The sequence below is a fragment of the Adiantum capillus-veneris genome, chromosome 5 (assembly GCF_014529385.1).
Source record: "Adiantum capillus-veneris isolate H3 chromosome 5, ASM1452938v2, whole genome shotgun sequence".
In the NCBI taxonomy this organism is placed as follows: Eukaryota; Viridiplantae; Streptophyta; class Polypodiopsida; order Polypodiales; family Pteridaceae; genus Adiantum; species Adiantum capillus-veneris.
Window position 1 is genome coordinate 37,672,917 of NC_140935.1, and position 72,089 is coordinate 37,745,005.

The following is a 72,089-nucleotide window of genomic DNA, read 5'->3' on the forward strand; positions in this document are numbered from 1 at the left end:
GTTGGCTTTTGACCCTGACTTGTGGAGATCAGTTGAAACTTTTTTCCTTGATGATCTTCATATAAGCATTTGTCTGCAGAATCTGATGGAATCTGGATCAATTGGAAACTTCGAAAAACCATATGATCTTTCAATGGTTTCTGCTTTGAAGAGGTCTGTTGGCTAGAAGCTCTAGGGCTTCTAACTGTTGTAGCATTTCTTGGTATTAGAGCTGAGCTTGGTGGATTTACAGCTCCCCCCTTCCTAGGATGATCACTATAGCCTGCTTCATTGTAAGAGTTCAAAGTTGTTTGGTTTTGGTACACTCTCACCTTTTCGGACTGTGAAGGTACACTTTGGGTAGCAATGTTGACCTTTGGCATTTGTAAACCTTCTACATAGTTTCCTATGTATCTTCGAGAAACATGACAAATTATTCCTCAAGTCAAGCTGTAGATAGCATTATTTTTGCCGTGATACTGCCTATCCCATGGTTCTCCTATGATATGAGCTTCTGTGGTTTCAGGACCCAAGGAATCATAGATGCTAGACTCTCGTCTATATCTACGATTGTTTTGGTCAAAGTATATGTTCGTTTGGTCACAACATCGAAGCTTGATTTCCGATGGAGGAGGGTTTGCTCTGAACAGATTTTTGGGTTCACTTGGGTAACATCCTTCAGCTCTAGTGAGGATGGACTATAATAGATTCTTTCCTCTAAAACGAACCATCCTTTCTGATCTATCACTGGACGCACTTCTGTGAGATGGTATGTGGACCGTTCAAACACAGGTTGATCCTTTTTGTAAAGATTCCATTTTTGGTCTACATAGTGTGCATATGAATTATGGGTGCCATACAATGCAAACATCATTCTGTTTGATATTTCCCTTAGACCTGTGAATGATTGCGCACTTGTGTCAGTGGATGCAGAATCATTTGCAAACCTAACATTCTTTTCAACCTTTGGTGATATCTCGACACCTTGACTAAATTCATGCAAGAATTTGTTGTTCAAAGAATCAATTTTAAGCATTGTAGGTGCCTGTGCATCCTTATGATCATTTTGACTTTGCAGTGTTTTTACTAGTGCTTCTAATTGTAATGCAGAATCATCTGATTGCATTAAAAGTGACAAGTTAGATGCACTTACATCGAGATTCACATTTCCAATTTTCTTCGTACCTTGCTTGGCGGTTGATGGATCCCTGTTGTCAGGATTTCTTGGACAATCTTCACAAAATGTCCACCCTTTAGTCCACAATCTGAGCAATACGCCATGACTCGTGGTATTTCAACTGGCTCTGTCATGTCAATTAGCTCTACTTGAGGAGCTTCTGCTTCTATGCTTGCAAAGTTGTCAGTAGTTTCTTTTAGAACACTGAGCATCAAGCTATAGACTGCTCCATCTAGACCTTTGTACCATCTTTGGCTTGGTTTTCCAATTAGATTGGCTTCTATTGGTTGATTTGTTGGATCTTTCCATTTTGGTTCTCGATTATAGATCTAACCACCGTAATCCATGTACAATGATCCTGATTGCATATGCACCAAATTGATGCTTTGCGGACTTGTGCGGATTTCTAGATAAACACTTAGGTTGATTTTTTGCACTTTTATCTGCACTTCATCTTTGAGTTTGCAATACCTGGCTCCACTGAAGTCTGTGAACATCTGAATCTCGCTTTACCCTGATTAATAAGATCTTAGCTCCTGTGTTGCTTTTGCTACTCATAAGATACCTATGACCTTCTGTATCTATGTACAAAAATTTATCCCCATTGTAGACATATAGCTATTAAATTTGCTTTGTTGTAGTTGTGCATGTGTTGCCACTACTACTAGCTTGCTCGGCTGTACTTGAACGCTCTGCTTGATTTAAGTCCATGTTGGCTCAATCCACAAAAAACTATCAATTGGTAGATTTTGGTATTGACTAGCAGAGTTTCTCCTACTCGTACTAGCCTAATCTGCAATCGTATGCGAGTCGTGCTCCTGTTTGTCCAATTGGAAACTAATTTGCAGCGCAATTACTCGCACTAGGCAATTTCTAGCATGTAGAATTTTGGAAATTTGACTGTCGCTCAACTACTTCGAGTTGACCGATTTCTAGCTTTTTTCGGCTGTTTGCTTGATTTTTTCCTGGTCATTGTTCTCAATTTGTGCTCGCTTTGCAGTGCACTTCTCCGGCTTTGCTTTTCGGCTTTTAATTTGCTCGTTTTAGTTGTTTGCTCGACGTGTGATTTTTTTTTCTTTTCTGGCTCTTTCTAGCTTTCACTGGCTCCTTCTGGCTTTTTTGTCTTTTTCAGACACTTCCAGTGAGTTTCTTTTTATTTTTCCTAATTATTTGTGAAATTTTGAATTTTCTAGTTTTTTTGTCTTTTTATGATTTTTTACGATTTTTTCGAGAAAGTTTGATTTTTTTGAGAATTTTCTAATTTTTTTAGAAGACTTTATGATTTATACAAATTTTTTTGGGAATTTTTTTAATCAATTTTAGATTTTTTTGAGTTTTTACAAAATTTTTATGTTTGAGGGATTTATCTGTGTCAATTTTTGAATTTTTTTTGTGATTTATTTGCGAATTTTTAGAATTTTTATGGTTTTTCTATATGTTTTTTATTTTTCTGTGGATTTTCTATGTTTTTTCCTATTTTTTAATGATTTTTTTCTAAAGTTTTGATTCTTTTTTTGTAATGTTTTTTGAGGTTTTTTATTGTGAATTCTTTATGTTTTTTGCTTTTTCTTTGAATTTTTTGATTTATTTGAGAGTTTTTAATGTTTTTTTTTTTTTTAATTCCTTTTGTTGATTTTGTTGATTTTTTATTCTCTTTTTTATTTTTTAATTCCTTTTTATCGAATTTTCTTTTTCAATTGGATTTTTTTAATATATTTTTTTGAATTTTTTAAACTGTCTTTTGATTTTTTATGATTTCTATGTGATTTTTTATTTTTTACGATTTTTTTTAATTGAATTTTGTTTACAAATTTTGGTCTTTTTATTGGATTTTTTGTGTGTGTGTGTGTTTTTTTAAAGCCTTTTTTTAAAAAAATTAATTGGAATTTTTTGTTTTTTTAATTTTTTTAATAGAAATAAATTGAGATTAAATTAAAATGAACTTTTACCTACACAGTGCAGTCTTGACTCTTACCTAGCGCCTGGCGGGAGCTGTTAGCGTGGACCATTGGCGTGCAGGCGTGAGATGAGCGTGCTGCAGGTTGTCAGAGCAAGAGCAGGGGAGAGTGGCAGAGTACAAAACTGGACAGGCGGCAGTAGGTCCGGCCCGACAGTTTGGAGAAAGAGAGAGAGAGAGAGAGCCCCACGGGCGGGCAGCGGGCTTGGCATGTAGCGCTGGCGCGACTCACGAGAGAGAGAGAGAAATGGCTTGGCGGTTTGTGCCAGTCAGGAGAGAGAGAGAGAGAGAGAGAGAGAGAGAGAGAGAGAGAGAGAGAGAGAGAGAGAGAGAGAGAGAGAGAAGTGGGAGGGTTAGAGAGGGTTCTTGCATGGGCAGTGAGGGAACAAGGGAGAGAGAGTTAGAGGGAGGAGAGAGAATGAGAGAGGGGAAGTTAGAGAAAGAGGGGGTTCTCACGGAGAAAATAAGGGCAAACCCAAAATTCTCTCGGTTTTTAGGTTAAATTTCAAATCTTTTGCCAGTAATCACACTAGACGTGAAAATTCTCGGTTTTCTTAAAGGCAAGCTCAAAATCTAACGGGATTTTATACTTTCAGCCGGTTAAAATGCACTAGACCTCGGTTTTTTTCTAACACTGCGTGCTGGCAAAGGCAGAGAGAGAATGAGGGAGTGTGAGGGGAAGAAAGAGAGTGAAGGTGTGGGGTTGGCTCACACGAAGCGGTAAGAAGAAGAAGAAACGTACTTATGCACCGCAAGGCACGGTGGGAGCCTAACCTAGATTTTCTTTTTTTAAAATTTTTTTATTTCCAAAAATGCCAAAAATAGGCTGAAAATTAGCCGAAAACTCAAAAAAATCCCAAAATTTTCCAAAAAAATCCTTTTTTTTTTGAAAATTTCTAAAAACCTTAGAAAATCATCGTAATTCACAATCAAGCATTTTCGACGCGCAAAAGCACACCAAAAAAAGCAGATTTTATCGACAACGCGATTTACGACACAGACATCAATCCGGTCCCCGGAAATAGGAAAATGCCCAAAACTCGACCACGGAGGGCACGAATGCGAACAAAATGATGCCGTATATACACACACACAAAATGGCTCGTAAAGATCGCAAAATATCAATTTTTATGAAATTATCCAAAAATTAATACAAAAATTAGCAAAAATTTATAAAAATTATCCGAAAAATACCCAAAACATGCCTACAAATACTCCACACATTGGGGAATGGTGTAACCAATTAAAGTTGCACAAATCACATGAGTTTAATTGCCAACAATTTTATCAATAAAATCAAGAATAGGCAATTAAACCGGCAAAATTACCGACAAAATTAGGTCAAAAATTGACGCAACTAGAGTGTGTAAATCCCTGCTTTGAGCACAAAAACGCAGCATTTGATCATTACACACATCATTTATGCAATCAAAACATTTAATTAACCATTCAAATTAAACACTTTTTTAGGCACATACACACTAAAAAATTGGTAGTTTTTGCCAATCTTTAGGAGTGCACACGAAAGGGTTAAATTTTTCGGATTTGCAATGTGACTTCACAAATCAATAGTTAGGCATGAGCACAACACCAATCAATCATCACAATTCAAAAATGATACTGCACACATTGATTTCTAGGTGCTCAAACATGGGCAAAATAGTGCACACACACCTAAAATTAGCATACACACACACTTGATTTTAGTGCGAACACACCTAAGATTGACCGTACAAGCATGCATTAACTTGATTAGTCACCCAATTAGCAATACACATTCATCAATTAGCAATTGAAACTTATCAAATTCATGCCCCGCCAATTCTTAAAAAATTCGGCATTACGACGGCGTGAAAACGAAAAATCGTAAAATTTTCCATCCCTAACATCAACATAGCATAGCATTACATTGCATCATGGTGGGATATCTACACAATTCTACACATCTCTACATTCTAGGGAGGTTGAGAATACCACCTTAATTACCTTTCTGTTAAAGATCAATTGGATGGTTGATTGCTCCAATCCTTCATAGCACATTAGTAAGTTAGCAAAAATTAGTCAAATTAGCAAAGGGTTAGTGAGAAATTAGTGTGTGTAAACATACAATTGGAAAGATATGGTCACACATTAGGGAATTATGAACACAATGCTTCATGCACACACATTCAAAATCCACAAAAACATAAACACACAAGTGAAATTAGTGAGGGAGCGCATTCGATTATGCCACAATTACCAGTAGCGTAGGGCATCATCCCCGACAGCGGCGCCAAATGTTCGGGGTCCCATCGTTGCAATAGCTCCAATGACCAACAAAATAATCAATCCAGAGGGATACACTACCTGGCTAGGGCATGGAGACACTCACACGGTTAGTGAGCTAATCGTGGAAACACAAATGGTTAACTCTATGAGGTGAGCTTCTCAACCTATGAAGGAGCGAATCCGCAATGAAGGGCAATCTCCATATCCACCTCTCTTCACCTCTAATCAACCCAATCACACACTCTACGATTGCAAGACGCACACAACACTAATCCTATCATGCAACACACGAATGCCAAGCACACACACATAGATCTATTGAGCACCACACTCCAATGAAACCTACATGCACACACAAGCAAAAGAGGGCAATTACACAAGATTAGAGAGGGATTAACCACTAATTAGTTAAGATCTAGTTAATCTAAGCATCATAGGCAATCATAAGAAGTAAGAGAGACGCATAGTGAGAGAGAATGAATCACTGATTAGTGTTAATCAAGTCTCATGAGCAAGGAGAAGCTCAAGGACTCCATAGCCACACACCTCAAGAGCTCTCACCAAAGAGTGTTCTCAACAAATGACTTGAGAACCCTAATTTGTTTTACACACTGCCTTATATACCTAGGTTAAAAATATGCAATGTTCGGGTGCCCAAGACCTTTAGGACTCACCACTTACTGAATCTGCAACCTAGGCGCAGTAAGTGACCTATTCTTTACAACTTGAAACTCCCATTGATCCCGTAACACATCAAAATATTACAATGGCTTGAAATAATTCGGGAATTTACAATACATGACCATTTTGGGAGAACGTGAAAAATGTGTAACTCCAATCTTAACTGCTTCTTTGCATTCATCCTTGGTGTACATCCATACGTCTTTGGTCTTTAGCAGTTTCTGTTAACTAACGTTGACTCAGTAAACAAATTCAAAGGACTTGCCCATCCATTTTCAGTATATGCTAACAAGCACAAGTAACTAACACTGTCCGAGACAACATATTCAGTGACACGTTAACATGCTTCTATCCTTAATCACTGTTCATTAAACATATAAGCTTCAAACAAACTTGATGTGCATTTTTTTGGCATCTTTCTTAGTATGGGAGCGGAGCTGCATGACATTCACCCCCTTTGAACCTGCACAGCCTCCGGTCTGTGCCAATTGCACCTAATCAGCTTCATTAAAATCATCATCAGACATATCATCTGATGTATACATAACATGATCCTGTAGAGGCGGATCTGAATGGGAATCTTCAAGAACAATCTTGCCTTCTCGCTTCTTGAACAGCTTGATTCTTTTCCCTGCAATAGGCACCTTAAGCATATTACCATCTAGTTCACATAATTGATATGTCGCATTATAAAAAACATGCTGCACCACATATGGTGCAAACCACCGTTTAACCATTTTCTGCATAGCGGAGTATTGGTTCCTTAAGCTACTGTCATAGACAAGTACCCAGACACCAACTTTGATAGCATGTGGTTGCAGTCTATGCTTTCCATCAAATGCTACCTTATTCTTCAATCTTGCCTCCTTAAGCTTCTCTTTAGCCTGTTCAATATCCTCTTGACGCCTCTCAAGCTGGCGAATACGTGAAGCAAGAAAGTCTTCAGTAGACATACCTTCTTCCCATGGCATTATGGTCCAAGTCATAACTGCTTCCTCTATAGGCATAATGGGTTTTTGCCCATGCATCAATTCAAACGGCATAAATCCTGTAATTGAACTGTGTAGTGCGATCATCCCATAAATCAAATGGAAAGAGTTTAGGCCAATCACCAATATGTCCTTCACATGACTTTGCTAAAGCTTTAACAATAGGCGGATGGCGTCTTTCACTCTTCTCGTTACCTTCTGGATTATATGTTGTAGTGAGAGCGAGTTTAATGCCCATGCGAGCAAAAAAATCTCGAGCTTTATTTGCATCCATCTCTCCTCTGTCTGCAATAATTCTGCCAACACATCCATACCTGGAGATAACATCTTCAAGCAAGAACTTGCATACTGAACTGGTAGCTTTGGTACGAAAATCTCTGCCTTCAACCTGATTAGTAAGATCTTCCCTGGAAAGAACAATATATCTCATCTACCACACTCCTATTGGCATTGTAATAAGATCCACCACCCACTTGTAGTGCATAGCCAGTGGATAGGTGGGATTCAATCCATCTCTATGTCGTACATTAGAGTATTGTTGACATATTAAACATGATTCCACAAAATGAACCACATCTTTGTACATACCTCTCCACCAATACCGGTCTTTAATCTTGACAAAGGTTTCCCAGACTCCTCTGTGTCTAGCCCATAGACTTTGATGAAACTCTTTGATCACCTGCTGTTGAGTTGCTTTGTCGCAAATAATTCGTTGTGGTACCCTACCTGGGCGCTTCGGTTGCTTCTATAAATGTCCGTCTTTCAGGAAATAGCCATAGGCCTTTTTCCTGATGTTCTTAAAATCTTGGTCACTCCATCCTTCTTGTCTAATGAGAGTACTTAGGTAGAGGCCAATCATAACCCACTCTCCATCATAAAACTCTTCAAAAAAGACTTAAAAAACATGAGGAATATTACCACAATTGGCATGTAGATAAGAAGACGTGTAGAACTTCAAGACAACATCATCCCTCGTGGTCAACATCTCTTCTTCATCTTCAAACCTGGCTCTTGATAACATATCTGCAACAGGATTATCTCTAGTAGTACTTGCAATATGACAAAATTCAAGGTTAAGATACTTAATATAGGCTATCCATTGTAGCACGGCAATGTCCATAGTAGAGCAGTTTGCAATCATCCCTATCAATGGCAAGCAATCTATCTCTACCGCAACAGAAGCTCCAATAAAGTATTCTTTATCGGTCCTTAGAGCCGTAGCAATTCCCCAAAGTTCCCTCTTAAACTGTGGATATCCTCTTTGACAAGCATTGAGCACCTTGGCTCCAAATCTTACTGCATACCTGTGTCCTTCAGCATCATCTTGACCTATAGACCATCCAATACCTATCAGGCTAGTGTCAATTGTTAAAATAACTGGCATGTCGCATTTATAATCAACTTTCCTCAAGGTCGGAGCCTCACGAAGCATCTTCTTTAATTTCTTGATAGCTTGTGTGTGAATTTATTCCCAAACAAACCTTTTACCTTTTTGTAGCAATTGATACAGCACCTCTGCAACATGAGCAAAGTGTGGCAGCCAAATACAATAGAACACACATGCACTTAAGAATCGATGAACCTCAGTAATCGAAGAACATGTTTCCTTCATCTTTTGGATTGCTTCGACTTTTGCTGGACTTGGCCTTCTACCTTTAGAACAGCACATATGTCCCACAATTAAGACCTCCTTAGCACCAAAAGTTGATTTTTGACCTGAAAGTGTTAAGTTAACTTCTTGAAGCCTCCTTAAAACAGCATCACATTCACCAATGTGTTGAGCAACAAATTGTCGGCACCCCCTCTGGTCTTTTGCTTCATCTTTTGAGCCTTCTTCACAATCCTTAATTGGTAGATCATCAATGAAAGGCATAGTAACATGTGGGATAAAGTCCCTTAATACCTTATTAATGCCGTTCATCATACGAGCTACTGAATTAGTAGCACCCTGTGGGGTAGAGTGCACATCCTCACCAAACCAAGAGGAGTACGCATTGTAGTAAGATCCCTGCTCTCCAAAGCTAACTAAAATTGATCATATCCAGAATAAAGATCACCCATGGAGTAAATAGATCTACATGCAAAGGACTCAGCAAATTCATCCACAATTGGGCCAGTACCCACATTGCGGATAGTTACCTTGTTAATTGGTTACATATCCTGAATGAACCTTAATGTACCATTTTTCTTCGGAACAGTAAACCATTGATTAGAATACGAAGCACATGACGGCTCCAAAATTCCCATTTGAATCTTTTCATTAAGCGAATTGATAAGATTTGGCAAGTGAGCTTTAGGAACTGGAATAGGACGCAAGCTCCATGGCATGTGTGGAACGGTGAAAATAACCATTGGTGAAACAACACTTGGATCCACACACCCAATCTCACTTGGCTCAAAGGCAAAAGATTTACCATGTTTTTTGAGCATACCTTGAAAACATTTGATCTCCTCTTCATTGAGGAAAACGTCTTCTCCAACCTTCAGCTGCTGCAGTGTCTCCTTAGTAAACTTATGATCTATGTTCTTTGGATCCCTGAGTATAGGATGTCAAGAAGACTCCTTGATCATCCCATCACTTCCTTCTAGCAACGGTGTAGCCACTGGCCTCACTTTCTTTGCAACAGTTTTGTATTTTGTCTCTACCTGTGCTTCAACAGTTTCACATGAATCATCCTCAATATGCATAAGTGCTTCATATCTACTTAACTCATCATACATATCCATTGAATGGACCTTAACCACTTCAGTTCCGCTTTGTTACCTATTTTGCATGATCTCCTCAAGCTCTAACATAGTATCTACATAAGATACCTCTTCAAAGATTCCTGAAATCACATCATCTGATTCAAGCACATCACAACCCTGCAATTCACTTTGGATACCTGAAACATACTATTTTTTCCACTTTGGAAAATCATTAAATTTTCTGAAAGATACTGAACCTTCAGATGTTAACCCCAAAACCCCCAAAGAGAAAGTTCTCTTTGCGAGAACTTATCCTCACTTGTACCACCATAGTCCCGCTTTATAATGGCACTCCGAGAAATCCTCTGCAAACCTCTGCTCCCTAAATTCCTCGCGTATCTTTGGCATTGGATGATAACGTAGACTGTCCTTATTCCTGGCATGGTCAACACATACAGTCAAGAATTGCACTGATTTCTTACCATCACGACTTCGAACCCTGGCATAGGCCGAGCCATCATCCAACACTTTGGTTTGCATTTGCACAGCCGTAATGTAGGGTTTCCCTAGAATTAATGGATAAGAGGGATGCTCCTGTATAAAGAAATTTTGCTTATCACAGACATCCCCTACAATTACCTTAACATTGGCACATGCACCACAAAGGTCGCCTGGAATCATATTGGCAGCTCAAATCCGCCATCCATGGTCCACATCAATAGGCCATTTCCTCTTTTTTTGCAAGCTTTTAACCATCAAATTGATCTCCGATCCATGATCTATGAGTGCTAAGACCGGTTCTTTCGCCAAGGTTCACAACAGTTTCGGTTGTTGCTCTTGCCTAATGAGTCCTTGAAAAGTGACTCCTTGGTATGCTTTCACTATCTTCATCTTCATTGAAATGAACATGCCTTACCTTAGGTATGGTTGGATTTGACACTACCACAGACCTCAACTCTTCTTGTTCTTTAAGATTCACCAAATACTCTTCATAGTCGTCTAGAATTTCTTCAATGTGGCATACCGCCTGGATCTTCACTGACTCCGGCTCCTGTTCACTTGGTATCTTCCTCTTTCTTTTGATGATATCTATTATCTCCTCATGAAACTCACGTTTGGAAATGTCCAAAACATCACCCAGTGTGAGCTCCACTTTGCTATTCAAAATTCACTCTTCAAAAAATTTCTTTAAATTTGTAGCTAATTCAATGTCAGACTTAAGCTTATATGAGGGTGCCCTGGGTTTAAGTTGCTTTTTTTCCTTAGATGCATCCTCCATCACCACTTTAGGAGCGGGCTTAGGAGCAAGAACTTCTTCTTTCTTACTGTTGAACCTTGTTGTCCTTTTTGATGTCCCAGGAGCTTCTTCATCTCTTTTCCGCTTTTCCTCCACCATAGCCTCATTACCTTGAGAGTACTTCGCAATGAATGCATACACCGAGAGGGAATCCACTGGATCAGTCCACCCCGTGGTTTCTCGAATTGAATTCCCTACTTGCCACAGCTTCCCGTAAGTTACCTATCCTGTTTCTGCTATCTTCAAAGCATAAGGCCATAATTGACCCTTGGTACTTGCACCATCATCATCACCCTTCCCGTAGACTTGCAGCCCATATGTAGCTGCCTCCACAAGAGCAACATTATGCTGAATCTCTTCAACTATCTTCTTCATGGTGCCCCTACCAAAGTTCAAACGAAGCATCTCACATGTTGCCCTAAGGTGTATCTTCTTGTCCTTCCAGAACATCATGTTCCTTTTATAAGCTTCGTCAAATTCATCACATTCCTTAACGTACTTGTGGTCTTCACTGTCGCACCACATGCATTGGTCCCAGCCTTTGTGTGGTGGCTGTTGTTGATAGCCGTTTTTCAGCTCTTTGTAATTGCCACAGTGAGTTACCTCACCCTACCAAAATCACCCAAACACTATGGCTATCCCTACCATTTCACTGTGCGTAGGCGTGCGTGAGTCACGGGACTTTTCTCATATCTTCTTTAAAAACCCTCAATTAGCTAGTCATTGAGCTAGTTGAGCCAAAAAAAAATAAAAAAATAAAAAATATATAAGTATATTATGGCCCATGCGTATGTAAATATTTCTTTGTATATAGGGCCTAAATAAAAGATTTTTTCATAATTATTTTGGTATTTATTTAAATATTTCTACCTAGGTGTGTGTTATTTATGCTCTGTACATTGCCTCACCATTACCATAATTTTTCCTTACCATTTTTCATACTCTTTATTCCATATAGAAATATTTTCATGTAAGATTCTCTTATTTTTGGTGTAACTCCATCCCAACAAAAATCCAAAAAAACTAGTTCTATTTATGTGTATATTTTTTTCACTATTGTGATTTTTTCCTTCCTACATATATTCTCTATTACTCTCATAAATTAGAGCACCAAAAATATTCATCTTTTTATGGTAGACTTATAATGAGAGAGATTTATTTTGATCCCTTTATATTTTTCCACCTATATTATTTATATTTGACATGTACATATTTTTTAGACCCCTCAATATTTGATTTTCTTAGTTGTACTATTCACTTATATCATGATCTCAACAATATCTTCAATTATAGACCTACCAAATAACGTCAAGGGTAGGTGGCATGCATACATGCACTATGGAGGGCTCACTCTTGGAGGTATTCAAAAGAATCATCGAAAGAAGGACCCCACAAGGACCTTGTGCAGTGGAAAAAAACAGTCGGTTTTGCTGAATTTTTAAAGTTCACTTGCTCTCCGAATTTGAAAAGGTGATACAAACAAAAGTTGTAGCTCGTGGGCTGAACTTTTGCCTCAAAAATTTTCATATTTTTTTGAGCTACGAGCTGTGAGATATGATTTTATTAGTGGACCCCAGTTTTCCCATGTTATGCAGCCACACTCTCTCTTCCACTTTATCATTTTCCTCTTTCACACACACTTCTCCACTCATCATCCCCACCTCTCTCACCCCTCCTCTCTGCACCCTACTCACCTTCTCCTCAACCTTGAAGAATAAGAGAAACCATGGTGAACTCATACCTCCCACACACAATTCCATTCCAAAATTGACCACCTAGTCTCATTTTTCCTCCTCCAATTTACCCATATCTATCAAAAAAACCACAAAATTCAGCCTCCTCTCTTAAAAGACAGCATCATGGTGGTTGATTACTCAGCTTCAATTACCTTGTCTCTCAAGGAAGGTCAAGAGTGGAGAAAAAATGTATCGTCAAAGCTAGTGGACCGTCAACAAGCGTCAAAATTGGCCCTACTCAAGACACTTGGAGCATCAACCTTGTAAGAAATCCACCTTTTCTTACCTCTTAAGAGTTTTTCTTCCTTATTTGTATCCTACATGGATACTCCCATTGTAAATATCCAATTCCATTTGTAAATTAATACTAACTCTACTAACACTAACCCACTATGAAAAGTCCTATCACCTCCATTTCTCTCCTCTCTCTTTCCCCACCAACTTCTTGATAATTCCAAGCAAAAGAAATTAGATAAATTGCTGAAAATCTAACCCAACCATGGTTAGAGGAGTAACCCTAGCCTTCAAAATTGCTATAAAAGGAGGGTGTAGCTAGCACAAAAAGGGGGAGCCATAAGCAAGAGCACTATGCTATAGCTTGAGAAGCCAAGCTCAACCTCTCTAGAAGGAGCTCTTGAGTGGAAGCTCATTGTCTTATGCATGTGCATGTGTTGTAATAGGGGATTAGCAAGGGAACTCTATGCCATTGTAAGAGAGAGAGTGATCATTCAATTGAGAGTAGGTAATCTATCATTTCTCCTACTAGTGTAAGCCCAACATTTGCTGAATCAAGGAGGGTGGATTTGGACTAAGCTTGGATACTTTGTCTCTCTTCCCACGTGAAGTAATGGACAACAATGATGTGTAAGTGTCTTGGTGTTTTTTTGTTAAGTTCTTGATAGCTTGTCTCTAGTGTTGTCATCAATTTAGCCATAAATCCCACATACTGTAAGAGGGCGACAGGGTGGAGAGGACTCCCCTGGCCTTAAGACAGTGAGTGGGGTGGCTTTTTTTGTGATGTGTTGTGGTGTAATTTACTCAAGCTATGATGAACAAATACTAATATCACTTTGATTGGTCATGACAGATTTGTAAGAAGGTATTAGTGCAACAAACACCCCATCCCCCTTCTCTCTCTTTCTTAAATATATAATTGTGTTTGCTTGATCATTGCCGATACGTTTCAAGGCAGCCCGAGCACTCTCTCTCTCTCTCTCTCTCTCTCTCTCTCTCTCTCTCTCTCTCTCTCTCTCTCTCTCTCTCTCTCTCTCTCTCTCTCTCTCTCTCTCTCTCTCTATCTCTCTATCTATCTATCTATCTCTCTTTACGCGTCCTAGTTCGCATCCAAAACTAGGTGGTGCCCCAAATTTGTGTAGGGTTAGGTTGCGGGTTTGTGTGTGTGTTTGTTGTTTTTTCCAACCCCAACCCAATTGAGCAGCACGGGAGCCTTGAAGGGTGTCTAGAGGTTGCTCTTCTTGTTGCCCGCCCCGGACCGCCTCACTGTCTAGGCTCAGATGTAGACCCCTTTGCAGCTAGTTCTTCAAATTTAACAGCTTTAAAATTCAAATTTAATGCTTGAATACCTTTTACCAATTCGTCAAGAACTGGATCTTCCACTCTGGGTATTGCCAAGGTTGTTTTCTCTTTAGGTTCCTCTTCCGCAACATCCATGTTGTCAGCCACGATCAACTTATCGACTCTCATCTGTCGTTTCATGATCATGTTGACTGCTTCAATGACTACCTTCCAGTCAGATGTTAAGCCCAATTCTCCTGTTGAATCCTCCAGCAACTGCACTAAACTCTTCTGAAGTCAAGGATCAGCAGCCTGAATGAACATCCCAACCTTCTAATCCCTCATTGAACGTTGCTCTGTCGAGAACAGTTGCTCGAATTTCTTCTCAAATTCCCGTAATAACTCTCCTGTTGACAGATTTTTGTTCTTCTTCTGCACCCACTTCATAAAGCTTTGCCTTGTTACTCTTTGTGAATCCTCGAGGAAGTATTCCTCCTGAAGTGCCTTCTTGAAATCCTATCAATTCGGACTTCAACCACCTGAATTTCTTTAATTCGGCTCCTAAGTTCCAGCTCCGCAATTAAATGGAACCCTTCCACTGCATTCTGATCATCAATTCCATTCTCTTCCATAGCCTGCTCGTAGATATTGCAATATTTGCTAATATCCCGGCCATCAAATCAATGCAATTTCTCAGTAACCATGTGCCGAGCTTTACGGATCCTCTCTTGCAAAATGTACTGTTGTTGGGCAGCCTGTTGTTGTTGCATGTAAGCAGCAAACTGCTGCATTATTTGCTGCACGGTAGCCTCTTGCGGTGTTAACATCCTTCTTGCTCACCCCAACTCATTTCGTATCGGTTCACCAAGAATGTCAGGGGATAATTAAGTGTGCGAAAGGTGAGCCGGGAAGCCACCGGGCCCCTGGCTGTGAGAGGTGCAGGAAAAGAGGTGCAACAGACACAATTAACAAAAACAGAGCTCAAAATAAACAGGTTACCTTACACCAAATAAGCCACAGTATGCGTGTTTTAATCAAATAATAATGGAAACGTTTATGCACTTTACAAACTTTAACCTGTCTTAATCGAGGTGCTAATCAAGACGATCAGTAGTAACCGCCTTGGACTGTCTTTTGCCTTCAGCTTCCAAAGCCATGGGTGGTCCAATCCAGTTTATGGTTATCGAATTAATTCCGGGTTAATGGCTTGGAGAATTATGGCTTGGGGAGCCTAGGATAATGGATTAGGCGAGATTAGGATTAGGCTTGGGTTCAAAGTTTGTGATTAGGCATAGAGAGTTTACAAAAATCGGCTTAAGCGGGATTAGGTTTAGGCTCTGCTTATGAGATTTTAATGAAATCGAGAGCTTTGCTTGGCTTGAGAGATTAGGCTTAGGCTTAGGAAAGCTTAACGAAGCTTAGCTTGGTCTATGGAGCTTTAGAACTCAAGAGCTTTGCCCGACCTACTTCTCAAGAGCGTTCACAATGAAAAGGGAAGAAAAAAAACATACTAGAGATTTATCGTCGAGAGCTTTAGATTAGGATGGCTAATGCCTCTCACCTTCTTCCCCGGAGAGCAAGAGAGAAACCCGATGCTTGGCTATGAGGTTTAGAAGCTTTGGCTTCTACTCCCAGAGAGAGAAAAAACCATGAGAAGGCCCCCACTCAATCACACGAGTCCCCTCTTTATATAGGTTGCATGGCTCCCTTACTAAAAATAGCCTACTCATTAGCGATGTCGCTAATGGGTAGCTCACGTGGCGGAGCCCATCCCTATGACGTGGACATGGCGGGATTTTGACAAACACTAAATGCAGCCCCGCTGGTGTCTAACCTGTGCGCGTGGAGCCTCTGAGTGTTTCTCGTCTCTATGGCGACCTCAACTGAGGCCCGTGCTGGCGAGCGCGAGCTCTACTTCCCTCCTCGCTGCCTGCGGCCTCTGTTGCTTGCCATGGCCTTCGCTTTCCTTCTATTTCCTTTGTTCGCACATGCCCTTAAAAGAAAGGGTGGCCAATAGTGGGCGACCAAATCCCCTTTGGTCTCAATTTATGGTGGCCAACGCCTTTCCTTAGACGGCCAATAGCCTCTTTTCGGCGGCCTTTTTCCCTTGGACCTTTGAGTGGCTGGCTTCCCTCGGTCTCTAAACTTCATTAAGGCCCCACATTAAGAATACATACCGACCAAGGCATCGCCCGCAATCATTGCATTCCAAAAGACGACATTTTTTACAAAGAACTCAACAAGAATTTCTTGTGCTTTCGTAATAGCACCACATTTGGCATACATATCGGCGAAGGATTTGCCAAGCTTCTTCATTGGCGGCCATAGTCATTGTAAGGGAATCACATTTGGCATAAATATCGGGCTGATGCAATGCCTAGCATCCTTCATTGGACAACCACATTAGGTAGGCACTGGTGTACATGCCGACTAAAGCACTGGCAAGCATATCATTTTTCCACAGCAAGCTAGAGCCACGTTGGATTTTTCTTTCCATCATTGCATTTCAAAAACCTGGACAAAAACTCAAAATTCCCAGATAGCACTCCAATCGAGCCAATCGGATTGATACGGAACCGGCCCCCTATGTATCTTTAACGGCGGCCAATAACTCGGCAACCATAACTCCGATCATTGATCTGAAAACATCGACGCACTCCACAAAGTGATCACTTCAGGCCCGTGCATGCGTTTCAATTCTGTCACGTTAGCTGCAGCTACCCAATCCTGTACGGATCTGCTACTGACTCAACCTAAAACTGTCATAACTTCTTATCCGTAGCTCCAATTGACGAGCCGTAAAGACGGGCATGTAGAGCCCTTCAAGTACTTCAACTTTGATTACTAAAAATCCATCTATGAACACTTCAAGCATACTCACTGTTTATCATTACCAAGACATCTTTTGGCCCTTTGAGCCGCATCTGGAAAATGTGTCTCAGCTTAATATCATGCCATTTTCAATTTCAAAAATGTCGGCTGAAGGTAAGGGGAAAAGGCAAAATTCCACCCTAAAATAGAGAAAATTAGTGTAAAAACCCCAAAAATAAACCTAATTTTCTAAGATTTCCTTCGAGAAAGGGAATTTTGTATGTTTGGAAAAATGATTTTTCTCGAACACTACCTTGCACCCATCAACAACCCTGACTAAGAGGCGGAGAAGGCGGCACAAAGAGGTTCTCACCTTGCAATTTATATTCAGAGAAATGTTTTTGAAAATCCCTCCAAGGGGCAATTCACACATAGTGAAGTAAGGCAAGGGTGCGCTTAACGGCCAGTCAAAGGAGAAGGGCACAAAAGCTTTTCAAGTAAAGCAAAGACAAACCAACCTACAAGGGTGGTCACAATGGTGGTGCTACAACCATTGGCGGAGAAAGAGCGGCTTTCCAAGCGAAAGCCAGAGATGATGGAAAGAAGCAAAACGTCTATTGGCAAAAAGAAAGTCGGAGAAAGATGCCGGTGGTCCACTTGAATTCGGAGAGCCACACGCATTGGTAGTGGAGGTGCACACTCCTTTCCATTGACATTCTTCTCGGTACTTTCTCGTGGATGGCTACTTCATTCCCAACTTCAACTCTCAGACTTCGTGCGACATCAACCTTTCCCGCCAGTTTTCTCGCAGATAGACAATTTTGTTGGACATCCCTCTTCCCTACGTCTGCTTCTTGGCTTTGATTTTTGGACCATTTCACATGGATTGTTCAATCCAATAAAAAATCTTGAAAGAAGAAAATTTTTGCACCAAGATTATCATATCGGGTGGACCAATCCATGAGTTACAAGCCTCAAGAATCAAAAATTGAAAGAAAAGAAGAAGACCATTCCTTTATTTTTGTATTCATAGTGGAAAACTGCATAAAAGGGGGAGTTACAAGAGAGCCTTAAATGCTTGGAGACCCCCTTTTCTCATTATTTATTCCCCTCCATAGGTATTTTGGCATATTCCTACACCCCTCTAGCTTCTTTCACGCCCTTACCTCATCAATGATGCTTGTCCTCTCTCTGTTTATTGATTTGAAGTCCTTATGGGCTAATTTTAAGCATTGAGGTTCATGCTCATACACACTCCTCTCCACCTCCTTCACCATTAGAGCTCATACATGGAGTAAAAATCAGCAAGCTAGCTCGCAATCCATCCTATTTCAAATCTAATTTACTCCATTAAGGATCCGTCTTGCTCATTTCAACATCCATTTTTGGCTAAAACTCCATGTTAATTCCATCTACTTCTTGACAAATAGCCATACTTCATTTTTATAAAACCCTTTTTGTATTCCATTATTAGTAACACCACTAAATATCTATATCTAACCCTTCTAATTTATCCACCCGACCTCATTTCTCTCTCCTCTCACCTTGACCCTCATTTAAAGTGTGGAGTACACTCTATGACAAATGTAATCCTCCTAGAATCTATAAAAGGAGAGCTTCTTGCACCCATTAGACACCCTCACAATTTCTTAGGAAATTCATTTTGTAGTGAGGAGTTCTTGGGATAGAGGAAATCTCCCATTCTAGCCCTAATGCCATCATAGAAGTAGCTTTGAGAGAGATCAAGACTTCATCCCAAGGGATAGACTCTCATGATTGGAAAGGGAGTGTGAGTTGAAAGACTTACCCTCATGTACAAATCCCATCTCTCCAATTAAGGGTTGGATATTTCTACTATCATCTTCAATCTTCAACGCTTGTCATCATGGACAATGTTGTGTAAGTCATTTTGATTTATTTGTGCATAAGTGTGGATCTTTATCCTTGTTCTTGCTTGGTGATTGAAGTGTTAATTTAAGATGTTTGAAGTGCCCACATGTAAGAGGGTTTTTTTAGGTGGAGAGTGAGTCCCCTTACCCTAAGACAGTGATGCCCTTGTGTGTGTATGTTTGGGTTGTGTGTGTGTGTGTGTGCGCGCGCGCGCGTGTGTGTGCGTATTGTGCCATCCAAGCTAGCAATCGGGATTAATTTTTCAAGCTTACATTGTTGTGATCTCATTGATGCGTTATATTTGGGGTTTGCATTCTCTCTCTCTCTCTCTCTCTCTCTCTCTCTCTCTCTCTCTCTCTCTCTCCCTCCCCACGTCCTAGTTTGCACGCAAACTAGTGGTGCCCTAAAGCAAATCACACACAATTGTCTTGCATGGGTCTTGGGTTATTTTATATTGTGTTTGCCCTTAAGTCAATTGAATGACACGGGAGCTTTGAGGGGTGTTTAGAGGTCACCTTCCAGCTGCTTGCCCCGGACCGTCTCAGTATATACATGGAAAGGTTTGCATTGATTTAGGCACCAAAATAGGTATGGTGGTGAGTATCTTTCTTGGTAATTCAAAATAATGCTGGCATTATGGTGACCATATAGATTGTACATCTTTTATAATGAGCATATATAGCTAGCATGCTACATGAGCAATATACAATACAAGAGGCTATTCATATTAGCGACGCTCAAGCAAAAAAATCTTGGCTTCGCTATGAGCGTCGCAAATTTACAAGTAAATTTGCGACGCTCATAGTGACGCCGGCTGGGCTAAAAAAATAACAGAGAGCGCCCAAAAACTCAGTTCTCGGATCTGAGTTTTTCGGCGCCCTCAAGCAAGAGCAAGTAACGCTCTCCCTCTCTCTCTCTCTCTCTCTCTCTCTTTCTTCTCCACACACACACACACACACACACACGAGGAGAGGAAGGAGAGCGAGGTATGATCCTTCCCTCTCCTCACTCTCATGTTCCCTTCCCCTCTTTCTCTCTCCCTCTCTCTCTCTCTCACACACACACACATAGTGTTTTTTAAAGAGAGAGAGAGAGAGAGAGAGAGAGAGAGAGAGAGAGAGAGAAAGAGTACAAATATAAACAAAAACGGACACACACATACATAAACAAAGAATGCACACACACATTGAGAGAGGAAAAGAGAGAGAGAGAGCATGCATAAACAAAAAACGCACACATTGAGAGAGGAAAAGAGAGAGAGAACATGCATAAACAAAAAACGCACACATTGAGAGAGGAAAAGAGAGAGAAAACATGCATAAACAAAAAAACGCACACACATTGAGAGAGAAAGAGAGAGAAACTAATTTAACGTCGTAGGAAACTAATTAAAATTAAAAGACCTAAAGATCTAGCCGATGAGGAGTTGAACTCAAGACCCATTATTCAAGAGGGAAATGGCATAACCAATCTATCATACTTGGCATGGGTGATAGAAAGGTTATACCATTTATCTCTTTTTATTGGCACACACATCCACACACGCGCACACACACAAGAAGAAGAGAGTTATAACGTCGTAGGAAACTATCCTAAAAGATGTTAAAGATTAGGTTAGATGTAGACTTACGTTAAATTAGATTTAGGTTTATTTAAGTTAAATTAGATTAGATTTAGGTTTATTTTTAGTTAGATTTACGTTTATTTACGTTAGATTTAGATTTACGTTATATTAGATTAGATTTAGGTCTCCATAGACTGCAATGCCTGCATGAAGCGGGTGAAGAAAGCCCTCAATGGAATATAGGGTATTGCTGCCTTCACTCATGGTGGGCTCCGTCGATCCAAAAGTACTGGTGAAATGTCTTCAGAAGATAGGGAAGAAGGTGGATCTTCAGGGCGGCAAGAGTCACTACATCCCCGACAATGACCATCTAGACAACCTCTAGTCATTCAACAACAACTTCAAAGTTGGTAACAAGAGAAAGAATGGTCCAAAGGGCCAATTGTTGTCGTCAGATGCGGATGGAGATGAGGCAGCGTCACCGCCGGAAGTTAACTCTCACATCTTTAGTGATGAGAATGCCAACTCTTGCCAAGTTATGTGAAAAATTAGTTTTAAGGTTCTTATAATCCCTGTTAGTTTAGTTCTTTGTTTTTAATATAACATAATTTACGTTAGATTTAGATTTATGTTATATTAGATTAGACTTAGGTTTATTTAGGTTTACCCACACACACACACACACACACACACACACACACAAGAAGAAGAGAGTTTTAACGTCGTAGGAAACTATCCCAAAAGACGTTAAAGATTAGGTTAGATGTAGATTTCTTGTACCCACAAATATAGGTATTGACCAATAAAGAGGAGATTATAACCCAGTGGTTCTGATCTCCGTGCACCTCTAGACCGAGGTGTGCGGGGATTGGACATGACTAGAGAATGTGAGGTAGAGAGAGAGAGAGAGAGAGAGAGAGAGAGAGAGAGAGAAGACGAAGAATGCCAATAGAATATTAAATTTGTTGTCCCGGTTATAAGATTTTTATCCTCATTATGAGTAGTGACGAGGATGTGGGACCGTCCAACCGAAACACCTATCTTTCAACGAGGGTCTTATGTCCTTGTAATCAATGCAAGCATGCTGTGCGACGGACAAGACGTGTTTCTTTGCAGCACGTTCGCGAATTTGGCGAGTTCGATCCATCTATTATAGATCGAGTTGTTGCCAATTATAACTCGTCGGACTCTGACGCTCGCCAACAAGCAGCAATCTTGCAACCCAATAGACGTGTTCGCAGGCGCTTTCGTCAAGCAGCATATGTGAGGCCACAAGATGTAGCCTCTGACAGCTCGGGGGATGATCATGCAGAGCACATTCCCAATGAGGCAATGTTTGAGCCTGAGATTGATGAAATGATCGAGACGATCATGGATTCAGAAAGGATTATCTATGATGATATGAAAAGTGAAGCCGATACGCCATTGTATAATGGAGCACGTATGTCTAGATTGAAAGCACTCCTGGTTCTTCTCAACATGCAGGCAAAGTTTGGATGGAGTGACACTAGCGTCACAGCGCTTTTCAAGTGATCTATTACAATTAGTTTACTTTAATAAAACTCTAAATGTATAATGATCTGATAGATTTTCACACGACTGTATCGTATTTTTATGTTGTGTAGATTGCTTAAAGAGCACATACTACCAGCTGACAATGTGATGCCAGATTCCCGAGATGAAGCAAGAAAGATTTTGCGAAACTTGGGGATGGATTACAATTCTATCCACGCTTGTCCTAATGACTGCATTCTTTTCAGAGGGGAATACATAGACATGGAGAAGTGTCTGAAATGTGATTCCGAAAGATATCGAGTAGATCTCCACGGGACAAAAATTCCACAAAAGGTTTTGCGACATTTTCCTCTGCTTCCTCACATCAAGCATTTCTTCGAATGTAAGTCCATGGCCGCCCTAGCATCATGGCATGAGGAGAATAAATCTTCGGATGGTGTGCTACGAATTCCTGCAAATTGCGCAGCCTGGAAACATAAAGATGGAACATGGTCGGATTTTGCCAGGGAAGCTCGAAATTTGCGCTTAGGCCTGGCTATGGATCGCGTAAATCCATTTGGTCAAAGATCAACATCTTACAGTGTATCGCCCGTTGTCATCGTCAACTACAACATTCCCCCGTGGTTGACTACGAAGAAGGGGCACCAATGGCTAAGCTTGATTGTGCCAGGGCGATATAAAGTGGGGAATATGGATGTGTATCTTCGTCCACTATTGGAAGAGCTACAACAATTGTGGATTGGCATAGAGGTGGTGGATATGAGCCGACACACAGGACGATGGAATGCTTTGATCAGAGGCATTCTAATGTGGACCATGCATGACTATCCCGGGCTAACAGAATGCTCAGGTGATCTATTGACACTCCTCACTCAGACACTGTAAATCTTGTTTTTTCCCATAGTTGATCTATTATCATGTGTATACATGCAGGGCTTCAAACAAGCGGATACAGAGCATGTGTCACATGTGGACCTAAACTGAATGCACGTAGGGCGCCCTCACTGAAGAAGCAAATCTACGAAGGTCATCAAGCGTATCTTCCAGAGAATCATGTGTTACGCGACGGCTTTTTGGGAAGAGAGCCACCAAGGATGTCTGCACAAGCATGGTTAGAACAGAAGGAGATGTGCATGGTGTAAAGGTCGACATTTTAGCGTGGAACGGATCGACAAAAAGCGTTTTACTCAAGATTGTGGAATCATGGAAAAATTTGAACAGTCTAGTCGACGATGTTCCTCTGATGCAGATCCTGTGGTGGCGGAACTCACTTACTTCGGCACGCTACAAGAGATTTTGAGGATCGATTACAGAGGATTTTTTGTCGACTTGTTCGACGTGCAATGGTTCAAGATAATCATGGAGGGTCGCAACGCTACTGTGCGTAGAGGAGAGTCTGGTTTTCTTGCGGTGGATTCTACTAAGAAATGGAATGACCTAAGAGACAATTTTGTACTACCCGAGCATTGTGAACAAGTAAGTATGTAAATAGTTAACATCCCCCTTTTACAAGTTATGTGCTTGAAAGCTCTCATGTAAGTTATGTGGCTCTGGCAGGTAATATTTCATCCTACAAAGTCTACATCAAACTGGTGGTACGTCATAGAGGTAGCCCCTCGTAGTGCAAGGACGTATGAAGGCTACCATGTGCCAATCACAACGGCATCAATGGAGGAGATCAGAGAAGATGCTCAATCAAAAGCCGCTGCGGTGGTGCCAGACAAGCATCAAGATGCTACTACTCTATATGGGGTGCATGCAGATGAGCTACAAAATGAAACAGAGGATATGTGTTTAAACGGAGAGCTCTATATAGATATATGAAGTTATGCTGAGTTATGCGAGGATGAGAGAGAGATCTCTTAAAGCCACAAATATTGTATTTGAACAATTTTGCTCCGTGTTGTAAAAGTTCTGGCTCTCTAAGTACCTTCCATGGTGTATAACGCTCTTTTCTACTCGCGCTCACATCTTTTGATTGAAAATTCTGAGTTTTCGACTTGCCTCTTCTATCACTCAATTCATTGCATCATTGTATTTATATGCGTCATTACATCATTGTATTTAATGGTCTTTGCGTCATTGTCTACTCTATTCATTCAATATTAAGTTTAAGTATTCGTGTGTTTAATGCAGGTATGGATAATGAGGAGTTTCTTTCTTCTTTGTCACCGCAGCAGAGACAGTGGTACGTGGAGCGTCATCGCTCTGGCGCATCATCGCGCGTTCCTACTCCATCCGCATCTCCCTCTCTTTCGGAGCATTTGGCGCGCTCCGAAGCTTCGGCGTCGACAAGAGGAGCTTCACACTCGTCTAGACACCGGCGCTCTAGTGGTGGCGGTGGCGGTTGTTGTGGGAATTCCGCCGCCGATGCCTCCACACTGCCTCGTGTTCGACGAGGCTCTTTACCCTCGCCATCTATGCCAGGTTTTGCGCGGCTGACTGTTCCTAGCAGCTACACACCTCTCCCTACTCCGCCACGAGCCACCCCACTCGACACTCCTCGCTTCGGGGCCCAGACGTCGGTGGAGACACCTGACGTCCGTACCCCCATCGACACGCCGCTAGAGACCCGTGCCGGGACACCGAGGTTCACGCGTCACCGGCCAGAGGGCTTGCCTTACTCCGTCGACTTTAGCGGCGGCATCATCATGGATGATGACGGCAAGAAGGTGATCTCGCGCATGCGTGGTCTTTGCTCTCAGCTATTTAGACACTACATACTAAACAAATGGAGTAAAGTACCAAGTGATTTAAAAAACAGACTCATCAACATAATTCATGATGAGTTTCCCGTTCCAACAGGGGATCAACGCTTTAATGAAGACCTGATGAAGATTCGAATGCGCGAATACTGCAAACACAAGCGTTCAGAAGTGCAAAAAGCAATCAAGCATGGGTGGAATAGGCCAGATTGGCTGGCCAAAGAAGATTGGAAGAATGCGAAGAAAGCAGCGCGCGAGAATCCCGACAAGTGGAAGCAACAAAAGGATGCAGCCAGAGCACGAGTAGAGGCAGGGAGCTCGCACCACTTGGGGAGCGGTGGATGGGCATCATTAGAGGCCGATTTTGTAAGTGTTTTCGCATTGCTCTTTATGTTCGATAGTTTAGGGTTTATGAGTTTTTTAATTCTAACATAATGAAATCTTTGTATGTTTTGACAGTGGTCGATGACAGGACGTGATCCCACACCGTACGAGCGCGAGTACGTAGGCAGGAAGGGCTTAAACGCCCTGATGGACATTCTCAGTTCTCGCGGCGGCATGGTTAGTATTAGGGTTTACTCTTTTCTATTTTTTGTATTTTTTTATAAATGTCGTTATATGTTTATACTTACTGAAAGCTGTCTTATTGTCTTTTTTTGCAGAATGCGACAGATACGCCACTTGGACGCGATGAGACGTCTGACTAGACGACGTCAGCTTAGCCGTAGCTAGAGAGCATTAGTTTAGGGTTTCTCATAGCTAATGTATCATGAGACGGATTTTATACGTCTTTTTGAACCATGTATATTATTAGATTTGTCACCGCAGTTCATTTTGCCAATCAATTCTTTATGCCTATGATGTTGTACAATTGTCATTATTACATTTGCCAATCAATTCATTTTGCCTATGATGTGTACAATTGTCAATTTTACACAATGCGTCTTGTGGGTGACTATTTTGGGTCTATTATCTACCCTTGCACTTTTTTTAAAAAGTGAATCAAGTACAATATGGTTGATGGGTGGTAGGGCATTCAATGCCCTGTCACCAAAAAAAAATTATCTCGGGCGTCGCTATAACCGTCGCTATTTATGGCTCTGTAGCGTCGCTATGAGCGTCGCTTTAGACTTCTGTTTAAACGTCACTATAACCGTCGCTACACTACAAGAGGCTCTTCATATTAGCGACGCTCAAAAAAAAATTTCCCGGCGTCGCTATAAGCGTCGCTATGAGCGTCGCAAATTTACAAAGAAATTTGCGATGCTCATAGCGACATCGGCTGGGGTAAAAAAATAACCGAGCGCGCCCAAAAACTCAGATCTCAGATCTAAGTTTTTCGGCGTCCTCAAGCAAAGAGCAGGTAACGCTCTCCCTCTCTCTCTCTCTTTTTCTTCTCCACACACACACACACACACACACGAGGAGAGGAAGGAGAGCCAGGTATGCTCCTTCCCTCTCCTCATTCTCATGTTCCCTTCCCCTCTTTCTCTCTCCCTCTCTCTCTCTCTCTCACACACACATACACACACACACATAGTGTTTTTGAGGGAGAGAGAGAGAGAGAGAGAGAGAGAGAGAGAGAGAGAGTACAAACAAAAACAACAACGCACACACACATACATAAACAAAGAATGCACACACACATTGAGAGAGAAAAAGAGAGAGAGAGCATGCATAAACAAAAAACGCACGCATTGAAAGAGGAAAAGAGAGAGAGAACATGCGTAAATAAAAAACGCACACATTGAGAGAGAAAAAGAGAGAGAAAACATGCATACGATCCAAAAAAACGCACACACATTGAGAGAGAAAGAGAGAGAAACTAATTTAACGTCGTAGGAAACTAATTAAAATTAAAAGACCTAAAGATCTAGCCGACGAAGAGTTGAACTCAAGACCTATTATTCAAGAGGGAAATGGCATAATCAATCTATCATACTTGGCATGGGTGATAGAAAGGTTATACCATTTATCTCTTTTTATTGGCACACACATCCACACACGCGCACACACACAAGAAGAAGAGAGTTATAACGTCGTAGGAAACTATCTTAAAAGACGTTAAAGATTAGGTTATATGTAGACTTACATTAAATTAGATTTAGGTTTATTTTTAACTAGATTTACGTTTATTTAAGCTAGATTTAGATTTACATTATATTAGATTAGATTTAGGTCTCCATAGACTGCAATGCCTGCATGAAGCGGGTGAAGAAAGCCCTCAATGGAATATAGGGTATTGCTGCCTTCACTCATGGTGGGCTCCGTCGATCCAAAAGTACTGGTGAAATGTCTTCAGAAGATAGGGAAGAAGGTGGATCTTCAGGGCGGCAAGAGTCACTACATCCCCGACACAATGACCATCTAGACAACCTCTAGTCATTAGACTTACGTTAAATTAAATTTAGCTTTATTTTTAGTTAAATTTACGTTTATTTATATTTACGCTTATTTACGTTAGATCGAGTCCACGCAAGAATTACTTACGGTTTAGGGTTTAGACTTAGACGAAAAGTGAAAAGATCTACTGTGAAAAGATGTTAAGATGAAGTGAAGTGCTACAGCTAGAGAAGAGGCAAAGGGGTTTTGTCCACTACATGCACTATCATGTAGACGTGGGTGTGTAGATTTCTTGTACCCACAAATATAGGTATTGACCAATAAAGACGAGATTATAACCCGGTGGTTCTGATCTCCGTGAACCTCTAGACCGAGGTGTGCGGGGATTGGACATGACTAGAGAATGTGAGGTAAAGAGAGAGAGAGAGAGAGAGAGAGAGAGATAAGACGAAGAATGCCAATAGAATATTAAATTTGTTGTCCAGGTTATAAGTTTTTTATCCTCATTATGAGTAGCGACGAGGATGTGGGACCGTCCAACCGAAACACCTATCTCTCAACGAGGGTCTTGTGTCCTTGTAATCAATGCAAGCATGCTGTGCGACGGACAAGACGTGTTTCTTTGCAGCACGTTCGCGAATTTGGCGAGTTCGATCCATCTATTATAGATCGAGTTGTTGCCAATTATAACTCGTCGGACGCTGATGCTGGCCAACAAGCAGCAATCTTGCAACCCAATAGACGTGTTCGCAGGCGCTTTGGTCAAGCAGTATATGTGAGGCCACAAAATGTAGCCTCTGACAGCTCGGGGGATGATCATGCAGAGCACATTCCCAACGAGGCAATGTTTGAGCCCGAGATTGATGAAATGATCGAGACGATCATGGATTCAGAAAGGATTATCTATGATGATATGAAAAGTGAAGCCGATACGCCATTGTATAATGGAGCACGTATGTCTAGATTGAAAGCACTCCTGGTTCTTCTCAACATGCAGGCAAAGTTTGGATGGAGTGACACTAGCGTCACAGCGCTTTTCAGGTGATCTATTACAATTAGTTTACTTTAATAGAACTCTAAATGTACAATGATCTGATAGATTTTTACACGACTGTATCATATTTTTATGTTGTGTAGATTGCTGAAAGAGCACATACTACCAGCTGACAATGTGATGCCAGATTCCCGAGATGAAGCAAGAAAGATTTTGCGAAACTTGGGGATGGATTACAATTCTATCCACGCTTGTCCTAATGACTACATTCTTTTCAGAGGGGAATACACAGACATGGAGAAGTGTCCGAAATGTGATTCCAAAAGATATCGAGTAGATCTCCACGGGACAAAAATTCCACAAAAGGTTTTGCGACATTTTCCTCTGGTTCCTCGCATCAAGCATTTCTTCGAATGTAAGTCCATGGCCGCCCTAGCATCATGGCATGAGGAGAATAAATCTTCGGATGGTGTGCTACGAATTCCTGCAAATTGCGCAGCCTGGAAACATAAAGATGGAACATGGTCGGATTTTGCCAGGGAAGCTCGAAATTTGCGCTTAGGCCTGGCTATGGATGGCGTAAATCCATTTGGTCAAAGATCAACATCTTACAGTGTATCGCCCGTTGTCATCGTCAACTACAACATTCCCCCGTGGTTGACTACGAAGAAGGGGCACCTATGGCTAAGCTTGATTGTGCCAGGGCAATATAAAGTGGGGAATATGGATGTGTATCTTCGTCCACTATTGGAAGAGCTACAACAATTGTGGATTGGCATAGAGGTGGTGGATATGAGCCGACACACAAGACGACGGAATGCTTTGATCAGAGGCATTCTAATGTGGACCATGCATGACTATCCCGGGCTAGCAGAATGCTCAGGTGATCTATTGACACTCACTACTCAGACACTGTAAATATTGTTTTTTCCCATAGTTGATCTATTATCATGTGTATACATGCAGGGCTTCAAACAAGCGGATATAGAGAATGTGTCACATGTGGACCTAGACTGAATGCACGTAGGGCACCCTCACTGAAGAAGCAAATCTACGAAGGTCATCAAGCGTATCTTCCAGAGAATCATGTGTTACGCGACGGCTTTTTGGGAAGAGAGCCACCAAGGATGTCTGCACAAGCATGGTTAGAGCAGAAGGAGATGTGCGATGACGGATTGCCTCCAGGGATGAAAAGACTTTCTCTATGGTACGAGTTACCATACTGGCCCCGACTCATGATCAATCACTTGCTCGATCCAATGCACATATTCAAGAATGTGGGTAATCTACTATGGGACCATTTGACCGGCAAGAAAGATACTTTGGGAGCCAGAGTTGACCTTAGAAATGTGGATCGTATGGAGCAATATTGGCCGCAAACAGCGTTTGATGGATTTATAAAACTCCCTAAAGCACCATGGATTTTCACAGGAGCCCAAGAACACAAAGTAAAAGAGGCCATTCGATCTTTGCGGACCTCCACTGGCGTAATGCACTCGCTCCGAACGTGTTTTACTAAAGAAGGAAAGCTTACCGGTTTGAAGTCACACGATTGGCATAAAATGTGTCAGGTACGTTCATAGTGGTCTTTAATATCATTGCATAAAATGTGGACTTTAATATCATTGCTGCACATACTATACAGTTTATTTTACCGGTTGCCATTGAGGGATGTTTGTCTCTCGACATCCGTAACACAATCTACAAACTTGCAAAGCTGGTGCAATGGATCTCACAAAAGGAGATCATCTTCTTGTTCACATAGTTGATGAGGTGGAAATAGTTGGCACAGTTCATTCCAGATGGATGTTCTTCTTAGAGCGTTTCATGAAAACGCTTAAGGGATATGTGCGTCAAAAGGCACGTCCGGAGGGTAGCATGGCAGAAGGTTGGTTGGTATCAGAGTCCCTAGTGTACATTGGAGAGTGGCTAGACGGATTTGATAAATCCCGGGACACGCTATGGCGAACCATAGATGATGAGCGCATATCTGGGATTGTCATGTGCAATCTTGGTGTTGAGAAGAAGATGACGGAAGATCTAGAGGCTAAAATCAACCGATTTTGCATGCTTCACAATCCAGTGATGCAAAAGTGGATTTCACAATATGAGGATGCAAAGCAAGAGCGACAAAGGGCACGAATCGAGTGGAGACGGGGAAGACGACCACCGATGCACTATTCAGCGGTTCTAGAGAGCCTACCAACCTTCATGAGCTTAAGATGGTTGCACAACCAATTGAAAAGCGCACAACAATGCGGTGACGAAGTGACTGAAGAAGAGTGGGAGTACTCTCGGGGTTGCGCGACCAAGGTAAGTTTGCAATGTACGACTAGCTAGTGAATTTATTTCTAAATGTTTGAACAGCCACTCATAATCTTTGTTCGTTGTAGTATAAGTCATACACAGCAGCATGGTGTAAAGGTCGACATTTTAGGGTGGAACGAATCGACAAAAAGCATTTTACTCAAGATTGTGGAATCATGGCAAAATTTGAACAGTCTAGTCGACGACGTTCCTCTGATGCAGATCCTGTGGTAGCGGAACTCACTTACTTCGGCACGCTGCAAGATATTTTGAGGATCGATTACAGAGGATTTTTTGTCGACTTGTTTGACGTGCAATGGTTCAAGATAATCATGGAGGGTCGCAACGCTACTGTGCGTAGAGGAGAGTCTGGTTTTCTTGAGGTGGATTCTACTAAGAAATGGACTGACCTAAGAGACACTTTCGTACTACCTGAGCATTGTGAACAAGTAAGTATATAAATAGTTAACATCCCCCTTTTACAAGTTATGTGCTTGAAAGCTCTCATGTAAGTTATGTGGCTCTGGCAGGTAATATTTCATCCTACAAAGTCTACATCAAACTGGTGGTACGTCATAGAGGTAGCCCCTCGTAGTGCAAGGACGTATGAAGGCTACCATGTGCCAATCAGAATGACATCAATGGAGGAGATCAGAGAAGATGCTCAATCAGAAGCCGCTGCGGTGGTGCCAGATGAGCATCAAGATGCTACTACTCTATATGGGGTGCATGCAGAGGAGCTACAAAATGAAACAGAGGATATGTGTTTAAACGGAGAGCTCTATATAGATATAGGAAGTTATGCTGAGTTATGCGAGGATGAGAGAGAGATCTCTTAAAGCCACAAATATTGTATTTGAACAATTTTGCTCCGTGTTGTAAAAGCTCTGGCTCTCTAAGTACCTTCCATGGTGTATAACGCTCTTTTCTACTCGCGCTCACATCTTTTGATTGAAAATTCTGAGTTTTCGACTTGCCTCTTCTATCACTCGATTCATTGCGTCATTGTATTTATATGCGTCATTACGTCATTGTATTTAATGGTCTTTGCGTCATTGTCTACTCTATTCATTCAATATTAAGTTTAAATATTCGTGTGTTTAATGCAGGTATGGATGATAAGGAGTTTCTTTCTTCTTTGTCACCGCAGCAGAGACAGTGGTACGTGGAGTGTCATTGCTCTGGCGCATCATCGCGCGTTCCTACACCATCCGCATCTCCCTCTCTTTCGGAGCATTCGGCGCGCTCCGAAGCTTTGGCGTCGACGAGACGAGCTTCACACTCGTCTAGACACCGGCGCTCTAGTGGTGGCGGTGGCGGTTGTTGTGGGGATTCCGCCACCGATGACTCCACACCGCCTCGTGTTCGACAAGGCTCTTTACCCTCCCCTTCTTTGCCCGCCCCCACACCAGCCACAGCATCGCCATCTACGCCAGGTTTTGCACGGCTGAGTCTTCCTAGAAGCTACACACCTCTACCTACTCCGCCAGGAGCCACCCCACTCGACACTCCTCGCTTCGGGGCCCAGACGCCGGTGGAGACACCTGACGTCCGTACCCCCATCGACACGCCGCTAGAGACCCCTGCCGGGACACCCAGGTTCACGTGTCACCGGCCAGAGGGCTTGCCTTACTCCGTCGACATCAGCGGCGGCATCATCATGGATGATGACGGCAAGAAGGTGATCTCGCGCATGCGTGGTCTTTGCTCTTAGCTGTTTAGACACTACATACTAAACAAATGGAGTGAAGTACCAAGTGATTTAAAAAACAGAGTCATCAGCATTCTTCATGATGAGTTTCCCGTTCCAACACGGGATCAGCGCTTCAACGAAGACCTGATGAAGATTCGAATGCGCAAATACTACAAACACAAGCGTTCCGAAGTGCAAAAAGAAATCAAGAATGGGTGGAACAGGCCAGATTGGTTGGCCAAAGAAGATTGGAAGAATGCGAAGAAAGCAGCGCGCGAGAATCCGGACAAGTGGAAGCAACAAAAGGATGCAGCCAGAGCGCGAGTAGAGGCAGGGAGCTCGCACCACTTGGGGAGCGGTGGATGGGCATCATTTGAGGCCGATTTTGTAAGTCTTTTCACATTGCTCTTTATGCATGTTCGATAGTTTAGGGTTTATGAGTTTTTTAGTTCTAACATAATGAAATCTTTGTATGTTTTGACAGTGGTCGATGACAGGACGTGATCCCACACCGTACGAGCGCGAGTACGCAGGCAGGAAGGGCTTAAACGCCCTGATGGACATTCTCAGTTCTCGCGGCGGCATGGTTAGTATTAGGGTTTACTCTTTTTTATTTTTTGTATTGTTTTATAAATGTCGTTATATGTTTATACTTACTGAAAACTGTCTTATTGTCTTTTTTTGCAGAATCCGATAGATACGCCGCTTGGACGTGATGAGACGTCTCACTAGACGTCAGTTTAGCCGTAGCTAGATAGCATTAGTTTAGGGTTTCTCATAGCTTATGTATCATGAGACGGATTTTATACGTCTTTTTGAACCATGTATATTATTACATTTGTCACCGCAGTTCCTTTTGCCAATCAATTCTTTATGCCTATGATGTTGTACAATTGTCATTATTACATTTGCCAATCAATTCATTTTGCCTATGATATGTACAATTGTCAATTTTGCAAACAATGCGTCTTGTGGGTGACTATTTTGGGTCTATTATCTACCTTTGCACTTTTTTTAAAAAGTGAATCAACTACAATATGGTTGATGGGTGGCAGGGCATTCAATGCCCTGCCACCAAAAAAAAATTCTCTCGGGCGTCGCTATAAGCGTTGCTATTTATGGCTCTGCAGCGTCGCTATAAGCGTCGCTATAGTCATCTGTGTAAACGTCGCTATAGGCGTCGCTATATGCGCCGCTATATAGCGACGCTTATAGTGACGCATATAGCGACGCTCTCGTAGCGACGCTCGTAGCGACGGTTTTAGCGACGCCGAGGGTTATAAAAACCCAATGTATTTCCGTCGCTAACAGCGTCACAAGAGCACACAACCTCTTGTAGTGCTATAAGCGTCGCTATATATCGACGCTCATAGCGATGCATATAACGACGCCTATAGCGACGCATATAGCGATGCTCTCGTAGTGACGCTATTAGCGACGGTTTTAGCGACGCCGGGGGTTATAAAAACCCAGTGTATTTCCGTCGCTAACAACGTCACAAGAGCACACAACCTCTTGTAGTGATATCTTATGAATTGAGAATGGAATTTTAATTTACCTAGAAACCTTTTCAGGTGCTCTGTTGGTGTTGATGGTTTGATATCTAGAATGGCTTTCACCTTTTTAGGATCAATCATGATCCCTTGCTTTGACACAATGTGTTCTAGGAGGATTCTAGACTTAACTGAAAATGCACACTTTTCAGGGTTAATTTCTATTCGTGTATCACTGCATCTCTACAAGAATAGCCTTAAATGGAAAAGATGCTTGCCTTGTGTCCTACTACGCTGAAATCATCCACAAAGAATGTCATAAAATCAGTCAGGTAGTCGTCATAAGATATTTCTTGCACCATCCTTTGAAATGTAGCTGGTGCATTCTTCAGACCAAACATCATCACTGTGGCCACAAAAACTCTCCATTATATGACAAGTGCCATTTTATCTCTATCTTCCAGAGCCATCTTCACTTGGTTGTAGCCACTAAAACCATCTAAGAAGGTATACATTTCCCTTTTGGCCACCTCATTGCAAGGGAAATGGGTTTGAGATGGTCGCCACATTAGGCCATCTCTAGTCAACCCATACCTTGATTTTTATGTTCTTTATGGGGACCACTACTATGGGAGACATCCATGTGGCTTTGTCTATCGGATATATGAACCCTTAACAGTCTATCAATTTCCTCTTTCATTTGTTTGGCATAGTTTGTGTCCATTCTCTATCTTTGTTGTTTGACCAGCGCTGCTCCTTATTCAAATTAATCTTATGCTCGTAAAATTTGGGTTTCTGTCTTTTGTGTCTGTGTATGACCAAGAAAACACATCCTTGTATTCTTCCAACAACATAAGTAGCTGTTCTTGGAACTTTTTTTGAGTTATGTACTGATTTTCATCATCTTTTCTTCCTCTAGCATGCCTATATTAACCTCTTGTGGTTGATCAAGTTTTACTTGCACAGTTGGTTTTGCCTCTTTTAACGCTTACTCTTACATCCATGCCTTCACATACTTCTTGGCTTGTTCACTTTTCCCTTGTACTAGGCTTTTTCTTTGCACTAAGTCCTTCAGACTTTTGAGTCCCAACTGCCATTTTTTGCTAACCTTCTCTAATAGCCAATCTATGGGAACTAAGAATAGAGGCATTAGATCCAGGTTTTGCTTCAATAGTGCCTCCTCTTTATCATCTTCCAGTCCTTCTGCCATGTTGCATGAGTCCTTCTTCCATGTCTCTACATGCTTCTATGTTAAGGACAATTCTCTTTTTGCCTTGTTGTTTCCAAAGATATTATTTTCTTTTCTTTTCTCATAGATTGTCCCAATCATGCTTCACTATTTGGCATCCCTCAACCAAGGCCTCCCTAGATGTAGTTGATACCTAGCAATTGTCTCCCTTTTGCATTGGTATGACTACCAGATATAAGAGAAATTCCATGCCATTTATATTGGCTTTGACATTCCTTAACAATCGTTTGGAGATCATTGTGCTAATATCGACCATTCTAATTTTGAATGGAATGGTTTTGAAGTCAAGATTTAATCTCTTCTTGCTTCCTCAGAGATTACTTGACTTTGGAGACTCTATTTTGAGTTCCCAGTGCCTAGACAGGCACTTGGACTTCTCTTTGGTCCCCGGACACTTGCCCCCACCCCATTCGTTGGTCAAATAGTCACCGACAACTCATTTTTCACCCAAAAAAGGCCATAATTGGACCAATTAAAAGGTGCCCAAATAGAGAACCATGTCGGCTAAGAAGAGAGAGAAAATTACTTGGGATAAGAGCCAAAAAAATCCCCTTTTCAATAGCTGCAATTATCTGCACACCCTTTTTCCTAACAGAGACTAGGTTTTTTGGAGCTTTTGAGAGATACCCAAACTTCAAAAGCTTGTAACTCTCTCGTCTGTTGTCGGAATCAAGCATATGGATACTCTATGGATATCTACACGGCACGAGATTCATTTTTATGGTCTTGGTTTTCATCAATTTTAATCATGGTTTGGGTTAGTGTTGTTTCCCGTTGGACTTTACATGTGTTCAACATAGGTGTTTTCCGCAGCTTTATGGTGTTTTCTTCCGATGGTGTGGTGTGTGCAAGGCTATAGAGGTTCTCATTTTCCTTCTTGTTTGCATGCTAACAGTGTCAATCGCGGTGCATATACCCTTGTTATATTCCCTTAAAGTGGGTTTGACATGACGCATGTCAATGCCTGATGCACCTTTGGCATACACTACTACACTGACCTCTTTCTCCACCAACATGGTGGTAGAGCGGTCTATTGACATAGAAGCTCCAAAAGTTAGAGAGATTTCTTCGAGGATGAGAAAGTTAGGAGCCTCAAAAACATAAAGTGAAGAGCCTTAAAGGGAGGAGGGGCCACAACGACGGGGTTTTTTGGCCAATAAGGCCATAGAGCAGTGGTAGAGAAAACGTGCAATTGTTCTTTGCACCTGTCACCGTCCAATGGTCACCATCACATTAACTTTGATTGTTGACATTTCAGGTTATTTCAAATAGAACTCACACCATATAATTTTAATAGTTGATGGTTCACATCATGGCTTGCTTAATAGACTACGAATAATATTTGTTTGAATTGGTTGTATGCAATGTTAAATACTATTTGACATATATATATATATATATATATATATATATATATATATATATATATATATATGAGAGAGAGAGAACCTTTGAAATTTGTTGGTAATCATGACTCTTTAAGTTTTCTTTGTAATGAAGCCTTACTAGAACATTTTCATCAGGTGTGTGTGTGTGTGTGTATGTACGTGCATCACACTCTCTCTCTCTCTCCCTCTCTCTGTCTCTCCCCCCTTTAACATATCAAATTTATTGCTCAATTTTTTCCAGCAAAAAATGTTGCCTTCTTAAGGCCATCGTGAAGTCTTCACCTTGTTTTTATTTAGGGAGGATATTGCAAAAGCTAAAGGCTTGGGGAATCAAAAAAGAAAGGCTAAGGGTGTATATACTAAGCATTGTCTAAGTTGGGATAAAAACAATTTCTCAAGACTTGATACTTAAGACAAACCCTATTGAGGCTTTGCGTGCTACTTCAATCACCATGGCATCTGGGGACTTTGCTTGCGAGGGGTTCGGAGCTGGGGTACTCATAGGAGCCACCTACAGCAAGAAGTGTCCAAATGTCTTGGAGGATGTAGATCTTCTTGGTGGTTTTGACCTTGGGAGACGAAGGTGTTGCCTGTTATCACAACCACCCACATAATGTCAATCGGGTGGATCGAAACCCGGTTAGTGCATGGATGCACCAAATGCGATGGATTGAGGGCTCTAATGAGAGAGTAGGAGTTAGTGATTAGGAAAGAGAGAATTCAAGAAGAGATGGGAAGCTCTTCGCACACACACCTCGATCCATCACTCAACTCTCACAAGCTCAAGAACATGATGTTAATCTCTCACTAATGATTAACATTCACACACAAAATCATGCACACACAAGCATATGGAAGCCAAGATTATAGAAATGCAATGCCATTGCCTCAACACACACACACACACACACACTAATTGAGCACACACATGAAGAAAGCACACAACACATTAAAAAATTAGCAAGAGGAGAGAATGATTAGATAAATTTAGAGACAAATAATCACAAATCTAAGCATCACAACACATAAAGACACGGGAGAGAAGCATAGAGAGACAAATAGCTTTGCATTATCAGCCCAATGCTAGCCACAATGTGAGAGGGGAGCTCCATCTCCATAGCCACCTCTCTCTCTACTCTTCACCCTAGCTCTCCAAAGAATGAGCTTCACATTGTGGCATTTGAAATTTATACCTAGGTTTTTTTGAGAAGTGATCTGCCACCCAAATGTGCATAAAAGTCCTAGGCTCACAAATACGAGCTGGAACTTTCATAGAGCCCGCAGATATAAGAAAGGTACATATACACATGTATGTATACATCAATGTAAGCACAATGCATGTCATTGACACTCGTTCGTCAACAATCTCCCCTTCCGAGGCTTTGTCATCCCTGACAAAGCCATTTCGAGGTAGAAATTCAATGTGCTTGCAAAAGAAAAATGTCGATGAGGTAGAAAGCTGAATTATATGGCAATAAAGCATGAGGAGAATCTAAAGCACATGTGGAAATGAGTAAATGAAAATAATTATGAAATGTTACACTTCCATTAAGGACAAATAAATTACATTTTGCTAAAACTAATCAATCAAGAGTTTTGGGCTTATGGATGAATCTATCGATTAATTAGCTATGACTAAGGTTAAAACAACTACTCTAGTACTAGCTAAGTTAGGAAAATTATCTAAATTCTTGATTCCCTAATTGTGCCTTTTAGCTTTGTTTAGTCAACTAACTCTCACAAATCCAAGCAAAAGCTTGAATTTTACACTTTAAGCTCAATGGAAGTAATTTTCATGTCATTGTTCTTTTTTTCTCTTTTTCTCTTCATTTTTCTTTCTTTCACATTGGTTCAAGATTATTTGACATGTGTATTTATTTTGTATGCTCGGGGCTTTTTGCTTCTCAAAGAAAAGAGCCCACACTAGGAACCTCTAGGGCTCTACTATCATGGGTTATACATGTGAGTGAAGTACCAAATCAAGCTGGGATCTCTCTTCCCGCTTAAGATTTTATATTTGTGGCACTTTTACTTTTTGCTTCCATTTACTTTGTATTCTCACTAGTGTCCTTTGTTGTTTAAGTGAGCAAGCCTCTCTATGTCTAGAACACTCCTAAGGTCTCAAACAATCAAACAATTTTACCAACTAGGACTAGCGGTCAAGTAAATGAGTTAACCTAAAGTCATGGTCTCCTAACATGAAGGCTCATCTATCAGACTAAACTGTAGTTCAATCAACCTAAGAAAATAAAAATTTATACATCGATAATGGTAGATAACATAACCGAATGCACTCAATCAAACCATGGAAAACCACAATTAGCAAATATAAATACTCATAAGCATGAATCATGGAAACTAGTACACCTAGAGGTATGGGATGTGTCTATATCTCTGGAAGAAAAATGCAATGCAGAAGGTAGATCTATCCATGCTACGTGAAAGCTCAAGTCCATCTATGCTACAAAATCATCAACAAAACACTACCACCTAGAAAGGTGTGGCAACATAGAAATGAAAGTTTTATTATTTAAATGCAAATAAAAGGAAGTCCTATACTAAGGTCTCATACCTGGATGCCTAGAGGGAACAAACCCTAAGGGAAAAAAGTAGCTCTAGTATAAGTGCACGTGTTTAGTACACCATAGTCAATTTGCACAAGTCAAGGGTCTAGTGCAACTCGGAGGGATAAGAGAACTCTCTCCAAACAATAAAATCTGCAATTTTCTAGCTCTCTTTCTAATGGTCATTCACTTGATAGCACCTAGATCCATGTCAATGGTAATATATGTAGCTCAAGTAATGTGTCTAGGGATGACATCAATCTATGATTGTATGGTCAATGAACTCTATGGCTCAAGATCCCTTACAGACTGAGTCTTGCCTAGCTCTAGGTCAACAACATGGTCAATGGAAATCTCAAGTGAGCTATGGCTCGTTTCAACCTGTGATGTGATAGGTGGCGGCTCTTTGGTAGCCAAATCTTCAATGTCCATGGTATCTCACTGAATGTAGGTCAAGCTCTCCTCACCTATGGTGGTGAATGTCTTGCTCATGTCAGCACTCATCGTAGGGTAGGCCTCTACATATGTTGTGAACATCGTCTAGATCTCTGTAGCATGGGTGTGGTCAAAGAAGTTGTAGGAGATCTACGAGGATGTGCTATGGTCTGTGGTGTAGGAACCCAGATCTATATATTTCCTCTAGTGACTGTCTAGATGTGAGCCAACCCTAGGATAAACCATCATGTGTATTGTCGCTCTTAATCCAAACGTTGGAGAGGAAGAATAAGGAACACACCCGACACACACGTAGCTACTCCTATATACCTCACGGTATCCACAGCACCCCTGTCCTCTCGAAAACACCTTCAAAAAAGATGATTTACACTAGCAGGGCCTCGCCTGCACTTTGCCCAACGCACACACGCTTTGCACAATCCTCAGAAAGCTATCACATCAATCTTTCCCGCTTCCGGCTCTTCCACATCTCAACACCTCTCTCTTTCTCTCTCACACACACAGGGGGCCCGGGGGGCGCACACGCTCACACACACCGGCATCACACACCCTAGAGACGAACAAAGAAGAAAGGGGAAAGGGGGGAAAGACGATGCCAAAATCAATAATGAAGGCTTCTCCATTCAAAGGAAAGCACCCTGTACAAACTCCATAAACCGTGTTCTAAGCTCCACCATGGCAATCACCAATCCATGTCGAGAGCCACACACATCCCTCAAAACTCGACTCCTTGGGCACACACTTCAACGAAAACTCCACCACCAACTTCGCATCGGAAACAGCTTTTTCTCTTAGGAGTCCTCGCTGGCTCTTTCTTCTGCGAGGCCCTCTCTGTTTCGAGCCCCTTCACGAACAACGTGTGCCGACGCTGAGCGCACGAAGTCTCTCTCCTTTCTCAATTTTTCAATTCTCCTCCTCCTCCTTCTCCAAGAAAAAGGCTCATGCTCGAAAAAGGCTTATAAGTCATTACAAAAATGTCCCTTTTTACTTTTTGCTTGTGAAACTCACCTCAACTTTCCGGTTTTCAAATTCTATTCTTACTTCTTATTGCCTTTTGCACTTATAACTAAGGAAGGGTTTTAATGCAAGCTTTCCATGCTGCCGGTGCTTGGTGTGCTCAAGTTGGCAAAATTCCCCTCTCAACAAGTCACACCCTTTCCAACACTGAACCTTGAAAACTTTGCCGCATTTCAATCGCTTCACACCTCCATACATCAAGTTGCAAAAGTAGACAAAAAATTCAATTTATGTCCGTCGCGAGATCATCTGTCCACTTGAATTGGGCGTACCTCGATGCCCTTGACTCCGATCGGCCATCCGTAAATTTTGGTTGAATCCCCATATTGCATATGATTTTGCAGAACCCGAGCGAGCTAAAAAATATCTTTGTCCACATGCCTATCAATGCCGCTCGATGAGCACATACCGGACCCTCGGTAAATATTCCGCAGGCCATAACTTGCCCGTTTGAGCTCTGAATGGCGAACCGAAAAGACCGGCATGATCGACAACTCGAGCTTTACACACGTATCCACTGATCCTAGTTTTGGCTACCTGTATGTACCTGCCTTGCCCATCGGGGATCTGCAAAGCATTCCATCTTCGGACAATCATAACTGTCACAGACGGACTCCGTTTGAGGAGCCGTCTAGATGGGCTTCTAGAGCATCTTGAGCACTTCATTTTGGAACACATTTCCCGCATATCAAACACTTTGACGTGCCATCCCAATCAGCCCACTTTGGAGGCCCCCCCTTGGTCTAAAAAACCGTCTTAAGCATGTTTTTGTGCTGCCACTTGCCTACCCAGGGTCTTCATATCTACTTTAGCCCTTTGCCATGCACATGCTAGCACCCTTTGCACTGCATAGAACACTTCTCATTGAGGACCAACTTTGGTTTCACCATCATTGCCCACCCCCTAGTTGAACATTTATGTTCAACCACAAATAGGCTTATTGCACTAAAAAACTGTCACACCAAAACAAACTCTCTGCACATCACAAAACCACCTAACATATCTACAAAATCTGGCATCTGCTACCCGCTACCTTTGTTCATGCGGGCTGCCCAACCCCCTGCTTTACCTCATCCGCCTGGGTCAAACACTTGGCATTGGTCACGTTGTTGGGAAACAAGCAAACTGAAACACCTCTATAGTGATGTCACCCAAGAGCGTTGAAAGAGAACTACAAGACACAAAAAAATTTGCCAAATCCTTTTGAAACACCACAAGTCCAATAGGAGTAGACCCTTGGGAATTTACTAGCCGTCGCCCACCCAAGAGACTATGTCACATATGAGCAAAACCCTGTCAAAGCACGGATTTACAGCACACGCCGACCAATGCAGATGAATACAAGAGCCTCTCCTTTCACCATTGAACATCACAAACCCGTAACTTCAAAATCAATTCCACAATTCATAGATACATGCCCTCCGAATCTGTCTACACATAATTTGCCACTAGGCTGCCATAGCCATAACCCTACAGAGAACTAGTCGTAACGTGAAGAGCACAACTCCAATTGGGACACTTTAAAGATTGAGATAAATCTTGAAAAATGACTGGCGATAAATCTGAAGATGACCAAAATTTATTCCATACGCCGCCATGAGCAAAATTGACGTGAACAGAAAGCTGTCCCAGCACGACTACACGTAGAGAAGGCTAGTCGAGGCAAAAAACTGCATCCAAAGGGATGAAGAAGACACAACGACCCAAAACCTGCAAATTTTTTATGTTTGGATGAACGTTTTTTAGATTTTACATGATTTTTAGTTATATACAAGTCTCCCTTCAAAAAACTCACTCACGGGCACTTACAGTAGCTCGACAACTGTCACTAGACTAGCGACTTGCAATGCATGTACATGTGCTTGCTAAAGAAAACTAAAAACCCCACAAAAAGAAAGCCCACACACACTTTTGACATCGTACATCATGTCCGTATGTACAAATTTACAAAAAACAGGGTTCTCAAAATGCGCGCAACAACGTCCATCCATCTACATCAGGCTCACATAGAGCCGCACCAAGGCATCTAGCCAACCATCCACATAAGTTTCCCTGGGCATACTTCCACTACTCCCAGCATCCGTAGGCATACTCTCCAGTTCCAAAAAAACACCACCAAAAGCATCACCGCTCTCCAAGTGTACATCATCATTCACATTGAACATACCATGCCCTCCTTCCCAACCATATAACGCAAGATCCTCCTTAAGCAAATCTTGTACCTGCTCGATAGCCCACTGCATAGCTGCGTTTATTAGAGTCCCCTTCAAAAACCATACGCAAACTTCCGTTAATAGCTCGAATAAGTCCACACCCTTGGACTTTTCTTCATGCTCAAAAGAACCACTCCGTTTAGCGGGCAACCTCTTTCAACATAGGCACCCCGATCACCATTGCTTCCACACTCACCTCCGTACCTGCCTCTGTTGGCACCACCATAGCAGCACACTTTTGCTCTCCAAAAGAAACCGCCAACTGGAGAGGGATAGACCCTCGTATCACCTGCATTCTAGTCAAAGCTTTCCCTACAAGCACCTGTGTCTCTTCATCCATCTCACCCACCGGGTCATCAAAACCCCAATCATCTTCATCTTCAATGTTTTCCTGGCCAAAAGAACCTGTATCCAAGGCACTACCCGTGAAATCCATAGGCAATTTCAGTTGCTCTTCCCTTCGATAAGTATCTGATGCCTCTCCCTTACCATCTTCTTCAACCTGTTCTTCTTTCTTAGCCACCACAACACTCTCCTTCTTGGGAAACCCTTGTATCTGTCGTACAATCAAAGCACCTTCCACAGCTACCTTGATGAGCATTGTCATTAGCATGGTGCCACACAACACCCTCACCTGCATGTCTCCATTTCCAAGCTCTGATGCTATCACCTGCTCATCCTTTATAGTGGCAACCACCACATCCTTATGCATATTCGAAGGTAACTTTACCATTACCAGCACCGACTCTTCGGATTCTGTCTCCCAGCTCCTATCTCTATCCTCCTCGCTCGTTTCCCAAAAGCTTGAGCTTGTAGCCTCATCATCTTCACCATAGGCCAATTTGGCTTCAGTATCATTATCCTCTAGCTTCTTTACAAAAGCTCGACCATCATCCTGCCCACTTTCATCATCCAACCCCAACCTTTCTGCACCTACCACTTGGCCATGATCTGTGTAATAGGACTAATCTTTGAAGTTCTTCAAGTTGAAAAGATTGTAGCAGGGCATATGTTTCGTTTAGCAGGATTTGAAAGATTGTTGAATAGTCTATTAAATAGAGCTTATATGAATGAGTTTGAGATATTAAGAGAGAACATATATTGTTTTTTAAATAATACACTAAAGACTTGATAAAGATTAATGAATAACAGATAGTCTGTCTATGAACAGTAAAATTGATATTTTTATTAATATCAATGTTTTATATTTATGTGTTTTAGCTTAAAATGCATGGGTAGGCTTAAAATAAGTTGAAAAAGTAGTGGAGATCCAAAAATAGAGCTTTTATGAGTCGCGACCTAAAAGCTGCGTTTTCAGCCAAAGAAAGACGTTTTTCGCAATTCTGTCCAAGACGACTTGTAGACCAAACCTATTCCCGTCATTTTGAGTACCTGGATTGATCTGTTCTGAGTTCGTTTGTAAAAGTTATGATGAAAACAAACAGAAGGCAGCAGTAGTGTAGTATACAGAGGGACAGTCAGACATACAACATCATACAGCTCTTCCTGCTATCAACCAAGAAGTGGATTTGTTTCTTCATGGTAGTCTATTGCAATTGAGATTATGAAGGTACATAATTATGTTTTTTCACTTTTATTATCATGTTGAATTGGTCGCACGAGTATGTTCTTTTGGCTATTTTATAGGGGATGCAGAAATCAATGTGTGAAACAGGATTTGTGCAAAGTGTCATGATAAAAATCTAACCTTTACGGATCTCTTAGCGATCACGTTCTTATCTTATTCTCGCAGGTATACTTGGTGTGAAAATTGAGTTGACTGAACGCCTAAAAAGCGGCTATTTTGAGAAGTCACAGGCTTTTCAAGGAAAAGAAGGATAAAAGCACGACGGGTGGTGCGTGTTGAGAGAGAAGGAGAGAGCACAGAAGTAGAACCCCAAAGTGTGTAGAATACACACATGAGATGATGTATATATAGAGGGGACCTGGGTGCCATATATAGAGAAGCCATATATTGAGTAGCTTCACATATAAGCTCAACACCCCCGCTCAAATAAGGGTCCCTAACTGTGGATGAAAAAACCCTTGGGGGATCAAGAAAAAAACTCACAGCTCTATATACACCCACCGTTATATTATAAAAATCATTGAATATACAAATGTTTACGAGGAGCTACATCACTCCTTTTACAATGAATGTTTTATGAGGAGTTACATTACTCCTATATATCCTATCAATACAAGAATGAATACAAAGGTTCAATAAAGAGGTGTAAAAGCTATCGATTAGCTTGTAATCAAAAGTGTCTCCGTGAATCTGCTGTGTAGCTTGTCATCAATATCGCATCACCAAACATGTCTTCATGTTGTCATCAATATGGCATCAACAAACATATCTTCATAAATCTTTAATTGTCACCAAGTTTGTCTTCATAAAATCAATTCTTTGATCAGTCCTACATAGATCATAGACCCCAAAAAACAACATGTCATGAAAATTATTAGCATCGTTAATGAAATAATTACGTTCACAATGCCATAAGAGATGGTTCGCGACGCCACTCTTTTCACGACATATAGACGTACGACAACATATGGTACATAAAGTATAAACGTAAAAGTACAAAATGTGTGATTATGTGATACAAATGATATGTGTATATACTACATAAAACAACATTTATCAATGTAGTGATCAATGAATACCATCAAAGTATTAACAAAATATCATCATTATATCAATAAAAATGAATAAATCAACATGGTATCAACGAAAAGCATCATGATATCACCGAGAATAATCATTGTATCAACGAAACAACATCATGGCATCACCGAGAATAACCATGGTATCAATGAAACATCATCATGGCATCACCGAGAATAACCATGGTATCAACGAAACAACATCATGGTTTCACCGAGAATAACCATGGTATCAACAAAACATCATCATGGTATCAACAAAAATCACCATGGAATCAACGAAATATCATCATGGAATCACCGAGAATAACCATGGTATCAACGAAATATCATCATGGCACCACCGAGAATAACCATGGTATCAATGACATATCATCATGGTATCAACGAAAATCACCATGACCAAACTATTAACAAAACATCATCATGGTACCATCAAAATCACTATGGTATCAATGACAAATTATCAATAAAACGACGTAAACTATATCTCTAAAAGAATAATTATACGAGAATCAATGAACGAGTATATCATATAACAAAAGATCATGTATCAACAGTAGCTCGATAGAATTTGGACGATCATCAACGGCTCGACTGAATCGGAACGATGTGTAACTGGCTTCTGCAGCAAAGTTACGTCAGTAACAAATATATGATTGATGAAGAAAAATATAATTGAGAAGTTTTCAATTATGAGAAAAATCAAAAGCAAAAAGTAAAATTTTGATTTTCAAACATATTCGCAGTCCGAGACGATAACCCAAAATCGGTGCAGAATTTAGAGAAACTTTCTTCTGCAAAGTTATAGACCACATCGATTCCAATCCCCATAGCGGGTAGTTTCTTCTGCAAAGTTGTAGGACACATCGATTCCGGTCTCTCACGTGGGTAGTTTCTGCAAAATCGTTTTCAATAAGCAAAAAAATCAAAAACAAAAAGCGGAAGTTGCTTTTCAGGTATGTACGCAGTCCGCGAACGATTACTCAAAATCGGTGCAGAATTTGAAAACATTTCCTTCTGCAAAGTTGTAGACCACATCGATTCCGGTCTCTCACGTGGGTAGTTTCTGCAAAATCGTTTCTAATTAGCAAAAAAATCAAAAACAAAAAGCGGAAGTTGCTTTTCAGGTATGTACGCAGTCCGCGAACGATAACTCAAAATCGGTGCGGAATTTGAAAAAACTTCCTTCTGCAAAGTTGTAGAACACATCGATTCCGATCTCTTCGATGAGTAGTTTTTGCAAAATCGTTTCCAATTAGCAGAAAAATCAAAAACAAAACGCGGAAGCTGTTTTTCAGGTATGTACGCAGTCCGCGAACGATAACTCAAAATCGGTGCAGAATTTGAAGAAACTTCCTTCTGCAAAGTTGTAGACCACATCGATTGCGATCCCTCTAGCGGGTAGCTTCTGCAAAATCGATTTTGATCAGGAGAAAAATTGAAAACAAAAATGTACTGCTCTGATACCATGTTGAGAGAGAAGGAGAGAGCACAGAAGTAGAACCCCAAAGTGTGTAGAATACACACATGAGATGATGTATATATAGAGGGGACCTGGGTGCCATATATAGAGAAGCCATATATTGAGTAGCTTCACATATAAGCTCAACACTGCGTTTAGGGATCATTCATAGATCTCCTCTTCTGCGAGTTCACGTGCGATTGTGAGTGCGAGTGCGAGTGTGAATGCGAGTGCGAGTGAGACGCTACATGATGTAAGCGGACTGAAGCTCGGGGGTGGTCGGGAGGTTCGAGCTCCGTACAACGGACTGCGCCCATATATTTTATTGCTCCTCTGTTGTATCAAAACTCTACAAAAATCCATCAATACAAAGATCTCTTTCTCTGTCTTTTGCTACCTATCTCTATTATTCTGTTCCTGTGACAAGTGGTATCAGAGCAAGCGATTGATTCTGGACATGGAAGGATACGAGAGGAGGATGAAGGAGCAACAACACCTTATTCCGCGACTATGAGAAGATCTGGAACAAGAAAATTGGGAGCGTGCTAAGGCTCTGCGGGGCAAAGCAGCACGAGATCCTGATATCTATGTGGACCTTGATGGCAAACATAAAGGCGAAAACCATGCTACACCACCAGGAAATAATAATCATTCTGGCAACGCTTGGTCACGTGGCGATGGTGGAAGTGGTGATAGTGGAAACGGTGATGGTGGACGTAGAGGTCGTCAACGCAAAAAAGAAATGATGACGATATGGGAAAAGCGACAACCAAATCATTCTTAACGAAGACTAAGCTTAAAGACTTTGATAACATAAGAAAGATATGCGAAGATTTAGAAGCGTGGATTGAAGAACTCAAATATTTGTATTATACTTTCAATATCGAGAACACGACCACTAAACTTTCGAATATGTACCAAAATGGCTGAATTGGAGACTTTTGGCGATGTGTACGATAAAGGTAATGTTGAGCTTATATGTGAAGCTACTCAATATATGGCTTCTCTATATATGTCACCCAGGTCCCCTCTATATATACATCATCTCATGTGTGTATTCTACACACTTTGGGGTTCTATTTCTGTGCTCTCTCCTTCTCTCTCAACATGGTATCAGAGCAGTATGTTTTTGTTTTCGATGTTTCTCCTTATCAAAACCAATTTTGTAGAAACTAACCGCTAGAGAGATTTAAATCGATGTAGTCTACAACTTTGCAGAAGGAAGTTTTTTCAAATTCTGCACCGATTTTGAGTTATCGTTCCGAGACTACGTACATACCTGAATAACAGCTTCTTCTCTTTGTTTTTTATTTTTCTACTAATTGAAAATGATTTTGCAAAAACTACCTCTCATGAGAGACTGGAATCAATGTGGTCTACAACTTTGCTAAAGGAAGTTTTTTCAAATTCTGCACCGATTTTGAGTTATCGTTCTCGAATTGCATATATACCTGAAAAATAGCTTCCGCTTCTTGTTTTTGATTCTTCTGCTAATTGAAAACGATTTTACAAAAACTACTCGCGTGAGGGACCGGAATCGATGTGATCTACAACTTTACAGAAGGAAGTTTTTTCAAATTTTGCACCGATTTTGAGTTATTGTTCGCGGACTGCATACATACCTGAAAAGCAACTTTTGCTTTTTGTTTTTGATTTTTCTGCTAATTGAAAATGATTTTGCAGAAACTACAAATAAAAACTTTGAAATAGCAATAATCATCATGGGTTCACGTACCATGGCATCATGGTACTCACCATGGAATTAGAGACGCTTTCAATAAAGAAAAACTTTGAAATACCAATAATCATCATGGTGTCACGTACCTTGGCATCACGACGCTTTCTATAAAAAAGTAAAAAACATGACAATATAGATCCACGTAGTTACCATATTGCAGTTCAAAGTACCATAGATCCACGTTTTAACCATGCAGGCTCAAAATACCCTGCATCAACTTTATCACTATAGATAATCATCATGAGGTTGTCAGTATCATTAGGAACCATGGTCATAATTGGTAACAAAGAAATACCTGTAATCACTAATAACAAGATTAGTTGACAATCAGAAGCAACCGATGATAAAATCACTTTTAAATATCTTTTGACGTAGAAGTGACGAAAAAGTAGCCATTTTCACTCGCTGTAGATAAAGCGTCTAATTTTTCAGCATGTGCAGAGACTCTGGGCCATCAAACTTGACCCAACACCCAACGAGAGGTGTGAAATAAGGTTATGTGTGTCGAACCAATGAGGAGGTACAACAAAAATTGCTATTATGGTAGAAACGATGAACCATGACCACATTGTTTCAACTTTGTCATCATGTTCATCCATTAACTCACAAGAAAATCAATTGAGTATAGTATTACTATGACTATATTCTATTGCTTACATTATGTTGAACAAAATTCTTCCTTGTGCACCTATGGGTAGCACCTTATACTTCTTGTAGATGCAGTCGCCTGCATACAGATAACCTCTGCTCGCTAGTGCTTCTTACATGTTCAGAAATAGCGTCTACAACAGCACTAAATAAATAAATTAAAAGACACACATGAGCAGCGTGGCCTGCCAAATCTCGCATGCCTAATATCTGCAATGCCCAATGATAGCCGCTTGGGCTATGCACTCGGATTGCTTTTGCAGCGTGGCTCAGTGTCGACTCTGGATGTTGCAGGCCATTGTGAGCATGAGTGGGTGTTTGCACACACAGACACACACAGGAAGCACTGCAGTCCGTTTTGCGATATTTATTGATTAAAAACCTATAGCAGAGTCTATATATGGCCCCAAAGAAATTTACAGGGTAGCGCGAAAAGTAGATAGCACCAAATCGGGCAAGAAGCTATAAAAATAACGTTATATTATCTTAAAATCTCGCATGGATAATATCTGCAATGCCTAATAATAGCCGCTTGGGCTATGCAGTTGGATTGCTTTTGTAGCACGGCTCAGTGTCGACTGTGGCTGTTGCAAGGCAACGCTACAGTGCTCCAGCACCACCTGCGTAGCCTTGCGCTTTGACAACATCACTGTGCTTAACTGGGCAGCAACACGAGGTTCTGCTTTTGCCGCCACCTTGGCAGCTCCTGCTTTACAACATGCCATCCTTGGCTCTTTCGATGGCTACAGAAAAATTACACTCCAAACAAGTTTGAAGATAGCAGCTCTCCAAAAACCTTAACGGTTTGAAGGCACCATACCAGCAAATCTCAGACTAATTGCAGAGCTGCTTCTCTCTCAATTTTCTCTTCTCGTGTGCATACAGTAACCTACACGTGTTAATGTTTGCAGCACTGCCTCTCTCTCTTCCGCTTCTATAATCAAAGCCTCCTTAGCACGGGTGCCATAACATTCCGCACGATAACAAGTAAGTTAACAAGAAAACCTCATATTGCAGACAAAAGAAAGATAAAATATACTTAGCTGTATTGAGAATTGTGCGCTCTGATACCATATTGAACTCGAAGATCAGACATGAGACTACGGAGAAGAGAGAGAGATGACTCCACAATTGCATACCCCAAAGTGTGTCTAATGATCACACGAGATGCGTTTATATAGAGGGGACCAGGTTGCTATATATAGAGATACTATATGTAGCTCAACACTACTCGCTAGAGGGATTGGAATCGATGTGGTCTACAACTTTACAGAAGAAAGTTTCTTCAAATTCTGCTCCGATTTTGAGTTATGAATCACGGATTGCGTACGTACATGTTCGAAAAGCAAGTTTCGTTTTATGTTTTTTATTTTTCTCCTAATCAAAACCGATTTTGTAGAAACCACTCGTGCGAGGCACCAGAATCGATGTGATCTACAACTTTGCAGAAGGAAGTTTTTTTTAAAAAAAATTCTGCACCGATTTTGAGTTATCGTTCGCGAAATGCGTACATACGTAAAAAGAAAGTTTTGTTTTATGTTTTTGATTTTTCTGCTAATTGAAAACGATTTTGCAGAAACTACCCGCGTAAGGGATCGGAATCGATGTGATCTACAACTTTACAGATAAACTTGCCGCTGTAGGCATCGGAATCGATGAGAAACTATTTGCTTGAGCCATCGGAATCGATGTGGTCTATAACCTTGCAAAAGAAAGTTTCTCTAAATTCTGCACCGATTTTGGGTTATAGTCTCGGACTGCGAATATGTTTGAAAATCAAAATTTTACTTTTTGCTTTTGATTTTTCTCATAATTAAAAACTTCTCAATTATATTTTTTCTTTATCAATCATATATTTGTTACTGACATAACTTTGCTGCAGAAGCCAATTACATATCGTTCCGATTCAGTCGAGCCGTTGATGATCGTCCAAATTCTATCGAGCTACTGTTGATACATGATCTTTTGTTATATGATATACTCGTTCATTGATTCTCGCATAATTATTCTTTTAGAGATATAGTTTACGTCATTTTATTGATAATTTGTCATTGATACCATAGTGATTGGATGGTACCATGATGATGTTTTATTAATACTTTGGTCATGGTGATTTTCGTTGATACCTTGATGATATTTCATTGATACCGTGGTTATTCTCGGTGATGCCATGATGATATTTCGTTGATACCATGGTTATTCTCGGTGATTCCATGATGATATTTCGTTGATTCCATGGTGATTTTTGTTGATACCATGATGATGTTTTGTTGATACCATGGTTATTCTCCGTGATACCATGATGTTGTTTCGTTGATACCATGGTTATTATCGGTGATACCATGATGTTGTTTCGTTGATACCATGGTTATTCTAGGTGATGCCATGATGTTGTAACGTTGATACAATGATTATTCTCGGTGATATCATGATGCTTTTCGTTGATATCATGTTGATTTATTCATTTTTATTGATACAATGATGATATTTTGTTAATACTTTGATGGTATTCATTGATCACTACGTTGATAAATGTTGTTTTATGTAGTATATACACATATCATTTGCATCACGTAATCACATATTTTATACTTTTACATTCATACTTTATGTACCATATGTTGTCGTGCGTATATATGTCGTCAAAAGAGTGGCGTCGCAAACCATCTCTTATGGCATTGTGAATGTAAATATTTCATTAACGATCCTAATAATTTTCATGACTATGTTTTTTTGAGTCTATGATCTATGTAGGATTGATCAAAGAATTGATTTTATGAAGACAAACTTGGTGACAATAAAAGATTTATGAAGATATGTTTGGTGATGCCATATTGATGACAACATGAAGATATGTTTGTTGATGCCATATTGATGACAACATGAAGACATGTTTAGTGATGCGATATTGATGACAAGCTACACAGCAAATTCACAGAGACACTTTTGATTACAAGCTAATCGATAGCCTTTACACCTCTTTATTGAACCTTTGTATTCATTATTATATTTGATAGGATAGGAGTAATGTAAATCCTCATAAACATTCATTGTAAAAGGAGTGATATAGCTCCTCATAAAATATTCATTGTAAAAGCAGTGATGTAGCTCCTCGTGAACATTTGTATATTCAATGATTTTTATAATATAACGGTGGGTGTATATAGAGATGTGGGTTTTTTCCTTGATCCCCCAAGGGTTTTTTCATCCACAGTTAGGGACCCTTATTTGAGCGGGGGTGTTGAGCTTATATGTGAAGCTACTCAATATATGGCTTCTCTATATATGGCACCCAGGTCCCCTCTATATATACATCATCTCATGTGTGTATTCTACACACTTTGGGGTTCTATTTCTGTGCTCTCTCCTTCTCTCTCAACAGGTAAGTCATCTACCCCTTCTTTGTGATGTTTTATGTCTTTGATACGTCCTTTGAAAGCTTCTGTGATGGAATTTATGCGTAAAAGTTGAGATTTAAATTTGAGTTTCTTAATTGATTTGGATAGTATTCATTGCTTCTTATCGTCTAAATTGATTGAGAAATTAAACTTGAAATTAAATCGATAAGTTATAAGAATTTTGGACTTAACCAGTGGTAATAATAGTTTCACGAAAGAGTCAGTATAAAAAATTGTTTTTTTCTTTGAAGAGTCGGAAGCATAAAGATGATTCCTATATCATAAACATTGATATGCATGATGTTATCATTGGTATCAATTAGATGATTGAAAATCATGTTTTGATTGATTGTTAAGAAAAAAAAAATATATCTTTAATCATTTGATGATGATAAGTCGCACTCTTTGAGGAAAGAAAGAGATTAGAAATCTAGTTTTGGCCATGGAATTGATAAGGTGACTTAGATAAGAGTGTGAGACGTTTCTTGTGTTGGCTAATGAGATTAAAGAAGAATCTGCGGATAAACAGAAAGAGAATTTGTAGAGGATCTCTTACATGAATTTAAGGATGTGTTCCGGACGATCTTCTTGGTATACCTCCGCCTAGAGCGGTAGACCATGCCATAGATCTATATCCAGGAGCAACACCTTATTCAAGGGCTCCATACATGTTCAATATTGATGAGCTTAAAGAGCTCAAGATACAACTTGACGATCTTTTGAAAAAGGGTTTCATTAAACCTAGTGTATCTCCTTGGGGTAGTCCTGTGTTATTCCAAAAGAAAAAGGATAGTACATATAGGTTATGCATTGACTATAGGGGATTAAACAAATAGACCATTAAGAACAAATATCCTCTTCCTCACATAGATGAACTGCTTAGTCATTTGAGTGGTGCCACAATATTTTCAAAGGTTGACCTTCGTTCTGGCTACCATCAAATCCACATTAAGACCGGGGACATTCCAAAGACTGTTTTTCGTACACGTTATGGGCATTATAAATTTACAGTTCTTGCTTTTGGTTTGACTAATGCACCAACAACTTTCATGTGCTTAATGAATAGTATTTTTCACCCGTATCTTGATGACTTCATTCTAGTATTCTTGGATGATATTTTTGTGTATTCTAAGAATGAAGAAGATCATGCATTGCATTTAAAGAAAACATTTGAAGTTTTGCATGAACATAAATTGTATGCCAAAGCAAGTAAGTGTTCTTTTGCAAAGGATCAGATTGTGTATTTGGGAAGAGTGATTTCTAAAGAGGGGATTCACATTGATCTTGATAAAGTTAAGACTATGTCAGTAAGAGATGTAAGAAGCTTTATGGGTCTAGCACAATATGAGAGAGTACACATTAAAGATTTCTCTAAGATAGCAAGTCCTTTGACCGAATTGACCAAGAAAGACAAGGGTTCTGTGCGGACTTCTAGCTGTGAGATTGCTTTTGAGACCTTGAAGGCTAAAATAGCAAAAAATTGTGTTTTAAAAGTTCCTGAGATGGGCAAACCATTTGTTGTGTCCTGTGACGCTAGTGGTGAACAATTAGGTTGTGTTTTGACACAAAAAGGAAGAGTGGTTGAATATGAGTCTAGGAAATTAAGACGACATGAATTGAACTATACAACACATGATCTAGAATTGCTTGCTGTTGTTCATGCATTGAAACATTGGCGTCATCTTTTGCTTGGTGTCAAATTTGAATTGCGTACTGATCATCAAAGTTTGAAGTATATTTTCACTCATCCATTGTTAAACAACAGACAAAGGAGATGGATTGAATTGCTGGCTAAGTATGATTTTGATTTGAAGTATTTGTGTAGAAAAGAAAATAAGGTTGTAGATGCATTGAGTCATAGGCCCATGTGTAATTTGTTGACTGTTGTGCGGTCCAATTTGATTGATGATATACATGCTGAAGTTGAAAATGATTCTTTTTATATGCCTATTTTAAAATTCTTGCGTGAAATATTGACGAGATGTATGAGAACAGATATCACTTGTATAAGGGAAATCTGTATTATTATGATTGCTTGTGTATTCCTGCAAATTTCTCCTTTTAAGAGTCAAATTCTGCATGAGTGTCATAATTCACCTTTTTCTGGTCATCTTGGATTGAATAAGACATATGAAAAGATTAAAAGTTCATTCTTTTGGCCGCGTATGAAATTGGATGTTAAGACTTATGTGCATGAATGTTTTCAATGTCAACAAGTTAAGATTGGACATAAGAGGATGCCTGGTGACCTTTAACCCTTAGACATTCCTTTACAGAAGTGGGAGTCTATATCCATAGACTTTATCATTAGACTTCCTACTACTCGTGGAGGGTATGATTCGATCTTTGTGGTGGTAGATAGACTCACAAAACAAGCTCACTTCTTTCCTATAAAAATAACTGATAGTGCATTGACCATTGCACGCTTGTTTGTGAAAGAGATATTTCGTTTACATAGCATGCCCAAGAGCATAGTGTCTGACAGAGATTCTAAGTTCACTTCTCATTTCTGGAGGGCGACTTTTGACTCTATAGGTACCCAGTTACGCATGTCTACTGCTTTTCATCCTCAAATAGATGGGAAAACGGAGAGAGTGAATCATATTTTAGAAGATATGTTATGAATGTATGTCAATGAAAACCAATCTAATTGGAATGAATATCTGCCTTTGGTTGAATTTGCATATAACTGTTCATATCATTCATCTATTAGGATGACTCCGTTTGAGGCAATGTATGGCTATAATTGTCCCACACCTATTCATTTTCTTAACTCGAGGAATAAGGTAGAACTGTCATGTGAGATGCTTGAGAAAATGGATAGCGAGTTGGCCAAAATCACGGGAAATATTAGAGAAGCTCAAAAGAGACATAAATTGTATTATGACAAGAAACATCGTGTCGTGGAGTATAAAAGTGGTGATATGGTTTTTTTTAAGGTTATTCCTAAGAAGTCTCATTTGATTCTTGAAAAGGATAGAAGATTGTCTCCACGATTTGCTGGGCCGTTTAAAATGTTGAAGCGCATTGGTTCATTAGCCTACAAATTGGAATTGCCTTCTCATGTTAAAGTACATCCTGTATTTCATGTGAGTTTATTAAAAAAAGTATGTTTCTGATGTGCATCATGTTTTACAAGACAACTCTAAGTTGAAAGATGGCGGAACATTGATAGTAGAACCAGACTTGCTGCTAGATAGACGTGTTAAACATCTGTGAAATAGAGACATTGTGAAAGTTTTGGTTAAGTGACAGAACTATCCAGTAGAGGATGCATCATGGGTTGATCTTAGTGTTTTGCAAAGAGAATTTTCCTCTCTTTAGACCGACTTTGAGGACGGAGTTAATTTTGATAAGGGGAGAATGTAATAGGACTAATCTTTGAAGTTCTTCAAGTTGAAAAGAATGTAGCAGGGCATATGTTTCGTTTAGCAGGATTTGAAAGATTGTTGAATAGTCTATTAAATAGAGCTTATATGAATCAGTTTGAGATATTAAGAGAGAACATATATTCTTTTTTTAAATAATACACTAAAGACTTGATAAAGATTAATGAATAACAAATAGTCTGTCTATGAACAGTAAAATTGAGATTTTTATTAATATCAATGTTTTATATTTATGTGTTTTAGCTTAAAATGCATGGGTAGGCTTAAAATAAGTTGAAAAACTAGTGGAGATCCAAAAATAGAGATTTTATGAGTGGCGACCTAAAAGTTGCGTTTTCAGCCAAAGAAAAACGTTTTTTGCAATCCTGTCTACATTGTCTTGTAGACCAAACCTATTCCCGTCGTTTTGAGTACCTGGATTGATCTGTTCTGAGTTCGTTTGTAAAAGTTATGATGAAAACAAACAGAAGGCAGTAGTAGTGTAGTATACACAGGGACAGGCAGACATACAACATCATACAGCTCTTCCTGCTATCAACCAAGAAGTGGATTTGTTTCTTCATGGTAGTCTATTGCAATTGAGATTATGAAGGTACATAATTATGTTTTTTCACTTTGATTATCATGTTGAATTGGTCGCACGAGTATGTTCTTGTGGCTATTTTGTAGGTGATGCAGAAATCAATGTGTGAAACAGGATCTGTGCAAAGTGTCATGATAAAAATCTAACCTTTACGGATCGATTAGCGATCACGTTCTTATCTTATTCTCGCAGGTATACTTGGTGTGAAAATCAAGTTGACTGAATGCCTAAAAAGCGGCTATTTTGAGAAGTCACAGGCTTTTTGAGGAAAAGAAGGATAAAAGAACGATGGGTGGTGCGTTTGGGGATCATTCATAGATCTCTTCTTCTGAGAGTGTGAGTGCGATTGTGAGTGTGAGTGCGAGTGAGACGCTGCATGATGTAAGCGGACTGAAGCTCAAGGGTGGTCAGGATTATCGAGCTCCGTAGAACGGAGTTCGCCTATATATTTTATTGCTCCTCTATTGTATCAAAACTCTACAAAAATCCATCAATACAAAGATCTCTTTCTCTATCTTTTGCTGCCTATCTCTATTATTCTATTCCTGTGACAATCTGTTACCCTTTTATACTGTTAACCCTCATGGCTCACGGACACCCCATCACCTACGATGGACGTGTATTATGTATTTGGTAGAGTCAGGTACCGGGCTTGTCGGACCAATAGGAAAAGGGTAAGAGTGATCGCCGATGAGAGGCGCACTTTAACTTGGACATTCAAGGGATTAGTTGGTTAAGCATGGGCGCCCAAGTGTGAATGGGGTGAGCTCCTATAAAAGCCAACTAAACCTAATTTTTACTCATTCTCTCATTTGTGCAATAGAAGAGTGCTCTTGCTCCATCTCCATCTCCATCTTCTTCTTCTTCACCTCCTTGTGTGTGTGTGTGTGTGAGAGAGAGAGAGAGAGGGAGAGTGTGTGTGCGATCGAGCATTACGAAGGCACGACGGCGGCGAAGCGGTTGAGCGGCGAGGAATCCACCACAAAGGCGAGCGTAGAGTGGTGAGTGACACACCCTTTGTTTTCTTGAGCTTGCTAGTTTAGGCTTGTTGTGTGCTTGGAGCCGTTTGTGGCTCGCACACGGTGTATTGTCAAGTCCCTTGCTTCGACAGTGCGGCAAGGAGCGCACATTTTTGGCGCCGCTGCCGGGGATATGCCCTACACTAAGCTCGGTTAGCACTTTACGCTTTTTTGTGGTGCAATTTCTATCATAGGAAAGGAAGGGAAGGAGTGTGTGGAGATTTCTGTTTTTTGCGTTTTCTGCATTTGCTGTCAAGTTTCAATTTCTGCTATTGTCTGCGTTTTTTCAATTTCTGCAATTTCTGCATTTTCAAGTTCGGCGTTTTCAAGTTCGGCAATTTTTTGCATTTCTGCGTTTTTTCAATTTTCTGCAATTTCTGCATTTTCAAGTTCGGCGTTTTCAATTTCTGCAATTTTCTGTATTTCTGCATTTTTTCAATTTTCTGCAATTTCTGCAATTTCAAGTTCGGCGTTTTCAATTTCTGCAATTTTCTGCATTTCTGCGTTTTCAATTTCTGTATTTTTTTTGCATTAAAAAAAAAAAAAAACGAAAAATAAAAACACGAGTGAGCGGGCGGCTAAATTTTTCGAAAATACAAAACGTGACTCTTAAAACGGACGGGTTGGTTTACATAAAAGATAGATCGGGATCATTTCCCCAAGCCCAAGCCCAAGCCCAGGCCTCAGTCCTCAGTCTTATGATATATACTAGACTCACTCTTATATATATACCCTACTCCCTCAAGAGAGAATGAGAGCATGTGGGACAAGTCCTCCACTCTCCTCCTTTCTCTTCCCACTTGCACCCTTAGACTTTCTAGTTTGGGCCTAGTTCCCTACTGGAAATTGACAGTTTTAGGGATTCTGAGGGCATAGAGTGACCAAACGGAGGGCTGTAAAGCACGGCACAACCCTCTGACCGATACGCTCGTTTCGAGCTATCACACGGCCCATTCCACGACACGCTCTAAAAAATCTAGCAAAAAAACAAACAAAAAACACGCTAAAAACTAGTCACAAGGCCTCCTAGAGCAGCTTTTTGACACCTTAGGGTATCAGAAGCACATGCACTTACGCTCTGGGCGGGTGCTAGAACACGAGCATATTGAGAGTGCCTCTGTTCATACGGACACCCATTACCCATCCACGATAAGCTCTAGACCCTCAGCGGGGACACAAGGTAGCACCACCCAAGACCCTAAAATAGCCGCTAGTGATTCCTCCTCCGACTCAGAAATCATGGAAGCATACCCTACCCAAAACACTGAGAGAGAAGGCCATGCACCTCCCGAAGCTCCACAGCCTAGTACTAGTATGTTTAGCCGTTTCATGGAAACATTAGGTAGAGCTACTCGCTCGGAACCTGATGCAAATGAAGCACACGAAGGGGGTGGGGAAGTGGACTCTCCTTTCACATCGCACGTGGACCCCACACCCCCAAAGAGTGTCCATGTGGATATCCTGCCAACTTCTTACCAAGAAGGCCCTGTTGAGCTGCCTCCTTGAGAAGTTCCCTCTAGAGTACCGTTGGTGACAAGTAAAACCACGGGGAGCAACATTGCTTCTACCTCACAAGAAACCGTTAACACGTCGACTCTAGAAGGATTGTTCATTAATGATCATTGGACATACGACCTCCACACTGAGGTGTTGACGGATCTACACTCTGGCCACGCCTACCATGTAGGATGGATAGAGATTGTACAATCCACCTCTAGTGCCACGAGCATCGAAGATCAACAGAAAATGATCTGTAATGTTATCCATGGCATTATTCAATCAGAAAGGCAAAACCGAGGGGTAAATATACTCTCAACTGGCCCCATGAGATTTCTGGATACGAGCAAGGCTCAACAGCCTACTCTATCACAAATGGAGACTCCTCTAATGAGCCCCATGGACCCATCCTACGTCATTTCACCGGGGGTCTCTATGCAATCTGAGCCTCCGAGCGACAACTTTAGCTTCCCTAACTTGGCTCAACCCTCTATTAAGGAAAACACAGTGCTCACTCCAGGGATAAGCCTGACAGAGAATGTACCGATGACATCTACGATTAGCGCAGTGCCACTACCTAGTGTCGTAGTACCTAATATGGGGCCTCGACCATATGTGCCTCTAGCCCCTTATGCACACAAGGCCCCCACACCTCCAATTGTACCACTTGTTTATGCTCCTCGAGTGCCGCTCCCTAGCCCTTATCCGAGTGGACCTATGCCCGGTTATGTTCCATATCCTACATCATCCACACATATGCCAAGACCGGCACCCGTTCCTCTCCCACATATGATTCCAAGAGTACCTCCACCGGCCCTACCTCCTCACATAGGTGACTTGGCAGCGTTTGCTCAAACCATAGGTCGATCTATCGCGGAAAATATGCGTCATGCATCTGATAGAGAGCCTAGAAGTAAGGCAGTACAAATTACCAAACTCACGCAAAAATTCAATGGGGACGAAGATGCTAGGAAACACATTGAAGTGTTTGAACAAGTATGTGATTCCTTAGGGGAACGCAACAAACTACATAAGTGCAATGCCTTAAGCTTGACATTAAGTGGGAAGGCTGGAGATTGGTATAGGACCCTAAGGGTGGACGAGAAAACAATCTACCCTACCCTTCGAAGGTTGTTTCTAAAGGAGTACATACGAGAAGGTGTGCTTTGGGGTGTAGCATCTCAGCTACAGAAGGCCGAACGTAAGGAAGGAGAGTCAGTAAGGGACTTCATTAGTCGTCTAAAGCACTTAAACTCTCGTTTCCCTGTAAATGAGCGTTTCAACAATAACCAACTACTTGATCGATTCATTCGAGGGTTGAGGAATGAAGGAATCTATAATGGACTAGTGATTAGAGGTATTGCAACCTGGGAAGATGTCACTGCCAATGCAATCCAATTAGAGGACAACTTGATGATAGCAGGCATGAGGGTGTTTACTGACACAAGATCCACTAGCTCACAAGCCATTGAGTATGAACCCATGACTGCAAAGCCCATTTCCAATGAGCCAAAGGTATTTGAGACATTCTTGACAGACCTCACCAAGGCAATCCAAGAGTCTCTTAAGGATAATCGACCCCCTCAAAATAGTCACATGTATCCAAGAAGGGAGCAACAATGCTGTTCCATTTGCTTAGGTCCACATAGCACTAGTGAGTGCCCTACGTTTAGAGTAAAATTTAATGGAACTTGCAACGCATGTGGTAGGTATGGTCACCAAGCTAAGGATTGTTTAATGATCAAACGTATGATGGCAAATAGACCACCTGTAGCCTGGACGGATGCACCTCGAGCTCCTGTATTGATGCCTTGCTCCACCTGTTGAGCAACTACCGCAACACATGGTCCCTAGATCTCAAAATGTTGTACAAGCTACACCGCTACCACCTCCTGTGCTAGGACCGCAGCCCTCGCATCCAAGAGTCGCCCTTATGAACCAAGTGGGTTGCGAGCCATCAAATGCTTATCCAGATGGCTGTGAGGAGGAAATAGACACTAGTATTGCCTACGGACTTGATACATTGGAAGAGTGTCCTATATACTACATGGAAGATTGTTGGGGGCAAGTCAAGCCGGTTTATCAAGCTGCTGCTCTCGCATCCAGAGATCAAAATATCAACACCCAGGCTAGGAGGCCACCTCTTCAATGCTACGAGTGTGGTGGACCACATCGAGCAGCGGAGTGCCCTATTAGGCTGCAAAAGAATGCTGCACAGATGCAAATGAATCAAGGGAGCACGTCTGCAATGCCAATACTCACATGTAATCGTTGTGGCATAGATCACTTGATTGCCCAATGCCCTTATAACCCAAATGCGCCTAAAATCACACCCCTAAATTTGGTCGAAATTGCTAGTGTGACATCGCCAATACCACCCGTCGCACCCGCTTATGCGATTACACGGTCCATGCTTCAAGGGCCATGCCATATCCTCGAAGATAGAGATACCGCGTCAGTTATCCAAGCAAAGAAAAAGAAGACACGAAGGAAGAAGTCGCAGAATACGGAAAATTCAAAGCCAAGTTCCAAAACAAACATAGGAACAGGAGATGACCCCGTGTATATGAATGACCTCGAGGATGATTCAGATTCAATCGAGACAATGGAGACTAGAACCAATACCACAAGGGGAAAGACCGACAAGAAAACCGTAACATGGAACCAAATGAAAACCGAATAAGAGAAAATCATAAAGAGCCTCTGAAAACACCACAAGTGTTTCCAAATCCAATCCAAGACCCCCAAGATAAACCGCAGGGGCAAAAAGGGAAGAATCGTAAAAAGAAGATTGGGACGTACCCAAACCCAGTAGACGAGATTGAGCAGGTGAAACATCTAAGAGGTTTAGTGGAGGAGACTCAAACGAAACTAGAACCAGAACCCATGCATGTCAAAATTCATGACACAGTGTTTCCCACGCAAGTTCATCCACCCCACATGAACCATAGACCGTTATCCATATCTAGTATCATCCAACAAGGGAGTGAGGACGGGACATCAGAAAGTGAGCATACACCCTTCTTGTTGGAAAGGATGTTTAACGAAGGAATACCTGATCCCATTGAGGAATATGAGATTCCATCCTCACCAGTTCCTAGTCAAGGACCTACACCCTGCAAAATGCCAATGAATGTTGCCAAACTAGTGGACTTCATGTCTTCTGAGGTCCGAACCACGATCATAGCAAAGCTGTATGGAGATCCTGAGTTATTCCTTGCACTTCGAGCATTCCTTAACGGAGAGCTACGAACGGGATTACCGTAGTTTGCGCAACCAAATAGGCCTGACTCGATTATGATTGATGAGGAAAATCATGTGCAATCACTTGACTTAGATGGACACGAGTCTGTGATCGAGGTACCCATTAACGAATTAGGGCAGTATTTTGAAGGCGACGAGTCTAATGCGACCCTACCCATCACTACCAAGGGATTAACTATAAAGGGATTCTTGATGGTGGTGCGGGAGTTAGCATCGTTACAAAATATTGTTGGGAATCCATGGGAAAACCCCGCCTCAGTGTTACTAACATTGTGGTAAAGATGGCAAATGGTACCATAGCCAAACCTATGGGGATGCTCAAGGATCTTAAGATCAAAGTTCTAGGACACAAGGTACGACATACGTTCATTGTAATGGATTTCTCTAAACACCTTATGTCATATGAAATGATTTTAGGACGACCATTCATGAGGGAAGCACAAATGGTTCATGATTGGTCTAAAAATCATGTCTATTTGCAATTCCAAGACTCTGTCCTTAGAGTGGATTTGGTGACTAGTAAGGTACACCCCTTAGGGAGTAAAACCATTATTGATCATCGCTCTGACACCACAGTTCACTCGGCCCCACTACAATATTGTTACACTTGTAAGAAGGATACAGACATTGGCCAAGATTCTCCTTACATGGATGTGTTACCGGGTATGACGGAATCAGACAACGTAGACTGGGTACACCTAGCTGCAACCATAGATACCTGGGGAAATAGAGGGACGACCTGGGTAACACCTGAGGGGGATGAAATGCCTATACCCTTAAATATTCTACAAGCAATGCATATCGCTTCCGACAAGACTCATCCTAATGTAACGAAGAAAACATACAAGTGGGTCCCTAAAGCTTCTTTAGTGACCATAGCTAGTGCTAAAAAACAGAAGCCTTGTAAGAAACGTATCACTCGCTCCAAGAAAAGTAAGAAAATGTTGCGATGGATCCCTAAACGACTATTGGAAGCCCAAGGCTACTATCAAGGAAATGATCAAATCTGGGTGCCAAAACGTAGATTGTGCTCTTACCTATCACCTGACCCAAGTGAGCCCAATCCCGTAGCTCCAAAACGAATCAATGATCATGAAAAGAAAAAAATCACAGAATGCTACACACCCGCTCCCGAGCTAGTTTGGGTACCAAAGAAAGAACGATTTGTTCCACCTAGCTCAGGAAGGGGGGAGTCCCATGAAGCTTCTAGCTCATCATGTAATACATCCATAGAGGTAAAAGCTTCTACACAGCCTCCATCTATAGTAGTGGACCTCCATGAAGCTACAAAAGAATCCACACCTCTCAGTGTTCAAGAATCACCTGATGAACCACTTCAAGTTCGATCCTGGGAGAGTACCTTACCACCGTTGCAACTTGAAGAGGCACCTAGGGTAATAGAAAACTACTGGCAAAAATCCTCACCTATTACCAACTGGAACAATTGGTTTCAAAGGGTGACAAGCTCATTTCAAACGGTATGATCTACCCAAGGAAGGGGGGAGTGTTTGTGGACATCCATTATTCACTTGCTTCCCTCTCAACCTTTTTCCCTGACCTCTCAATCACCAATCTTAGGGAATGTACATATAAAGCTTTATACTCACAAAAAAAAATAAAAATAAAGAGCAAGAGCAATTAGCAAACGAGTATGCACATTAAAAGTCAAAACATTGACTCAGACCTACACATGTCACATCTGGTACAGTGAAACAGAAACCTATGCCATAAAACACCTTCGATCCTCATCACTTGAGTGATGGAGGGTAGGTAAGATTAGTACGATAGGAGTGTTTCTGTTTTAGAGTTGAGTGATTAGCGAAGTTCTCTTTTCCCACTAATGTGCCTCCTGGAGGTATTCCTTTTGTTTCCTAAGTGTGTACAGGAGCGTGTTGCTATTGATAGGGTTTGGACCTTCATGGAACCTTTCTCTCGTTCACACTTCAAATCAAGCGCGACCATCAACACAAACAGGTGTTTCTTGTTCATTAGCATTGCCCTTATTTTTTTTGCATCTATGTTTGTCTGCTTTGATTGTGATTGGTAGCATAATATTCAGCGCATTGGCTTAGTATCAAACATTGAATTCAATGTAATGTTTTGTCATAATCAGTTGTCTAGGTTTAAAAATCAAGCAGTCCGACTAAGCTAGTTTGACCAAGCTAGGTATTAGAAATCTTCTCTTAATACCATGGGGAATGCCTTCCTAATAAGCAATGGTTACTTAGGTTCTTAATCCGATTTAGGCAGCATTGTATGAAATGTACTAGGGCTTTCTAGTGGGCTTAACCCTATCGACCTTTAGCTTAAGTATTATAAAGGGAGTTTACTAATGTGATGAGCCTGGGGAGGGTAACAATGTTATATGACCCCCCAAAGTTACAAAATTAAAATGTTGAAAATGAACAAACAAAAAATCAAAGTGCCACAATGTAAAATCTTACGCTGGAAGAGAAATCCCTGCTTAAATTGGTACTTCACTCACATGTATTGCCTATGGTACTTGAGCCCTAGAGGTTCCCAGTGTGGGCGCTTTTCCTTGAAAAGCAAAAAACCCAAGGCATACAAAATAAGCACACACATCATAATTGAATCAATGTGAAAAGACTTTGGGGGGTCAAAGAAAAAGTAATCAGTCCGGCGATGATTTCATGAGAAATTCCTTTTATGGTAGCTTAACTACAAGGTTTTCTAGATATAGCCTCTAGTCAGCCCTCGAACATGAATACTTGGCTCTCGCGATTAAACAACTTAATTGACCACAGAAAATTAAGAAGCTTACCCATGGTATTAATATTCGATCTCTAGTGCCTTTCGACCGTCAAATTAGCGACCCCATACTTGTCTAATTTTTTACCTTTACATCTGTTTATGCATTTGATTACATTGCAATTTAATGTTCATTGCTACCAAATTGTTTGAAATTCTTTGACCAATCAATTTGTCTACCTAAAACTGCATATGCTTTTTAAGAGAATGCAATTACTGTGCCAATGTTGTTTGATTTTGCAGTGACTAAAGAAGGCTAAGGACATTCATCTCAAATGCTCTTCCACCTCGACGAACCAGCTTCAACTCAATAGCTTTCGAGGACGGAATCTACATTAGGAAGGGGGGCATGTTAACCCTCACGGCTCACGGACACCCCATCACCTACGATGGACATGTATTATGTATTTGGTAGAGTCAGGTACCGGGCTTGTCGGACCAATAGGAAAAGGGTAAGAGTGATCGCCGATGAGAGGCGCACTTTAACTTGGACATTCAAGGGATTAGTTGGTTAAGCATGGGCGCCCAAGTGTGAATGGGGTGAGCTCCTATAAAAGCCAACTAAACCTAATTTTTACTCGTTCTCTCATTTGTGCAATAGAAGAGTGCTCTTGCTCCATCTCCATCTCCATCTTCTTCTTCTTCACCTCCTTGTGTGTGTGTGTGTGAGAGAGAGAGAGAGGGAGGGAGAGTGTGTGTGCGATCGAGCATTACGAAGGCACGACGGCGGCGAAGCGGTTGAGCGCGGCACGACTGCAGCTTCTTCTTCATCGCGGCGAGGAATCCACCACAAAGGCGAGCGTAGAGCGGTGAGTGACACACCCTTTGTTTTCTTGAGCTTGCTAGTTTAGGCTTGTTGTGTGCTTGGAGCCGTTTGTGGCTCACACACGGTGTATTGGCAAGTCCCTTGCTTCGACAGTGCGGCAAGGAGCGCACATATACAAGCACTCCACAAGAACAGGCTCCACCTCTTGAAGCTGCACTGGACACTTGGCATCTGATAGCTCCTCTACACACATGCTCTCTTTAACAAAAGGCTCATCTTCGCTGACAAGCTCCTCCACAATCGGCATAGATGCTTCATCAATAGGTAGTTCCCAAGGAACATAGTCAATCAAAGGTCTTACCCTAACAGGCTCCACACTTGGCATCATTGGCACCATCCTTGATGGGCCCATAGAACAAACTGCTGCTTCAACATGGACACAATCTGCAGGCTTTAACAAGCCTAACTCCAACTTTCTTTTCATTTTCTTGCTCTTCACCTTGGCATAAGTCTTTGGATCTTCATCATCCACCTTATCTCGAACTCGGGGACACAGGCAAGCTAGGAATTTCTCTAGCTTGAAATCATCCGCATTTACCACTTGGGTGGCAGCAACCTGATCACTCCAACAAGATTCGAACTTATCAACAAAAGCATCGAAATTTCCACTTACTTCTTGTTGCAGCCCTTTAATCTTTTCATCTGCTTCACCAGCCAACACCACTTTGTGAAACTTGCAGAGAAACCGCTCTCAAAAACCAACCCAATCCTGCTTACTCGCAGCTTCCACACCATCAAACTAGGCTTTTGCTTTACCTCACAGCACCAGCGGAACTGTCTCCAGCTTTTCTTCATCACTCCACATTTGCAATGAGAGCATAAATAACTCGAAATCTACCAGCCACTCATCCGCATCTTCTTCACCACTGAAAATTGGGCCAACACTCTGGCACATTTTTGCTTATAAACACATCACCAAGAAGCAATCAGTGTGCTACTTCGTGGGGGCACCAGAAGATGGAGAGGGGAAATGGGGAACACACCCGACACACACGCAGCTGCCCCTATATAGCTCAGGGTATTCACAGCACCCCTGTCTCGAAAACACCTTCAAAAAAGATGATTTACACTAGTAGGGCCTCGCCTGCACTTCGCCCAACGCACACACGCTTTGCACAATCCTCAGAAAGCTATCACACCAATCTTGCCCGCTTCCGACTCTTCCATATCTCAACACCTCTCTCTCTTTCTCTCTCACACACACAGGGGCCCCGAGGGGCGCACACGCCTACACACACAGGCACCACACACCCTGGAGACGAGCAAAGAAGAAAGGGGAAAAGACGATGCCAAAATCAGTAATGAAGGCTTCTACATTCAAAGGAAAGCACCCTGTACAAACTCCATAAACCGTGCTCTAAGCTCCACCATGGCCATCACCAATCCGTCACGAGGGGCACACACATCCCTCGAAACGCGACTCCCTGGGGGCACACTTCGACGGAAAATCCACCACCAGCTTCGCATCGGAAACAGCTTTTTCTCTTGGGAGCCCTCGCTGGCTCCTTCTTCTGCAAGGTCCTCGCTATTTCGAGCCCCTTCACGGACAACGTGTGCCGACGCCGAGCGCACGAAGTCTCTCCCCTTTTTCACTTTTTCAATTCTCCTCCTCCTTCTCCAAGAAAAAGGCTCATGCTCGAAAAAACGATGTCCCTCCTTTTTTTCCCTTCTCCCTCTCTTTTTCCTACTTTCTAAAAGAAGTCCTCTTGACCAATAGCGCCCGGCGCTATTGCTCGAGTTCGCATTCCTATTTGCACCAGTTTCCACAAACTGCGTTATACTGGTTTTGCTCTTTGCAGTGCAGTGCCTCCATGTCCCATGCTCCTAGTTTGTCTCCCCTCTACCTGCCAACTCCCATCGCAGTCTCTCTCTCTCTCTCTCTCTCTCTCTCTCTCTCTCTCTCTCTCAACATGCAACTCTGCATGCCACTCTCGCCTCTAGGTGCCAGCTCCCATTGGCTCTCTCTCTCTCTCTCTCTCTCTCTCTCTCTCTCTCTCTCTCTCTCTCTCTCAACACGCAACTCTATGTGTCCATGACGTAGTGCTCACGAGCCTTGTCCAACGAATCCAAACAAAATGAAGCAGGCTCCCTTACTCGCGCCTGCATCTCAATTGCCTTGCAGTGCCGACACTCTGACAACCATCCTCAGGCTGAAAAAATATCACCCCACACCTTAGCTGGTTCAGCGCATGCGTTTGCAACAAGTTCCTCCATGTGCCCTCGCTAGTGTTGATCGCACGCTCTCCCACTAACCACGTGACACACATACAAAATTCCTTTCCTTGAATTTGTCAAGAGGAAATTTTCGGCCAGAATTTTTGCTTTTCCCCTTGGCCTCAATTGGATGCTTTAAGAGATATATTTTCTCTTCATTTCCAGGTTTTCTTCAAGGCAAGCTCAAATCTAATTGAGGTTTCAGGACTTTTTTCAAAACTCGATCCCTTTGCTCTCCCTCCCTCTCTCTCTCTCTCTCACACACACACACACATCCACGTGCCATCGTGCCACTCGTCCAGCAGCCAAGTATTCAAACAATCAAACAAACTCTTGAGCTAGCACAAAGTATTCAATTTGAACTTTTCTTATGCCTTTAGTTCTTGGGCAACACATCAGTCTTTTCCTTGAATGCAATATAAGCATCTTGCTAGATTTTTATCAAAACAAATGAAAAAAACGTTTTGGCCACCTGCTGCTCCCTTTTCCACTCTCTTTTTCGCTTTACTGGTTTCCTTGAGTTTCAAAAGTCTAGCTTTAAACCCACGATCTTCAGTCATCCGTAAAAATCTTATAGACACCTTATCCTTAGCGCAGTCAATAGCATTGACTTTCATCAGAAAGTGTGTCTTGACTTTGAATTCACGCATGGGATGAAGTCTCGGACATAGACTTTTGTTCTCTCTCCAATCTCGATATCTTTTTTGCTGTCTCAAACTTTGGTTGGGAAAATCATAGAACACTTCCATGTCTCTATCACAATGATTTTTTCCTTCCAATTCCTCAGACTTCTTGTCATCGACTTTTTCTTGTTTTCAAACCTATCAGAAGAATCGTGATAACACTCTTCCTCTTTTCCACAAAGCCTATCACTTGAATGTCAAGATTTGTTTCAATTTTTTTTTCTCGCATATTTTCTGGCTCTAGTTCATTTTCATCTTCCTCTGCATTCTGGCTTAGCATGTAGTATGGTACAAATATCATAACCATTCTTGTCACAAAATTTTGTGGGAGTGGTTTTGTTTGCACATTAGTCGAATGTAACCAAGATTTGAGACCATTCTAGGGGTTCTAGCTTAACTTCTAGAAAGGGATCTTGTATATAAGCATCATTTTCTAAAAACCTTTCTAAGGCATTCCCATTTTGCTTGAAATCATTACATTCATTAGAAAAAATTTGAGCCTTGCATGGGCCTTTTTTATTAAGGGATGATTTGGAAGTGGCCAATGGGAGGAGGGTGGAGATATCAAGATGCAGCTAGGAAGGGGTAGGTGTGTCATATCTTGTCCCCTATTTTCCTTGGTTTTGGTTTGGTCAAAACTACTATGAACCGGGTTCACCTTGGTATGTCATAAGAAAAAGTGGTGGACAACTAGATTTTCTTAACTCATAGTGTCAAAGATGGTTAAAAATACTTGAGGAAAAGCCAAACGGATCTTTATTCTCCATGGGATACAATGTGAAATTGGTCTATTATTCAAATTAAAGGCCAAACTTAAAATTCAAATAGCTTTTTTGGGATTGTACCGCACAAGACTTTCAAATAAGTTGAAAAAGCCTTTTTAAAACGATGAAACGTGGAAGGATCTAAGTGGAATAAATAATATTGGAGCATGCATAACAGAGGCTACAGAGGTGCAACATTGTAGGCTGCATAAGCGCAACATTGTATGCCCTCTACCGCATAGGCGCAACCTTCCAATCTATTACACATGGCGCTTGCCTATAGGAGTCACGATGACATGAAGGGTGACAGTGCCTAAGGGGCCAGGGTTGCTCAGCGCTCGCAAACATGGTGGCATCGTGGAACCATGTAGTAGGCCAAGGATAGTTGGTAGAGCCTTACTGCTTGCCTGGCAAATACGACACGAAGATAGCCTGGCACGCCGCCATGATCAATGACCGAATCACCGATTTTTTCACTGCAAAACTACTTAAATAATTTGACGTTTTTAAAAACATATCTTCAAAACCCCTTCAAGTTTAAAGTAGCTTTACAAAAAACCTTGTTATTTTTTAAAGTACTGTGAGAAATGGATTATTGCCTTTAAAAAAATGTTGTGGCCAATGAGAATTTTGCATTTGACTCTTCAAATCAAATTTATTATTTTGCACTATTTCAAAAAGCTAATTCATTGTCCCTTTACAAACAGAATTTTCTAGTAAGAGTTTTTTTAGTCTATTTTATTGGTTGTAAATAGTCAGGAGCCTAGAAACCACTCTCTAACCTAGTACAAGACTAATAGCAGTTTTATGTGTTCCCTTAAATTCCTACAAATTAGGAACATAACCCAATTCCTTACAAGGCCCATGCAAGGTTCATATTTATCCTAATGACGATTGCTGAGTCGAAATTTTCCACGGGTGTTCTAGTTTCATCATGATAACTATGATCTCTCATGTTTATCAATGTTGTGGTTTCATTATGTTTCAAGTACAAATAATTATACCCCCAGTCCTGTACCATCTTGAGTTGCCTCATGAATGGCCTTCTAAGGATAATATCATAATTACTTTTTTTGCCAAAATCTACTATAGCAAAAGTATATTCATACTCTATGCCACAAGAAGACACCACTACTACTTCTAACAATCCTAAGGGTCTTTCAACATGCCCATCGGCTAGCTGCAATTTCATTATGGTAGTACTTATTTCTGGTTTTTTCAATATTTGTTTTGTTGCTATGGCAATGCCAGCTCCACTGTCAAGTATAGCTTTCATCTCGACACATTGTACTTGACAGGTAACATTGTATTTCCATCTTCACCCTCACAGTACTCTCTAACTTTATTTAGAGGTACAGGCTTGGTACTTGACTTTGGTGGTTGTGTGTCGTTCAACTCATTTTCTAGGAACTTTATAGGACTTTTGTTGCCAAATTTCTCAAGACATTTACTTGCATCATTTTCAACAATTTAGCCAATGTGATTGTGCACTTGACCGGTGTAGATAATAATTCCATCAAAACTTTAGTATCCAGTTGTTTTGTTCCTCCTATCCTTTGTGAAGTTAATCTTTTGATTTATGACTTTGCCTCGTAATCTCCCATGTATGGAGGCAAAGTTTTCAGAGATGTTGGTCTACTATCTTCTGATGCAATAGAACCAACATCCCCTTGAAATGATCTAGAGTCAACATCCCAAGGTGGTACTTCACATGAAATTATGAGAAAGATGCAGACTTAACCATTTTGGTATCATCTTTGTCTTGTTCCTTTCTCACAGTTTCCCACAATTCTTCCGGCCATTGTTCTTGTACGATAGGAATGTAAGGTGGAGAATCCCTTAGTGACTCATCAGTGGTGTTTGGCACTAATCTCTCATCCTTATTGTTAGGCAATGATCTTTCAATGTTCTCTATCTTTTCTTGAAGCTTCTCTTCCATCTGAGCTTGGGCTTCTTTACTTGCTTTTCTGACTATCCTATCCCTCAATTCCATTGGCGGAGGTTCTAGCAATGTATGTCCAGTCTCAATCAGCTATTTGCACATCTCTAGTCTCTATTTCTCCAACTCTGGATAAGGATACGCCATCCATATTTGGTCTAAGGTATGTATGTTTTTCAATATTGCCTCATAAGCTTGCAAGAGTGCAACCAATGGCTCTATCACCTTGTCTACCGGAACAGATTCTCCTAAGCTAGCACTTCTTGGTGCCTTTGTTGATTTAAGGGATTCAACTTCCCTTTGCTATTTTAATTGCTCTCGAGCCGTTGCCAGCTCAACCTCTATAGCCTTTTGTTTTCGCTCACGTCTAGCTTTCATTTTTGCTCTCCTCTCCTTCCAAGGGTTATCTCGACTGATGCTAGACTTTTCAATCTTGATCTCTTCTCGATTCTCATCATTACTCTTAGGATGATCATCAACTTTCTTCACTTGGGCTCTTGTCATGACCTTGACTTGTACGTAGTTTCATTCTCATAACCTACAAGTGATGTTATCAAATTCACCATGCTCAACGTGGTCTTACCCTTTTTGTTTGGATGATTTGGGTAATCAACAATAAAATGTGTGATTCCACAGTCGTTACAATAGGTGTTTACTCTTACAATGTGTGTCCTGGGACCGTCTTTCATAAGATGGTCACCATTACCTTTGTAACAAGGTCCTCTAGTATAGGTGCA